The sequence below is a fragment of the Pleurodeles waltl genome, chromosome 11 (genome assembly GCF_031143425.1).
Source record: "Pleurodeles waltl isolate 20211129_DDA chromosome 11, aPleWal1.hap1.20221129, whole genome shotgun sequence".
In the NCBI taxonomy this organism is placed as follows: Eukaryota; Metazoa; Chordata; class Amphibia; order Caudata; family Salamandridae; genus Pleurodeles; species Pleurodeles waltl.
Genome location: NC_090450.1, coordinates 463090118 through 463162206, shown reverse-complemented (window position 1 = coordinate 463162206; position 72089 = coordinate 463090118).

The window sequence follows — 72089 nt, the reverse complement described above, 5'->3', positions numbered from 1 at the left end:
GTCATCGAGAAGACCGTCAACAGACAGCTAGCCGCCTTCCTCGAGACTAATGGATCCCTCGACCACTCGCAGTCCGGCTTCCGAGCCAACCACAGCACTGAGACCGCCCTCATCGCAGCCACTGACGACATCCGAGCCCTGCTCGACAACGGGGAAACAGCGGCCCTCATCCTCCTGGACCTCTCTGCAGCGTTCCACACTGTCTGCCACTGCACCCTAGTGCAGCGCCTCAGCAACATCGGAATCCAAGAGAAGGCACTAGAGTGGATCATCTCGTTCCTCGCCAGAAGAACCCAGAGAGTCCGCCTCCCCCCGTTCAGATCCGAGGCCACCGAAGTCATCTGCGGCGTACCACAAGGATCATCACTCAGCCCCACCCTCTTCAACGTCTACATGACCCCCCTCGCAGCCATCGCACGCCAACACAACCTCAACATCATCTCCTACGCCGACGACACCCAGCTGATCCTCTCCCTCACCAACGACCCAGCCACCGCCAGAACCAACCTGCACGAAGGGATGAAAGACGTAGCCGAGTGGATGATGAACAGCCGCCTGAAACTGAACTCAGACAAGACGGAAGTCCTCATCCTTGGATCATCACCCTCTGCCTGGGACGACTCCTGGTGGCCCCCTGCCCTGGGCAGCGCACCCAAACCAACGGACCACGCACGCAACCTGGGCTTCATCCTGGACTCCTCCCTCTCGATCACCAGACAAGTCAACGCCGTCTCATCATCATGCTTCAACATCCTACGCATGCTCTGAAAGAACTTCCGATGGATCCCCACCGAAACCAGGAAGACGGTCACCCAGGCACTCGTCACCAGCCAACTGGACTATGGTAACACCCTCTACACCGGAACCACGGCCAAACTACAGAAAAGACTCCAACGCATCCAGAACGCCTCCGCACGCCTCATCCTTGACATCCCCCGACACAGCCACATCTCCAGACACCTGAGAGACCTGCACTGGCTCCCCGTCAGCAAGAGAATCACGTTCCGTCTCCTCACCCACGCACACAAGGCCCTCCACGACCTGGGCCCCAGGTACCTCAACAACCGCCTGACCTTCTACACTCCCACCCGCCAGCTACGATCGACCAGCCACGCCCTTGCCGCCGTGCCACGCATTAGAAAAGCCACCATGGGAGGAAGATCCTTCTCCTACCTGGCAGCCAAGACTTGGAACTCCCTCCCCATCCACCTCCGTCTGACCCAAGACCACCTCTCCTTCAGGAAGCAACTCAAGACCTGGCTGTTTGAGCAGTAGCGATTCCCCCTCCCCCAGCGCCTTGAGACCCTCCGGGTGAGTAGCGCGCTTTACAAATTTCTTGATTGATTGATTGATTGAATTGCGATGCGAGTCGCAAATAGGAAGGGAACACCCCTTCCTATTTGCGAGTCGCATTCCCAAATTGCGAGTCTGTACCGACTCGCAATTTGGGAATGAGCATCGCGGGAGGCCGTTTGCTTGGCGCAAACTGCGTTTTTCGCAGTTTGCGACATGCAAACGGCTTGCTACATCTGGCCCTTAGTGAGCCCAAGTAGTGACAAATTCATTCTGTCCCAACAGACAACACTCATTAAATCCCAGTCCTGATAATCAAGAAACTCAAGCAATGCCTTATTCACTAAAACCTAGTCACACCTCTGTCACTAAATCATAGTCAGGTTTCAGTTACTGTATCCTAACTGTATGTTCGAAACTTACTCTCACCCGTACCCTACCAGCTGAGGGTCGATGCTTCACTGAGTGAATGTTGACCATGTCCCTTGACTGTATCCTAGCCACACCTTAGCCACTGAATTCCTCTTGATCCTCACTTGCTACACCCGAGCGTCTATGTCTTCTGTGTAAATGCCAGCCAGAGAAGTCACTGAATAAGCAATCCCATGCATTATGTCTCTCATTCAGTGACTAGAGCTGGTCTCTTCCCTGGAATATAACATATAGGCAGACACATAGATACATAATTACATGCATTAAAGAGTAGCTGTATACATATTTCATAAAACTCGGGCATATTCTTTAAGCAAGGTACGATTATGTATGAATTTACTATTCTTCAGATTAGGTAAAATATATGGTTGACATGGGAAAAGAGTAGAGTGATTTACTCGGTATTATGTAAAGCTACATGGTTTCCGTTTCTGTTTTTGCGCTTGGGATACAAATTCTAGAAAAGAGGAATATTATAGCCAAAGTATATGTGTTGTGCTCCATTGTGGGATTCAAACAGAGAAGAAAAAAAACCTCACTTGGCGAAACAAATATGCAGCGAGTTGCTTATCAGCATCACATTACTATGATAATGGGGTGCTATTTTTCTGTCCCTTGCTTTAGGTGTATGACTGTCAAAGCTGTTTTGAGCCGCAAAAACTGTTTGGCCCAGTTTACTAAGGGGCATTCAGGATTTCCGTTATTTTTTAAAGGACTGCGTGCAAAAAAATGCTGAAGAAATTCCAAGAATAAATGCCTTATACTTCATTTTTCAGAGTGAGGTGGGGTGGGATGGAGAACGAGAGAACGTCTTTAGCAAATATTTTAATCAGAAAAAAATCTAAACTTAATTAAAACACGTCTGTTTTCCTATCCATAAACTGGCATAATTTACACATGCAATAAAAAGAGAAATGCATGGCTGAGAAAACAGATTAATTTTGTAAATATTACATATTTACACCTATTACTTATGTCAGTCATAGGTTAAGACACTTTAGAGAAGAACGTGTAGCAATTACCCCACAATGGAATAACACCGAAACAGAAGTAAATTTAACGTTTGACAAACTTACACCGTCCTAAGCAAATTTGGCCATTCGATTTTTGCTGCTACATTGACTTGCAGTAAAAGTAAGAGAGCGAAATATCGCACAATTAAAATATGTGATGTGGTGCAAATGAGCACCGCCCGGAATGCTGATGTCTCCGCTGACACCAATAACTGTTTAATACATGATCTATACGAAAGTGCTCCAGAATATGAGTGCTACACTCACACTTTCATTACTGTGCAAAGGGAGATCAGCTAATGAAGAAACTGCTAACTGCTGTTAGAATATTTATTGGCCTTAATAAGTATGTAAATCACACATGTAATTGACGAGAAATGAAGCCGATTATACTAGGCTCCTAATAATGAATGTAAATTTGCCCAAGTGCTTTAATTACGCAATTATTTAAGGGAAGATTCCTTTTCTTCCCCGCTTGGCAGTAATACACAAATGCACAATGTTTTCCTTCACATTTCACACCCAGTGAGAAGTAAAACAAGACAAATGACGGTTCTTCGTACGTAGAAGGTGGCCCTTTCTGGCACTTTTAGGGGCAGACGGTACCATTATCAGTTTGGATTGAATTTACTTAATGGAAAACAGAAAAGATGGAATCAGCACAGCTAAGGCTCGAGCCTGTAACACACAGACTTCTACACATTTCTACACTGAATCATGAACAATATTCCTAAACTTAAACAATAGTTCAAGATAAAACAATGGTTTAACATAAGCAATGAAAGCAAATTAAACAAACAAATATTGTAATGGAAATTAAAATAATTTCTAAATATTTTCCAGAAAAATATAATTAATTTAATTAATTTAGAATTACTTTTCTTGATTTACTATTGAGTATGAATGTCGTTGCCTGATTGCTCTTTATTTTTAACAAGAGGAAGAATGCACCTATGCACATGTAGGTCAATCTACCCATCTGGCAGTAGCTGGCACAATTTCCACAGCACTTAGGTCCTCATTTATGAGGCATTAGTAGCACCCTGTGCCGCAGTGTGACAGCCCATATTTACAAGGCCATGCAAAGCCAGCTTGTGTGGCTTTGTATGGCCTTGTAAATATGGACCTCTATCAGGCAATAACACTGCATGAAAGGGGCGTTCCATGGATGTTGCTTAGGGTGTTGACACACAACACCCATGGAACACAAAGGTATCTGACTCATTCTCAGATTTACAAGTATGGAAATGTCTTAGAGTCCTACACTAACTCAGTGATGTGAGAGTGATGCAACAGGGAGAAATATATTGTTTTCCCCTGTTTTTTCCTCTTTCTTTCTGTACTGCATTCTGCAGCACACATAGAAATAGGAAACCACCTCTTGTGATTGTTTTTGAGCAGGAAGCGTCCCTTCCTGTACAAAATCAATCATCCCCACAATGCAGGCACCTTCGCACTGTGGTGTAAGGCTGTCTGCGTTGGCACCAGAGCAGGGGGAGAGGACAGAAATGCACCATATCTTGTAATACGGCGCAATTCTGCTCTTTACCGGGGGCACAGGGGGGCCCAGCAAGGCACTTGCTACGCCACCCTGTGCCACAGGCCTTGTAAATGGGGCCCTTAGTCTGCATCTTTTTGCTGAGAAATCCCATATCAACTACCAAAATTTCCCAATAACCTCTGTTGCCTCAATCATAGGAGCATGAAACGTCACCTGAAAGCAGAGGTCTTTTTTTGCTCTGAGCATCCCCGCCCCAGCAAAATATTTTAAAGGCAGGGCCCCCATCTAAAACGTTATGGCTAGGATTGGGGGAGTGGAAGGGGCAGAGTTGAGCACCAGGGTACATTTTGTGTGGCTCATAATTCACAGTAAATGTGAGGCATGTAGAAGAGCAAAAGCATTAGGCAAAAGCAGAAACTGACCAAAAAACTCTGTTCTCCACAACTGGGGTGCTGTGAGCCCCTTGCATTCCGGGGCCCTAATGTAAATGCACCTGCTGCCCTAATAGTGGCAAGGAAATGGCCTCATGCCCCTTTTTTAAAATAAGACATTCATAATTGTGAGCCTCAAATGTACCTTGGTCCCATGCTCCTGTTTTGCTTCCTTCTGCTAACTCAATACCTACTGCTGTTGTTCTATGACTCTGTGTATGTCTGACCTGATAGTGCATCTAAAGTCATTGTCCCACTGAGTTTTAGCCCTCAAGGTTAGCTTCAAATGCTACTCTTTAGCTGTGTAGGATGACAGATTTATTAGGATTTTTATTGGTTCCTTCCGTTTAATTCTGAAGGGGTCCCTGTGGATTCTTAGGATTTCTTTCTCCCGGTAAATGTATGATCTCCCCTTAAGAATACCACCCCTAAATAGATTAATCATGAACCACCTTAGGTCTGAGCCCTACACACCCTTGAGGAGATTCAAGATTATAAGATTGCTACATCAAGAATGATTGCCAACCTTTCAAGGCCCTCCTATTAGCTCACATTATACTATTGTAATGACTATCTCAGTGAAGTTATGTGTTTAATTCCTGCTGCAATTTAGCTAAGTTAGGCAATAGAGCCATAGTTCACTGAGTTACCTCACCAAATTTTATTTCAAGGGCCTGACATACATCTTGTATAGCCTTTTGATTGGAGTCAGATGTCTCAAACTTCTTTTAAATCTGGGAACGCAAATCTAAGAATACAGACTGCAGAGATATTATGTCCGAGACTCTGCCTGTAGACTGTTTTTCAGTTGCTCTGAGGCTGCTCCATCTTCCCCAGCACCTTTGACCAATGAGTTGAGCACCTCAAATCTATTCTTAGGTAACACTCATTGACGGAGTTCAAAATTGCTGCGCTCTGTTGTCGCATGATGAATTTTCTTTTGTTAATCCTCACTAACCCCTACCACCATCACACTACTCACAGGAGTCAGGTTTATTTATGTGTTTGTCTACACTATTCCCGAAATTACAGGGGTATCTCTCCGGTAAGTCTTTCCTTGTGTTTGAACCATTTCTATTCTGCTCCATTGTCAAATGAGCTGAGAGAATGTGTGACAATGCACTTGCAGTGGCACAACGTACAGTTTTGTTGCTACCTTTAGCCTTCTTTTTTGTGTCTGTCTTCTTGTATGGTGACCTTGAGCATTGTAGCTCAGAGCCCCTCCCCTGTGAGATACTATCTGATCCCCAAATGAAAGTACACGGCATGCGCTTCCCTCAGGGTGTCTCACCTCCCCCTCCTTAATCACAGGAGACCCTTGACCCACCAAACAGTAGTGCAATGAATATCTATTGTCCTCCCTCCCCCTCGTGGCCTCAACTCTGTCGAGAGCACTGGGGGATACCTGGTGGTTCCATGTGCAATGTGGAGATGGGGTTAAGCTTGACTTCTTCGCCTACCTGCCCTGAACAGCCTGTCCTCTCTCTTTGGACCAGAGTGGATCCAGAACTCCTACATACAGGAGGAGTCTCAGGAGCTGTTGCTGGTAGTTGGGAGAATCACCTGCTTTGCTGACTCTACCCACACTGCTCTTGAGTATGATCTACACAAGTGCCCTCCTACTTCAGTGTACCACAAAAGCTATTTTGCCCAAGCACATGGGGAATCACATTGCGTGGTAGGTGCCCGCCTACACCATTCCAGGAAGGATCCCTCAAAGCTAGAAGGAAAGAGGTGATAGCTATCAGCCTTTTAACATCGGTGAGGAAACACTACTATTGGGGGCTCAAACTACTGCTTACTTCCCCTTCTCAGGCATTGATCCACAACTGCACACTAGCCAGCCACCATGTTCCCCTACCATAGTAGTGTCCACTCCTCACCAAGGTAGGATAGGCAGTTGTATCTGGGCCTCTAAAAGAAGAAGAATTGCATTGAGAAAGCTGAGAAGGAGTAAAAGGATTTCGTGATGTACTGCTATGAATTTAATATAAAAAAAATGTAGGATGTTGTTAGCCCATTCTGATGACTCATGTAGGGGGGAAATGTTCTCCATTATGCTTGGTAGTGTAGGGATGGGTAATTTCCTTTATAAGTTTAGCTCCGGAAAATTCTTTAAAAAGGTAAAGTTAAAAGTACTGAGATCCTCCCTGGTGATGTGGTATAGTTTAAGAAAAAATGTGGGTATTGTTTATTATGCTCCAAATGCTCCAATATGGAACTTACACGGTACCCCAGAATTCCTGAACGATCAGATCTTAGTTTCCCATTAATAAAGACAGGCTTGAAATATCTGGAAGAGCAGTGACAGGGATCTGATTTCTTTCCTTGGACAGAGGTAATTGAGATCACTGAGGGTTCAATCTCAAAGTTCACCTATCTCCAATTACCATCATGATGGTTGGCACACAAATGGTCTATGGCGGAGAGGTCAAATCTGATCATCAAGTAGAAGATCTGTGACAGTTAAAAAAGAGGTATTGATCTGGTAGTGGGAGTTAATTGATGAAAACGACAAGAATTTGAAGCCTCGAGTTTGCAGATAGGTAGGCCATCTGCCTGTGCTGCACTAGCTGAATTTAATGCAAGTACCAATTACTCTTCTTTATACTTTGGTAAAATCTGCAGCCTTAAGAAAGAACCACTTGCACACTCACCACAGAATTTGTCTGATGCAAAGAAGCTCACAAAGTTTATCAAGCTGCAAAAGGTGTCAACTTGGATACGCCAATAATGAGAATTTCTTGCAACTTGTCCGACACTCAATAGTTTCTAGATGGACATAGATAATATTGTATCAGAACCTATGTCTATAAAATTTAAAGTAAGCCTCATTTTGATGTTCTTTGGGACCAACACAGTTTGAAGTAAGCAAGGCAGAACATCACAAGAGGCTTGTTTTCTAATTCATAATTCTTGCAACAAGGGAGCTATGTCCCTGTGCTGGGCTGGTTGAAGACAGTGGACAGATCCTGTATCTCTGACATGCAGTCTAATCAAAGCACCACAGCTTCTGCTACATTGTCCCATTATGTCGGGTGGAGCATGTCTGTCTACAACTGTGAAGGTCCAATCATTAAGCTGTTGATTGCTGATCTATTCTGAAGTACTTAGGGGCATATTTACAAGACCCTTTCACCTCCTTGCACCACATTAGTGTCATTCCTTTAGTTAATGTGGCGTTATTGAGGCAGTTTTCTTGTGCCATATTTACAAAGTGGTGCAATCCAGGCATTGTGCCACTTTGTAACCCCTGCATCTTTTTTAGCATCATTTTAACACCTACCTGAGGTAGGCAATATAGTGATGCTCCCATTGTAGTCAATGTGCCTCCTGTGACTTTGGTGGATTAGTGGCATAATTTTTGGCACTAATCCATCAAAGTGCCACAATAGCATCAACATTTTTTATGCCAATGACCTAACATACGCCATGGTGTGCCTTATTGTAAAAACCATGCACACCTGGTGTCGTTAGAGGGGTGCAAGAAAGGTGGCGCATCATTTATGATGCGCCACTTTCTTGTAAATATGCCCCTCTGTTTCCCTTAGGCTTCATTCAGCTGAATTAATGTTTAGTAATGGACAAGGTGGTATCCAATTGAAATAACCAATGAGGAATTAGTAAAAAATAAACTCATCAGTTGATCACAGAAGAAGAAAAAAGAGATAAGAAAAAATGAGATTTTTACCAACCTGGCCAGCAACGTCATTAATTCAAGTAGGATACAAATGATGAACTTTGGCTATTATAAAGAATTACTAGAACACTGGAATGTTGAGCACTCTATTAATGACAATGGAGCTGCTCAAGGCTTCTAATGACTTGTAAAAGTCAGGAGCATCAACATTCCAATGTTTTTCATTCACGGCAGCAGCTGTGAACAAAGACCTCATGGAGCCCAAGAAGATTTCAACCCCCTTAGGCTCTGTGAGGCTTTTATTTACTGATTAGACCATTCTGCCCCCTAGGAGCAGAATGTTCTAACAGTCTTATAGCTTGCCTTAGCTGGGCTATACCAGCCATTAACGGCCCGCTTCCTTGCTAAAGGCACTTGCCTTTGGCTCGGGCCTTTAATGGCCAGTATAGCTCGCTACAAAGGGCTATAAGACTATAATAATTGTGGCTCAGTAAAATAAATCATAAAAATATTAATGAAGGAATTTTTCAAAATAAGTTAAGCTCTAAAATGTATCAGTGAACTATATTTGAGAATGTTTTCCATAAAGAGCTGCGTGAGGAGATTTACATGGTCATTTAGATCGAGATAGTTTTACCACCATGAGATTCCAATTGGGAATGGGCACTTTAGAATTTGAGGCTGTGGTAATTGGATTAATTTTATTAATAAACTCACTCAGAAAGAAATACCTTGAAGAACATTACACAGTAATTAGCATTTATACAGCAGTGTGGGGCGCCAAAATATATTTTGGGACATATAGCACACTACACCTATGATGGCTAGCGAAATCCATGTTCCTATAAATAGTAGAATGAAATTGCAGTGATTGGTTTTACGCTATGGGTTATGTTTCAAATGTGAAAAAAAATACCAAGGAGAACAACTAATGGTTTAAAAAAAGGTCTAATATTCAAAACTTTATGAATTTGCCTGTGCTTGTAGGGAAGAATACATTAAGAGAAAAGTATCATTACGAATCTTAAATGAATTGAAAGTAGACCGAAAGATTTTCAACTACTTATTAATTACTTCATTCCTTGCAACCAGAAGAAACTTACTACTTATGGGAGTAAGGCTCCAGCTCAGGGTAAATAGGTAGTAGAGAAAGTGTACTTACTAAGTGCTCAGACAAATGTAATAGCTTATACAAAATAAGACATTTTATACTTATCTGTCCAGTTTAAAAAAAAAAAGAGAAAACCTTATCTGATATTTTCTTTGAAGAAGTAAGCATTAGAACTCTGCAGAATGCAAGCATTTTTTGCAGTGAACTCTGCTAAAGTGGCATGTACAGAGGTCTTGTTTTTAAAGCACCTTTTAAAGGGAAAACAGTTAAGAATTGTTTATGAGAAGAAACCCTTGTGTATTATAAAAAATGTGTTAAGACAGTGCTACTATTAGTTCACATGTTCTATAGTATACATTTTTAAAATGGACTGAGTAGTCTCAATAAACGTAATTTGAAATGTGAAAAAAATTATTGTTGCTATCACTATTTTTCGGCTTTTTTGCTATTGGCGACTATTTAAAAACCATCAAGATCCCAGGCAGCAAATAGGTTGATTCTTGAAGCATTCCCTTGATGCTGCGGTGCGGGTTTCACAGAAGCCGACAAGAACCAATAGATTTAATCAGAGGGTGTGAGCCTGATTAGTTAAAATGACTTGTGTGATAAGCAGCTGTGCATGTAACACTACCATTATGATTTAAAAAAAGAAATATGTGAGATTCTTTCAAAACTCAACCTTTAGCTGCTAAAAAGAGTTTTAGAAATAAATGTTTACAGACACCTTTCAGCATCTACTTTTAAGAGCACCTCTCGCATTTTACTTAGAATTGCTCACATTCCCAAACCACATTAATACCTCTACATGTGGTGCTGACAAATATAGATGTGCGAATACTGATCTCATATACACTACCCTCTTATATGTCATTCATATTTTCAGGCCATTCCGTATTTCCATTTGACTTACCATCACATGATCGTGTAAAGTGTAGAGAAACCTTTTATTTTTCTCCACACTGGTCAAAATAAAATTAGTGGCTTGATTACGAGTTTGGTGGTCGGACCACCAGACTACCATGTTGGCAGACCTAAAAAGACCACCGAACCAATGGCTCCTAGACTGCTCTATTATGAATTATACAGGCAGGACCACTGTCCGCCAAGCAAAGAAGGCAGACTGCCAGCAGTGTGGCGGCTTGGAATTAGGCAGTCCAACCTCCAGTGGCATCAGTGCCGTGGCCAACCACCAAGCCGATTACAAACACACAATCGCTCTAGCAGTCTCCGCATGGCAGTCAGCGCAAGTGCCGTTCAATCACTGCAACCCGCGTTCAGCCAAGTAACAGACAAGTGCACATTGAATGAATTAAAAAACAAACACAGATGACACACATTGACCAAGTTGATACATTTGCAAAGGAAACTATAGAACACACTACTTCACAGACCACAATATTTTGCATTTCCACTGCAGCATGGCAAGACAGACCACACATCATTTCATACATTTTTTTTCTGAAGGCAGCTCTTTTTCATCCACTCCCATTTTACACCTTTCACACAAATCATCTACTTTTTTCCCCCCATATTCACTCGTCTTGTTTAGTTGGTCACTGTCACCCCCTTTAATTTCCAGTCGTGTCACAGGACAAAACCCCACGATTTTCAGAGGATGAGTTGAGAGTCATGATGGATGAAATCATTAGAGTAGAGCCATAATTGATTGTAGCCCAGGTTCAGCACACGCCTCCTAGTAGGAAAATAGAAATGTGTGTCAGGCTAGTCAATAGATTGAGTGCTGTAGGCTCCAACCTGTGCATAAAGGAGGACATTGGGAAGAGGTGGCTTGACCTCAGGAGCAAGGTCTGTTCCATGGTCACCAGGCAACAGCTGGGGGCCAAAATGACTAGTGGTGGCCCTCCCAGTGCCCCATTAAAACTCTTTCCCTGGGAGGAGAAGGTCTTGGCCATCCTGCATCCTGAGGGCGTGGCAGGAATACTGGGGGAGTGGACTCTGGCAAGTTACGACACAAAAACTGTCACAAAATGCAATGTCATACATGCTCACAGCTCAGCTTTTGCCACTGTCTTGTTCATTTTTAGTAGAGTTAGTGCACTCAATTTCCTTGAAACTGAATCTATCAAAATTCAATATCCAAAGTTTTTTAGATTTAACACTGTCAATGTATATAATTGGATCCAGCACCACAGCTACCAAAGGCCCATCACATGCATATGTCCAAATGGTGCCTAGAAATCTCACAATACCAAAAACACATTCCAGGATTCTTGGTATGTCCCAAAATGTCAATGTACGTTCCAACCTTAATGCAGCCTGCATACAGATATGTAATATCAAAAAATTTTCAAGTGTTGGGGAGTAGAGAGAGTGACCTGACTGCAACTCCAAGGAGGCCCTGTTTCTCTAACTCCAAATACCAGCCCAGTGTTCACTTGTCCAAATTCCCCTGGCTGTGAACTCTCGATTGAAGTGTAGTCACCTGGGAGGATACCATTTGTATAGTGTGTGTAGTAGAGGGAAGAGAGAGTGATCTGACTGCAAAGTGCAATAGGCCCTGTTCCTCTTACCCCAAAGACATGCCCAGTGTTCACTTGTCCAAGTACCACTGTGTCTTAACTGTCAATTGAAGTGTACACACGTGGAAGGACACCATTTGTCAAGAGTGTGTAAAGTAGAGGGAGTGACTGGACTGCAACTCCCAGGAGGCCCTGTTTCTCTAACTCCAAACACTAGTCCAGTGGTTACTTGTCCAAATACCCCTGTCTGTGAACTCTCCATTGAAGTGCACTCACTTGGGAGGATACCATTTTGAAGTGTGTTTTGTAGAGAGAGTGATCTGACTGCAAAGCTCTAGCTCCAAGCACCAGCCCAGTGTTTACTTGTCCGAATACCCCTGTGTCTTAACTGTCAATTGAAGTGTACTCACCTGGGAGGATATTGTTTGTCAGGTGTATGTAGTAGAGGGAGTGACTGGAGTGCAACTCCCAAGGTGCACTGTTTCAGTAACTCCAAACATCAGCCCAGTGGTTTCTTGTCCAAATACCCTTGTTGGCTAACTCTCAACTGAATTTTACTCACCTGGAAGGATACCATTTATATAGTGTGTGTAGTAGAAGGAGTGATCCAACTGCAAAGCACAATAGGTCATATTCCTCTGGCTCCAAACACCTGCCCAGTGTTCACTTGTCCAAATACCCCGTGTCAATTGAAGTGTGCTCACCTGGGAGGATACCATTTGTGCAGAGTGTGTAGCAGAGACATTGACCAGACTGCAACTCTCAAGAGACACTGTTTCAGTAACTCCAAACACCAGCCCAGTGGTTACTTGTCCAAATACCTGTGTTTGCTAACTCTCAATTTAATTTTACTCACCTGGGAGGATACTATTTGTCAGGTGTGTGTAGCAGAGGGAGTGATCTGACTGCAAAGCACAATAAACACAGTTTGAGTAACTCCAAACATCAGATACAGATCATGCTCAACTCAGAGACATGCCTGTCTACCCAGCTCTATTCTGACTTGCTAACCCCAAGATGAAACTATTCAGGACAGGAATGACACCTTACCCAGTGTGTACTACAAGTATTCTAAGGCCTCAAGATGCATCACCAAATTGGTATTGGCAGCGGACACATTGACACAGCGCTGTGCACATGATGACTCCAGTCACATATACAACAAAGTCTTGGGTTTGCCTGCATCTCACTCATCTAGGCCTCCACATGGTCAAAGCTACTGTGTTGGCTGCACTGGTGGTAGGGTGTCATTTTAATGCCATCTTCCAAAGTGCAACTGAACTACACAACTTATCAGCTGCTTGAGTCAAATTGGTTTGGCATGCTTCACACATGTAATGTCAGATCACGGAAAACCATGGTTACTTTGCACAATTGGATTACCTAAAACTTTGTCCAAGGTCTCTGCTTACTGTAACACAAAATCTTTGGAGGTAGATGTCACAATTCAACCAGTAACAATGTATGTTTTTCATCAACAGGTGGATCTGCTGCTGGGCACATAGAGGCTATAGAACAGACTACTACTCCCCCCCAGGATGAAGCCCTCGGTGATGACAACACTCCTGGACTTATAGACATGGAGGACATTTTGGCCTATCTGGGCAGCCACTCAGATGGCAACAGTGAGTCTAACTGTGCCCATAATGTCACCTCCTAGCCATGTTGCATCAACATCACAGGAAACCATTCTCCCATCAACGTGTGTACCTAGCACAGATTCCACCATCCTGTGGCCCCCAGTCCTAGATCCTGAGTTTTAACCCAACACTTTGGACACTGGGGGGCCAGGACCAAGTTGTAGAGGGCACTGTCGAGAAGGGGCCATTCACCTGAAAAGCAGGATGTCTGCAGGGGTGATGGCATGCTCTCTGACCTCCTGGAACACCTTTTAGGGCTTCCTGGTGGACACAGAAACCCCAGCAGGTTTCCCAAAAGGAAAGGGGGAGTGGAAGAGAAAGAGACAAAACACTGCCACGTCTTTCCGGTTCAGCCAGGCACCCTGTACCTTCGGGGGGCAGGTCGTTGTTGACAGCGTGATAGTAGAGTTAGTGCGCTCAACTTCCTTGAAACTGAATCTCTCTTTTTGATATGGGCACGGGAGTGGTAGAAGAAAACCGGGATGCTCCAGCACTTTTCTTGGATATTAATAACTGTTGGCACAATTACTAACACTGCATTACCAAAAACCCAAACTGAGTACCATAACAATAAGCACTGCAACACTACGGCTGACTTCACAAAGATTCACTGTTGCACACTACAATTAGAACTGTGGGTGCACATATCATGCACAAGAAAGACAAACAAGAGCATTAATTATTTCCACATATAACTTTCCTGCACGCATAGGGTTAAACTAAAAGGAACAAAAACAATCCAAGAAATACAAATGTCCACTCTGGGTTTAAACAGTTAGGGTGGCACAGTTTGTTTGTTTTTAGTGTGTGTGGGAAAAACCCTTCAAAAGCAAATTCCTCAAACCTGAAACACAGGCATGAATTACACAATTTAAATCCAAGAGTTATGCTATTAGAGAAAGAAAAGTCACGTAAATGCTCTTTTAAAATTGCACTGTCACTTTTTGTAATACTTGAGCTCAAGCAGATTTCCTGAAGCACATTTAGGCAAGTAACTACAATAATAATGTAGAATGTTCAGAAATGCATTTGTCTCTTCAAGATAAGCACTCTGCCAAAATCTGAGGTCTGAAATACACCAGCTGTTCTAGGAAAGCTCGGCGCTCAAAGAACAAACTCCCTGGAGAATACTAGTAACTTAGCTGCAGTCTTTTCCAGAGTGCTGGAGGAATGCCTTGTGTCAGCTGGTACAGGAACGAAGAAAAGAATTGCCTCAAAAGTCCTGAATACGAGGATGACAGCAGGGGCTGGATTGCCAAATCAGATGCTGAGATCAGGAAGCAAAACAAAGCCAAGCAGGGAGGCATGCTTCACTCTGCTATTTATAGCCAATCAAGAAAGCAGTTGAGTTTCCACATGTGGGTGAGTCACCACACCCAATTAGAAGCACGTGTCTGCACCACACCCAATTAGAAGCACATGTCTACACCTGCTCACATTAGCAAACAAGCATTGGTAGAACAAGCATTGATAAAATCAATTGTGTAACACAGCACATTATGTTTACTTAGAAACATGAAGGTTTAACCAAGAACAGAGATATGGTTTAACCCTAATCCCTGAGGATGCTGACAGATAACACAGGAGGCACCTTGGGGATTCCTGACAGGCACCCTGTGCTAAGGGCACAGACTCAAGGGGGCAGGGTGCATGGGAGCGATGCTGTGGGCCAGCGGGGTTGGGACACTGGGGCTGCTCTCAGCCAGGACATCATCAGCCATGACTTAGGGGGTCTATCAGGACTCCCAAGGCGTGATGGGCCAGGTGTTGCACGAACTCCGGGAAATCAAGCAGCTACAGAGGGACATGCATGGGGACATGCGTGAACAGATGGAGGCCCACAATTTCAATATGGCCTCCCTAACAGGGGTGTTGAGGGGCATACAAAAACCCTGAGGAAGCCTTTTCAAAACCAATCTTCCCCTTCCTTTGGGTCATCAACAGCAGGCCTATCAACATCAGCACCAGCCACAAGAAGGGAGGCCCTGCCAGAGGAGCAACCAGCCACAGCTATCTGTCAGTGATCAGCTGTCTCTGCAGCAGCTGATCCCGACCTGCAAGGAGAATGTCCAGCAAAGAATCCAGGAGGTGCGGATGGCAAGACACCCACCACTGCCAGCAATAAACCTCTTCCTTAAGGTTCTCCTTTGTGTGTTGCACATTTACTCCATGGACTGATCCTCAACCAACTTCCATTTCCATTGGGAGAAGTACTCTGGAACAATGATTTCATTCGCCATGACTGACCCCTTCACATTTCTTTTTTAGGTTGATTTGTGTAGTGTATAGTTTCTGTTAGTCTTAGCTTCACAATAAAATCACCCATCACTGACTTATTGTCTGCTGAATTTGATTTCATATTTAGCCATGTAGATATGTCAGACCATGCAGACTTAATGATGATGATCCAAGGTACTTGTTCAAGATGGGATATATTGCATGTATACAGTTTCCAGCTCAGAATTATAACCATCACATACAAACGCATATATGCAAGTGTCTGGTCAATCTAAAAATGTTATTACAGTGTTGCTGTCAATATGTCTGAACTATTGGAAATCATAAATGATTGACTCTTACTGAGTGAACTACGATACTTACAGCCCTACAGACCACAGAAAGAAGTGATTTGCTTCACATTGTCCTGTAGCATAGACAAACATTTAAGTGGTTGATCTCATCAGCTTGAGCCTTATCACGTACCACACCAAAGTGATCCAACATCACATAATCCAAGATTCAAGCAGATGGCAGTACAGAAGCTCCTGATCACAGGGCTTTTATAATCCAATGTTCATGCATCTGGTGGTATGACACAAACATATGTCAGTCTTTTGACACAACCACTGTGACCTATAATGATGAAACACATCTACAGGTATATACAGGTCATACAAAACGAGTGTTTAGCCAATGTGAATGGAAACTGACTTGGTTGTGACCTAGGACTACATATGTTATGACCACATGATGACACACATGATGCCTGAGGCCCACAACAGGACACAAAACAAGTCAAATGGACATTTCTGAACTTCCACCCAAACGCTGTGCAAACTGTCTTGGCACAGTTCTCCTACACCCAAACTATGTGATCTACGTTACCTTTAAACAATCCATGTCCACTTTGTATGTCAGAACAGCATCACATACCAGCCAATGTCACAACTCTGAAATGCCCATATGAATATATCATAGTGAAGATACCTGTGCAAAGGACAAAACAAGAAGTATTGGCTTGAAACTAAAAATATCACACAAGTCACATAACAAGCATCTGGAAAACAAAGTACAAACAAAGTACATTGCAAAAAATCTGACACAAACAAAGCAACATCATCAAGGGGGGGGGGGATGTGTCAAAAGCTATCTTATCAATCAGCCGTTGGCTGTTTTTTGCAAAATATCAGCTCCCTAACTGTTTCCAAAACATTAAACTCCAAACATTCTCACAGCTACAGTTCATTGTCTGTCAAAATCATAACATCACATGACATACTTACACTCATTAGAAGTAGCTGTGGAGGATATCTGCTCGCAAGTCAGCTCCTTCATCTTCACAACTGTCATCTTCAGTTGGCATTTCAGGATCCTCACCCAGTGGCACTGAGGACTTCCCCTCCTCTGAGATGTGCAGGATATTCCTCCACAGGATGATGTTGTGGCACATGCAGCACGCTACAGTGATCTGACACTCTTTCCAGTATGAGCAAAGGAGGGCCCCACCAGTCCTGTCCAGACAGCTTAAATCTGGCCTTCAGGAGCCCAAAAGCCTGCTCCCCTGCCTGCCATGTTCTTCCTTTGGCCTCACTGAAGCAGACTTCTCCTAGAATAGTTGGATTCCTCAGCGACGTCAATAACCAAGGGCGGTTTTGATATGCTGAGTCTCCTGTTGAATCTCCTGTTAAGGAATGGGACCTAAGTGCAACAATGAGTCACTCACTTCATGATTGTGGCACCTAACTTTGCTCATACACAATCAGGACAGACGTGACTTACCAACCAGCCAGGGCCTCTCTGATTGCAGTTGTGTCATCAGCTGGGTATGGTGCTGTTCCACATTATAAAAGAATCAATGGCTGAGCTTGGGAAATGGGCACATACATTTGAGATGTAGAGATCCACCAAACAGACAAATTGCTCTGTGATGGAATGAATTTTTTTTCTGTTGGGATAGACTTGTTCAGTGGCCTGATGTGGCACCAAGCCAACATGTGTGCCATAACCCCCCCCACCACATGTGGGATGCAGATAAAACCATAGAAGTCAGCCTTTACATTGGCTAAATCCTCACGTCAGGGAACCTGATAGAGCTGTCAACATTGCTGAGAGGAAATCTCTCAACACTAGACTGAACATAGGTTGGGATGTACACCAGATAGGGCCACTGTATGTTGGAAAGACCCTGTGACCAGGAAGTGCATTACTGACTACAATGGGTAGTATGCAGTATGGATTACTATTAGCCGTCATCAGATCTGGCTCCAACTGATGGCAGAAATCCACTATTGTTTGCCTATTCAGATGGTATAGCTGGATGACGCAATGTTCCTCTATGGTCCGAAGGTCCGACAATGGACGATAGACAGGACGTTATGGCATCCTCCCAATCCCAAGGTACTTATGTGTGAAAATACATGATTTTGAACATTAGTCACTGTGTCTACAGCAACATACATGATGCATGCCAACAATATCATGTGACAAAGCATTTCCCACTAGAAATACATTACACTCAGTAAACATCACAGCTGGCACCTACACAAGGGTCAAATGTGACCCCATGGCTGTGAACACGTGTCCACAACAAGGAGTTGGGTGACACCCAACTATCTCCTACTCAATTGCCCATCGAAATGTGACAGTCTTTCCTGAACGCCAAAAACTATAGTCAGCGATGGTAAATTGTCCACCGCCATAATATGTCATCTGTGCCCTGCAACATAGTGCACTGTTGATTGTGTAGTCAAACCTACACAACAAGACAGATTGAGGATGTTTGTGATGCTGCTAAACTTATATTGTTGTTGTGACGCATGTAACAGGGCCACACACAGTATTTCAAACCTCCCAAATGTCGGATGCCAGACCTACTTAACTGGACATCACGAACCGCTCGTGTACACCAACGGAAGTCGTCCACATGGTAGGCAGTTCCAACTGTGGCAGACACAGCCATAGACTAACTTTGTTGCCTGTGGCAGTCACTGCCCAATGACTGTGTCTGTCAGTTGTGATGACCGCTTACGTGGTTTACATTTATGCCATGTTGTGCAAAATCAGTCACTTGACCCCAGACACTGTTACCAGCAACACCTCCAACAATTCAGGAGCTGTATGATACCTGTGGGAGCAATCATGCCACGTCCAGCAGGTAAAAGGGCTCCTGCCTTCTCTTCAGGGGAGCTAGAGAGGCTTGTAACTGTGGTTCTTCCCCTGTATGGTCAGCTCTGTGGCTCACAAGTGGAACAGGTAAGTACCTTATAGGCACAATTGACTCTGTTCAACACCATCCTTTCCCTCCTCACAGGCTACAGTGTGCCCCTGTGTGCCACTTAGACTTCTTGTATGCTTGTATGCACATCAGAACTTGACTAGCCCTAATGGGAGCATTCTGGTGATGGCGTACCCAGAGGTTGATGAGCATTTGAGGGAAGCACATCAGCCACAACGAGGTCAGTACAGGGCATAGTCTTGCCTGTCACATAGCCAAGTTTATGTGCAAGGTTCTGGCATCTCCCTTTGATGATTGGTGATGGGCCATATGTGACACACAAGATGAATACCTGTTTGTGTAGGAATGGAATTTGGTGCATACTGATGTGACATGAGAATTTCCATATCACCTTCTTCAGGCTAATGTACTGCTGTCAGCAACATGGCAAGATTTTGGAGCATCATTTCTTATTGTTGTGTTATTGTGTATGTGACATACAGATGCAAGCATGACCTTGTGTGGGATTTGTCAACTTGGCATTTGCATACTTTTGTATGACAACAGGTAACTGAGCTATGCTCCATGAGGCAAAGCATTGAAGGTGATGAGGTCTCCTACTTGTTCAATGGTTACTGTGTTGCACAACTTCACCCATGCAATTGTAGTTGTCTGAGATCCTGATTTTCCTGTGGGCAACTGTTGACACTTCAGGTGGCATGCCTGTATATGGTATGGTACATATAGGAGCCACTTTGGTGTAGTTCACTGCTAATGGCCTACTTAATGTCATGCTAATGTTTGCGAATCACAGCTGTTCAAATGTGATCAGGAACATGTGGTGCCCCTTTTTCTCTTTATATTTGCAGCATCATCCCAGGCAAGCAAAGGAGACAGGGCAGAACCAAGTGGGGCAGCATCAGGCCACGGTGCCTCCAGTCATGACGCCACACAGACAGAGGGACCCTGTGGCCCAGAGGATGAGAGGATGCCATGGAGCACACAGGATCAACCTCATCTTCAGATTCTACCAATTGCCATGCCCTAGTGGTGGCAGAGCCATAAGGACCTACTCCTGTACTATCCTTGTCCACCACCCCCAGTTCTATCACAACCCTCCCTGCTGCTCCCCACCCATATGGCCATAGCTCTCACCAACACGGTGGACGTCTCCTTTCCCCCAGCCCCTGTTTCACCTGCTGCCCTGAGTGAGGAGGCTATTGGCCTCCTGAGGAGTATCACTGTGGGGCAGACTGCCATTGTGAATGCCATCCAGGGGTTGACAAGCCAACTTCAGTAGAAATTTTTTTTCCTGGCATTCATAGTGACATGTCTGGATACGGAGGTCTTTTCAGGCTCCGGCCTCCTCATTGATGGCAGCCATCCACCCCCCACATTCTTCCCCCACCACCTTCCTCGTCCCAATCCATATTCCCTATTCTCCTACCTGTCTCAAGCACACAGACACGTCCATTTGCACCCACCTCAACATACACAAGCAGCACACATCGACACCGCAAGCATACCAGCATGCAGGCACTCAACATTCAACAACAGATACCACATCAGCCACCATATCAACAGACACCCTACCACCCCTACTGACCCACATGCCACAACCACCATACCCACAGATGTCACAACATTACCCAGGGACTAATCCACCACACCCACCATGCACCCAGACAACAGCTCACAACTCACAGACCCACACACCTCAGACACCATACCCCTAGACACCACAAAACCCACAGACACATTCACCACATTACCAATACCCTTAGACACTACCCCAACACACACAAACACATCTACAGCATCCACCATACCAACAAACACCACGTGAACACACACAGACACATCCGCCACTCCCATATCACCCAGCACCTCCATCTTCCTACCACTAAGACACGCAAATGCCCACACTCACACATGCAAAGCACACTACCCAAACACAAGCATACCTCACACAAGCATACAGCCAAGGCATCACCACCTACAGACAAGACCATCACTCCCTCAACCTCCAAGTCCCCAACCCCTTCTGACAACCCTACCTGTTTTCCCAAGGAGAGTTTCCTCTTTGACCATGCCATTTCCCCTATTCCCCCCACCTCCCTCCTAAACTCAAGAATTCCCCACCCGCATCCCAACCCATCCCTTCCACATCAATGTCCTCTCCTGTCACACCTAACCCTCTGCAAGCAGCCATACTCCTCCCCCCAAAAAAGAAGCCCTCCCTTTCTGAAGAAAAAGCCCCCTTCCTAAACCCAAACCCACCCATCTCAAATCTGGCCCTATTCCCCTAAGGATGATCCCTGAGGTGCCTGTCTGTCCACTTGATGTCCTTTCTTGTGGAGGTTCCCTGCCAGTGACTGGATTCAGGTTTGGGCACAGTACATATGACTCATATGGGCTGGCCAATGCCCTTTGCCATACATCATTTTGAATGAATATACCCAAATTGTTGTTTTGTTGGGTACAGATTTTTCCTGCCATTACTTTTCTACCTTTTTGTTGTTCCTGGGTAACTTGTTTTGAATGCCTACAGTGTGTGTTTCACCCAGATTGCTGACCCGCTTGCTGTTGTTTGCAATATCTGATCTTTGGGGGCAGTGCTGGTGTCACCCAAGACAAGGCTTGATACACAATGTATGGATATGGGTGCTTATCTAATTGGGGTGTCCTTGTACTGTGTTATGTTTGCTATGGTATGTATTTCATCTTGGGTTTGCCGCTATCAGCATGTATGGTTTTAGATTTATCCCATTATACGTATTGTACATTTGTTTCACGTGTGGAAGCCAGAGTTTTGTTTGTCCACACATGGAGGGGGTTCAACTGTGCTACCTTCCTTTGCATTTGACTGACCTTTTGTCCATTGCTATGTGTACCTTGCAGAAACTTCATCTAGATGTATGGCTCATGCTGTTACTGTTGTATTTGCTTTTTTGGCGTGCATGTACACATTATGCCAATTGGTATGCACTTGGCTCTACTATTGTTGGTCCCTTAGATACATGAAGCCCCAGATCCTGTGCAAATGGTGTTTTAGGGCATGTGCAAAGTGAAATGTGTCCCAGGGCAGCAGCCTTTCATGAGTGCTCCTGATGCTCCCATACCCATTGTGCTGGTATTGTTTGCATTGTGAGCTTTGGATATTTGTCTCTCAAAATATTGTGCATCCCATTGACCTTCCATTGTGTTGCAAAGTCTGTGATATGTGTGTCCATTACAGAGATATTTCATGGGAGGGGTATTTGTGTTCCAGGACACATCCACATATATATATATAATAATTGGCTTCAATCTGAGAACAGTCCATGGCATGTAAGTAATGTGTGGGTGTCAGTTGAATCGGTAGATGTGATGTTGCTGTGGTTTGCTGTTGTGTGACACAACGTTTTGTACACCTCACTGTCCCTATGCCAAAGATGAACAGACATGTGTTATTGTGGAGTGTGTTTTTTGCATAGTCAGTGACCTGTGCAAGGGGGCATTTAATAGCTGTGTATGTGACATTCTTTGTGAATGACTCTGACCCTGGACACAATGTCAAGTGTACTTGGTGCCCGTAGCTTAAGCCCCATATCAGGAGGTTGAACGTGCTACGATCTGCTGTTGTGCTGCGTGACACAGGTAGGTAGGTGTTCTTACCATCGGTTCCGTCCACGGCTGTGTGCATTTTGGCCTCCATCTATGAACCACAGCAGCGGCAGGACCTATGTGAGGGGCTCAATGGCAGCACAGGATGTGTAAACCTGCTTGCAGGTGAGTTGATTCCTTTATGCTCTATGTTTCCGCCTACTGGGATGTGATGGTTGGACTGCCGCTTCATGCTGGTAGTAAGGTACATCATAATTTGTCCACCTGAAACACTGGCTCTGTCAGGTTGTTTGGCCTGCTTCGCCACCTGTCAGTGTCTGCGGGACGGCGGCGGTCTTTCCTCTATGGGACCACATGCATTGTTATATGTGATGTGACTGCCAAGCCGATGGCCGTCAGACCACTGCCGCCACCATGACAGTCCACAAACCGTCAAACTCGTAACCAGGCACTAAAACTGAGATGAGTGTAAAACACAAGATCCCTCCAAGACAGAAGGATTGTCAAAACTGGTGTCTGTAAATTAAAAGGTACATCTGTGTCAGAACACTACATGAACATTAAGTGCCACTATTTAACAATGGGAAAGAAAAGTAAACATGCCCTTGAGGATAAAAGCATTATGTGGAACAACAATTTACAAGGAAATTATCAAGGTATTAGCAGTGATGCAGAGCTTAGTTTTTTCTTTCACGTAGCTAACCACGGTTAAGTTGGCCAGCAAGAGAAATTGCTATGTTGGCGAGCATGAGCAAGATTTCTGAACATTGGTGGTCGCGGCAGGTCACTATTGCTTGTGTTGAGAAAGCTGCTGCTCACATTGAAGAAGCTGCTGCCTGAGTAGGAAAATCGAGAAAGAAGTTAGCGCCCTCTGGCGTTCAGCGTGATGCTGTTTGGGCTAATTTTACAGTGTGTGAGAAACGTCTGGAATTAACAAAACAGTGCAAACAGCACGACTTACCCAAACTCTGCCGTTTGCAGAAGTCCATATAGCATGGCAGATATTTTAGGGTACTTCACGGAGTACAGCATAGCAGAACTCTGCAAACTCCGCCCAGGCGTACCCAAAGCTGAAAGCTGTATGATTATGGCCATGAAAAAGGACCAACCCTAGAGATGAGCATGTTGGATCTAAATTGCTGCAGTGTAATTATGTGAAATTACAGGAAAATGAGGTGAAGTCACATGGAGTTCTGTGAACAGCTTAACTCTGCATTTAGCTCTTTTTTCTTAGTGCAAAATCTCCCTCACATCCAAAACGACGAGAGGATTAATTTTACACTAAGAAAAAAACACTAAATTCAGCAGAACTGAAATATTATCAGCCAGCGGTCACTTGCATTCTCTTCTTGGCCCTTTGAATGGGCATTTTGCCCCAAATTACTCTAAATTACACAAACAAGTGTCATCACGCAGGCCCAGATTTATGAAAAGTGGTGCTGGCCTAGCGGCCCTTAGCACTCCCCTAACACCACCATATGTGCACCGTATTTGTAATACAGCGCACCGTGGCGGTAGTCAGGGAGACTAGCGTCAATATTTTTCATGCTAGTCCAGCGTTTTGCAGGGCTAGCATAAAAAAAATTGACGCTAATCCTGCAAAGCACTCAGAGGCCCATTGAACACAATGGGAGCCCCTTTTTAACGCCTGCATTTGTAGGAGTTAAAAATGCTGATAAAAATGGCAATTTTTATGGCACCCCTAGCACCGGAATGCCCCCGTTGCATATATTATGTCTGATGCAGGAATAATGTGGCGGAAGGGGTTACAAAGTGGTGCAATGAAAGCATTGTGCCACTTTGTAAATATGGTGCAGCGTTTTTGCCCTTCCAACGCAATATTAGCGAAAAACTGATGCTAATGTGGCTTTGGAATGGCGCTAGGCAACCATAAATCTGGGCCATCATTTTCTGTTATTTTTGTGCCTCATGAGTGATCCGAATTTACTCTGGTTTGTCGAGGCCTAGCCAACACAATGTTTATTTGTACACTTGTTTTATGGAGAAATAAGATCCTTGTACATCCAGAAGAAGGTTGGATTCATGAAAGAAGGGCAAAAACATGAAATCCACACCTGGGAGATCGGAATAACACAAGAATAAAGTGTTCAAACTAAAACGTACATATCCCATAAACATGCGGCGTGTATTTACTTAGTGTGGCTGGATTTGCTGTCTGTTACATAGGGATCCATGTCAGACTCTAAAAGTAATTTATCACGACCTAATAAAAATGGAAGCGGACTGATGATTTTTTGTTTTAAAATTGGTATGAATTAATAATTGCCACATTTCTTACTGGGGTGCACAAACCACTGATAGGTATGAAGTCTGTATACAACATATTCACAACTGTGAAATAAAAATGCATCAGCTTGTTTAGCTTTTGTCAAAAACGTTGGCATATGGGAATAGGTATTAATATAAAACGAAAGAGTGTGAATTACTATGTGTTGGGTTTAACACTGTTCAGATATTTATTCCTGCGGGAAATAATCCTTTTATATTTTTGATGTACTGTCCACGAGGTACTGCTGGGTGCTATGGCACCTAAAATCTGCACATAGAGAAAAATCCTACACGACGGAAGCATCCAAGAAATTCCATTCAAAATGGAGATTTAAGCTATTAGCATAGGCCACCAGCTGAACGTACTGTGGCTCTTTGAAAGGCTGTCGGTTCTGCCTTCTGGTTACAGACAAGCAGGGATCACAGAGTGTGGAAGCAGGGCCCTGGACATGTCCTGCCTCCTTCTCCAGACTCGTGTGTACTTATTGTAGCAAAGCGCTTCCCTACTGATCCGAATCATGAGACGAACACTGTGCGCTTGGCCGTGCGTTAATAAAATTCAACATAGGTATGTAAATGTTGTACTGTAAACAGTTTCTGTGCATGATCGTCTTCACAACATGCCTTGACCGAAAATGTGCACTTCACTAACCCTCTGTGTTAAAAAAATATTATTTGTTTCGGATTTGATTATTAAAGTAATACAAAATTTCACGGGGGATACAACTGTGCATCCAAACATTTTCACAGCTTACACATTTAAATTGAATCATATACTATTTAGAAATGAAGATCCTTTGCAGCGTAAGTGAATTGAGGGCCTAATATACAAGTCCGTGGCGGCACACTGCACCACCCGAGCCTCATTTAACTGACGCAGCTTGGCCGACTGTGGAACAGATTTAATAGATTAATGATTGTGCGCAGTGCCACACAAAATTTGGCAACGTCGCGCACCATTATTTTCAAAACGCAGGGGTGCGGCTAATTTACTAAAATATGGTGCACCCCTGTTTCCCCCTGTGCTAGCACTAAATTTGCACCATGGTGTAAGAATGAAACGTTGGGGGGAGATTGTTTTTGGGCAGGAAGGAACACCTTCCTGCACAAAAACAAACAATGGCAATTTGCTCTTTCTATGTGTGCTGCAGAATGCAGCACATATAAAAGGAGCAAAAAACGAGCAGAAATGAAAGCATTTATTCTCATTGAGTGATGTTAATGCCACTCCTGCCTGGGGAGGCATTAGATTTTGTCACTGCCTCATATTTACGAAAATGTGTAAATCTGAGGCAGCGCCAAAATGCAATAGAAGTTTCTGGGTGGCATGCCCACACCACCCCTTCCATGCAAAGTGCTGCATGTGCAAGGGCCGTACTTACAAGGTAGCATTCAGACACAAAAAGTAGATTAATTCCACCATGTAAATTTGGCACAGGGCATTTTGTCACCAAAGTGTCACAAAAAGTGACATTCCGTTGGCACTAGGAGGCTCTTAAATATTCCCCTATATTTAGAAGGCCAGACCAAAGCCACCTTGCGTGGTTTTTCATGGCCTTGTAAATATGGACCCCTTTCACGCATAACACTGAGTGAAAAGGGCATTCCATAGGTGTTGCTTGGGGTATTCCTACACAACACCCATGAAACACGAAGGAATCTCATGTAGTCCCATATTTTACATGTCTGGTATTGTTTCAGATTCCTGCGCCACCTCAGGGATGGTGTAAAAATGATGCAACAGGGAGAAATATTTTTATTTCTACATGTTTTTTCATCTTTATTTGTGTGCTGCATTCTGCAGAGCACATAGAAAGAGGAAACCACGTCTTGTGATTGTTTTTGTGCAGTGAGGTGTCCCTTGTACATGAGGCCCTGAATATTCTAGAAGAAGGATGCGCTGATACTTTTCAAGGCTACTGCTAAACCTGGTTATTCCAGGTTTTTGGGCCAAATGTACAAGCAATGCTGTGGAATTAGCCCCTGCTGTTCACAAAACCACAGGTTTTGCAACTGTTAAATGTCTCTTTCTTATGTCAAAACCCATTTTATATTTTAGAAAACTTTTTTGGACTGGTACAACGGGATTTGCAATTTGGAAGGGGCTTAGAAATGCAAACATAGCGATAATAGTCTGCTGTCAATTGCTATCCACCATCCCTGTGATGGTAACGAATCATAGAAGGTCACAAATTGTGATTAGCCTAATTATTATTATTAATAATAAGGTGGAACGTTTTGCCACCTCCTGTGATTGATGATTTTGCATATCGACCTAATAGTGTGTAGATAGTGTGGCAAAATCAAATGCTGGTCACAAAAACAAAGTCTGCACAATTTACAACCACTTTCTACAGTCAGCATGACAGTACATCAGCCATAAGGGCCTCTTTTAGAGTATGTCAGACAGAATGCTCTGTCAAACTGTGGTATTACAAGTGCCTTAGGTAAAAAGCAACTGTAATACGGCAGACAATATTTTTGCCACATTTGTCACAGGGTAGCCCATCTGCCAAACTGTGTATAAGTACTGTAATAAACACGAGCAGCCCTTATGCTGTGGGAGTCTGAGCACATACTATACCTAAAAAACAGTGGTTCACCTGGAACGTATTACCTAAGCAATTTTTATTTGGCATAAGGACATTTACTGCATATATTCACTGAGAAATTGGGTAGATGTTTGAGGGGGATGTGAGCCCTTTTTAAGCAACAGCCACAATCTCTGTTAGGGTGAGCCAGAGAAGTCACTAAATTAACCTATGCTTGCCACTCTTGGCTTGGCACAAAATTACTCAGGCTGAACGTAAAGATAATGTGTAAATTATGTATGCAGCACTCAAACAGTGAAAAACAAAACACAAGAAGAATTTGAAGCCAATTTAGAAAATTAGAGTAAATTGTAAGAAATAATATTACAGAACAGGGGCCGTTGTGAGAAAGTGGGTTGCTGGTCTGACCCCTTCTCAAGCCATAGTCACAACCCTGGTCAGGGTGAATCACAATAAGTCACTAAATTAACCAATGCTTAAACCTCGGGTAGCTTGGCACAAAAGCAGTCAGGCTTAATTTAGAAGCAATGTGTAAAGTATTTGTGCTGCATACAAACAGAAATAAAGTGAAAACAAAACAAAAAAAATCCCACACCAATTTTTTTTAAAACAGTAAAATATGATAAATGATTTAATACCAAAATGACAAAAATCTCATCAGTAGCACCAGAAATACGCAGTTTTAACGTTTTAAGGTAATTTGAGAGCCTAAAAGCAGAAAGCACCACTCACGGTCGTGTGACACTGGGTGAAAGTGAGAAGTTCAAGCTGACCACCATGAAGCATGGGCCAGATACAGAGACCAGCATAGTCCAGTTCAAACATTTACCTTCTAAACTCTAGCGCAAAGAGTTCTGTTCCCGATGGAGGAAGCCACACGAAGCAGGGTGAGTGTTGCGGTTGGTTGATGCTGTATCAAGATGAGCAGGCTGGGCATTGTGGAAAGATGTTGATATTGTGAAAAGATTCTATAATATGTTGTAGATAGTCAATGCTGGAGCTTTGGTGGGCACCACAGGCTGTTGAAGCTGTAGCGCAAAGTGTAAATATCAGAATGCTGGTCATCGTTCGCAGTCACTCTAGTGCGAAGCATCAGGTTCACCAGAGTCTTGCATTACCGGTCAGCATGGGGAGCAAGATCTTAATATGAAGGTGTCCTTTGCAGTCAGGATTTCTCCTTGTACAAGGAGGAGCTTACCTGATGCCACACCAAGGATCCAGGACCTGAGAGCCACCTCTTGGGAATCAGAAATTCACTCCAGCAGAGTCCAGCAGGACTCATTTAGGTCCAGTTGCAGGTACAGTCAGGTCCAGTGCAGTAGGCCAGCTGGGCAGTTGAAGGGAGACTGCTGGAGCTTGTTGTGTTCTTGTAGCTTAGAACAGAAGGCCAGATAACTAGCTCTTGGAGTCACTCAGGTAGCCTGGAATGAAGACTGCAGGTCCAGTTTTTCTTCTCAGACAGCAGGGCAGGCATCAGGAAGCAGGACAGTCTCTTGGCAGCAGGGTAAGCCTTCTTCTGAAGTATCAATAGGTCCAGGAGTTTACTGAAGAGTTGGTCTGAGAGTCATACTTTTATCCCTTGTGCTCCCTTTGAAAAGGAAGAGACTTCTGGGGTTTTTCCCCTACAGAGGTGTCTGGAATTCCCTGCACCTATGCCCTGTTCCCAGGCTATCTGCAGGCATAATAGGGTAGTGTAAAGTCCTTTATGTGTGATTTCAGGCTCCCTGCATGCAGTGATTTAAAATCGCAATCCTTTACTTTTTAAATACTTTTACTGTGGGACTGAGTTAGATGGGAGAGGAATTATTTACTTTTGTGTTGCTACTACATTAGATTGCCCTCCGGTCTGCTGTAGTGTAGGCTGTTTGAATGGAGAGGGCAATCATCACACACTAGGGCATAAGCTGACTCACAGGATATTGTGCTGCCCCCTCCCTGACTGTTTCTTTACAGCACTGCCATTTTGTAGGTGGCTGTCTAGTGCTCCAGTTTAGTCCAGTGACGAGGGGGGGTTGTTGTGTGTGTGTGTCTGAGTGTGTGCATGAATGTGTGAGTGAGTGTGTGAATGCATCTGTGTGTGTTGTGTTGTTTGCTTGGGTGTATGCGTGTGAGTGAATGCGTGTAAGAATGGTGAAGTGGGGGCATGTCTGCATGTCTGCATGATTGTTGTAAGAATGTATGTGAGCATGTCTGGATGAAAGCTTGTATGAATGCGTGTATGCCCGTGTGTGTATGAATACGTGTATGCCAGTGTGAGTGATTGGGTGTATGTGTGGTGCGTGTCTGCGGGTGTGTGCATGTATGGGGGTGGGGTGGTGTTTGAGGATCGGCGGGGCGGGGGTCTATCTGAGGATTGGAGGGGTTGGATGTGGGTGTCTGAGGATCTGAGGGGTTAGGGGTGTGTGTTTGAGGCTCGCAGGGAGTGGTGTGTGTGTGTGAGGATCAGAGGTGGTGGGGTGCGTGTGTGTCTGAGGATCGGAGAGAGTGGTGGGGTGTTTGGAGGGAGGGGGGTGTGGGGCATCAGGTGAGTGTTGGGGAGGGGTGGGAGAGCCACCTACCGGTGGCAGGGAAGGAATTCCATGGTGGTAGACAGGCTCATAATGCTGCTGGCAGTACTGTGCCAGCCACCGGGCTGAAGATACACATCTCTGGCCCGGCGGGTCATACCGCCATGGCAGAATGAGTGGAGAAGTGGCGGGTTGGCCGTAGTCAACCCGCCAATCTCATAATGTGGAGATATGTACCGCCAGCCTATTGGCTGTCATACCGCCACATTAACACTCACCGTTGGGGTCATAATGACCCCCTATATGTCTGGGGCAACATTTTTATATTTACTCAGATTTCAGTTTACATAGAGAAAGTGAGTCCCTCCCTGAAAACACCACCTTGTACCCTCGGCCTAATCAGTTCACCGAATTTCTCCTTATCTCCATGCAGCAAACCATTGTTGAGTGCTAAATCTGGATTTACATCTGATCCTTGTTTACCTAAAACTCTTCATCTGGCCCTGGATCCAATCACTGACTTTCTGCAAAATGTGTTTACCCTTACTCTGCAGTGAGGGACCTTTCCCAGCCCCGGGAGCGGTTGTTACTCTACTACTCAAAAAACCCAATGCAGATCCCGAAGATCTGAAACATGTCTGCCCCATTTCCCAGCTACCATCGCCGGTCAAGATATTTGAAAAATATGTTAACCACTAATTGGTTACATTTATTGAGACTCAAGATATTCTTGACCCCTCCCAAAACAGTTACAGGAGTGGCCACAGTACAGAGTCTGCTCTTATTGAGGCTGAAAATAGCATGTGCCACCAGCTTGACCATGGTGGAGCGGCCATTATAGCGATGCCCGATCTAGATTCAACACCATCTCACTGGCACAGGTGATCCAACATCTACAGCAAGTCAGTTTCAGTAGGTCCACAGCAAAGCTCCTCTGCTATTTCCTTACCAACAGAGTACAAAGTCTCAGCTGCAGGGAATTCAAGGAGTAAGCCTTTAGCCTTCTATGTGGGGCTCCCTAAGGTTTGTCTTTGAGTCTGCCTTTTTCCATTTGTCAGAAATATTGCCTAACTGGCTGAATTGGCGTGGTCTTTTTAATTCCAGGTGCCATCGTAGACAGCTGACACCAAGATGATCATGACTATCTCTAACAAACTGATATTTGTAGCTAAGAAGTCCAGTCATTGTTTGCCCAGTATTAGTAGGTGCATGAAAGACAATGCCCTAAAACCAAATGTTGACAAAATGGAGATATTGATGTTTGGCACTCAGGAGATCATTTGGTCCAATGTCTGGTGGTTAGGGATTGTGGACCTCTTCCCACTCCGGTCAAGTCAGCTAAAAACCTAGGTGTCTTATTTTACAATACCTTGAGCATTGATACTCAGGTTAGCCACTCTATCAGTACTTGTTTTCTCATCATTAGGACCCTGAGAAAGATCTTCCCCTACATTCCTGGGGAATTGCGCCAATCAGTCGTCAGCACGCTTGTCAACTCGCAATTGGACTAGTGCAATTCACTGTACTTCAACATCAATACTTCCTGTCTTGATATACTTCAAGTTGCTCAGAACGCGGCTGCCTGACTTATCCTTACATCCCTAAGGGCCTCTATGTCAGAGATGGGTTTCATTCCCATCACTGACTTACAGTTAGAAAGAGGATTACCTCTAAGGTTCTATGTATGGTTTGTCTAGCCCTGCATCAGAAATGTTTCAGCCAACTTAATTCTCTCTTCCATTGTTTACCCCTAGTAGGTTTCTCCTTCTGTAAGAAAGTGTTGGCTTCCAGATTCCAGAAGGCCAGATGGGAAGGCCGCTCCATCTTGGTGGCTGCAGCCAAACTACAGAATACTCTGCCTGCCCATATCTCGGAAGATGGCTTGTTTGCCATAATCAAAAAACTTCTGAAAACATGCCTTTTCTCCTTCCATACCCCTTAGCCATCTTAGACTGCTTCATGGTGCCTTCCTACAGCACTTTGACATCTTTGGGTATAGTGTGTTCTATAATTCTTTTCATTTCATTTCAGGTGAAGCAGTGTCTCTGAAGTGCAAATGTGACAGGTGATAGCTCCGTCCCTCTCATCAAGTCAATATCCAGACCCTCTTTTGTGTGCTTGTCTGGGAGGCATACCTAAAGACCAACTGCCAACCTCACTTAGGGCGTGATTCAGATCCTAGCAGATGAGTTACTCAGTCACAGTGATGATGGATATCGGATCTGCTGAAATATAAATCCCATTATATCCTATGGGATTGATATTTTGGCAAATAGTATAACTTGTCCGCCAAGATCTAAGTCAGGCCCCTAGTCACATGATCCAGGTACAGGTTACAGGCACCAAATGGTTAGGACAAGAAAATGCCAACTTTCTAAAAGGGTTGTGTCTTAAAATTCTAAATTACCATTAAATAACATTTTAAGGTACAATTCCACACACACCTAATATAAAATCCCTACCCGCTGCCAAACAAAAGTTATTACTTATTAAATGTAATAAGATAACCCAAAGTTAGGAAAGGCTTACGCCTTGCCGTATCTTAGCCTTGCAATATTGAAAACCAAATTTGAGAGTTTTTTAGTACCATGGCATGTAAAATGTAAAAGTACATGACCAGCTTTTCAGTAACAATGCACCATGCCTTATGGAATATTTAGGGCCTACCCTAGGGGTATTTATATGAATTAAAAAGGAAGGTTTAATCCTCACAAAAGGTTTATTTTGCCAGCTCAAAATCACAGTTTAAAACTGCACATAGAGGCTGCATTGACAGGTCTAGGACATGTTTTACAGGGATAATTGAGTGGGTGGCACCAAAAGTGCTGTGGACATCCAGTAGCACTTAATTCACAGGCCCTGGATACATAGAACCACATTAATAGGGACATACAAGTAAATTAAATATGCTGATTTGGTGTAAGTCACTTTTACCATGTTTATAGGAGAAAGCACAAAACTTAAGAGATGATTAGCAGTGATAAAGTTCACAGAGTCCTAAAAGTCAACAAAAACAGGTTCAGAAAGCAGGGGGATGAAGGCAAAAGGTCTGGGGGACTACCACCCAACAGTGTCAAGTGAAAAACAAACCATGTCAAAAACCATGCTTTGAGTCTAGCTTCGTAAGTGGCTTTAATTTGTAAAGGGTTAATTATGGAACAAATAGAAGTTATTCAAATGACATAGAGATTCTGCACAGTTGCAAAGAATAACAAAATTCAAGTGTGGTGTGTCCTGGGGAGGAAACACAAAATGGTAAAAAAGTAATACTTATGTACATGAAGCAAAACATATTTTTGTATGTTTTTAAATATATCATGAATACTATATATATAGGGGGTTATTCTAACTTTGGAGGAGTGTTAATCCGTCCCAAAAGTGACGGTAAAGTGACGGATATACCACCAGCCGTATTACGAGTTCCATAGGATATAATGGACTCGTAATACGGCTGGTGGTAAATCCGTCACTTTTCCATCACTTTTGGGACGGATTAACACCTCCTCCAAAGTTAGAATAACCCCCATAGTCTCTAATAATGGATTTTCACTTTAGCTAATCAATACTTTTATGTGAAGCAATGTTGACTGCATTTCAACCCTGTTTATATCCTTGGAGTCTCACCAGGACTTGTAATAACAGGGACACCAAAGTGGCTAGAGTGGCCTGAATCTATGATCCAGTTTGTACCTAAGTAGAATGAGGAATGTGACTCCTAGGGTCAATGTAATAAAAAGATACTTGATTAGTAAAGCTAGACACTGCAAGTAGTGCCGTACCTTAAATCTGGGTCATGATAGTGCTGCAGCAGGCAATGCAATGCCCATAGATAAAAAAAGCACTTTAAAAATAAATTATATATAGCTGTGGACCAGCTGTGAGAGACAGCCAATGGAGTCCTTGGTAATGTATACAGCTGGTTCATTTAACACAGCTTGTTGTCAGAAGAGAGTCTTTCTGAAATATCCCAGAGGCCAATGAGAACAACGCAATCATCACTGTCTTGATTTGTGGAATGAGAATCAAGACAATGACATGAGAAACCACTGAAATTCACTAGTTATGATTAATACAATACAACATAAGTTATGGTGTACCGCCATTAATAAAAGAGCTAACTGGAGATCATTCCTTGCATGGTTTGTGTTTGTCCAGTGTTAGTAAAAAATTTAGATATTGGTTAAAACAAAGGTTTACCGCTATGGAAATGTACTTGTGCAGGCATGCCATAATAGATACTATTTAAGTAATGCACATCTGCCTGAGTCCACTCTTTTCTAAGTTTTTGAGAATTGTGGAGAAAACTTTGATCACACTTTGGCCTCCCTGGCACCCGAACCCACGCTGGTGGAGGAAATCATCTGGGTAGAGCCACAGCTATTTGGATCACAGGTGCACCAGACATCCATTGCAAGGGAGATGGAGCTATGGTGGAGGATCGTGGCCAGGGTCAACACCATGGGACAGCACCCAAGAACAAGGGATGACATCAGGAAGAGTTGGAACGACCTACGGGGGAAGATGCATTCTGTGGCAGCAAGACACCAGATAGCAGTACACAGGAGTGGCGGGGGACCCCCACCGCCTCCCCCACAACTAACAATATGGGAGGAGCATGTCTTGGCAATCATGCATCCTGAGGGCCTGGCAGGAGTAGCAGGAGGACTGGACTCTGGTAAGTCAACTCTCTATAACTATCACCCCCCTCTCTGCATACTATCACATACCCCCACCTGCGCCCTCACCCCATCATCCCACCACCTCACATACAACCCACCATCACAACCCACTCATCCCAATGCCAAGCCCTGCACGTATCACCTAGCCCACCAAATCACTACTCATACAAGGCTAAGCTGCCAGGGCAATAACAACCATAGAGGGCAACACACCCATGCACAAGATAGCACACACAGAAACAATAACACTGAATTTACATCCCTACAGGTCTCCCATCCAACGTCATTGGAGAGGAGGTGCCAGCAACATCCAGTCCTCCCCCAGAAGAGGACCACAGTGAGGACAGCAGCTCTGAACGCCTGGATCTAGATGATCAACCTGGCCCATCAGGGACCTCCGGACAGTCGGTAACCAGGCACAGTCCCATACCACCACAGAGCCTCCCCCTCAGGAAACATCACCACAGCACCCACCTAGCGGGCCCACACCACTGTCCCCAGGACATGTCAATCAGCAGTGTGTCCTCCACTACAGGGACCTAAGGCCCCCCCACCAATACAGGATGATCAGGGACCTAGGGTCAGTTGCAGTGGGCACACAGTTCAGGGGACAGAGGCACAGGACAACAGGGAAGCTGGGAGGACTGCTTGTGACAGGGGGAGGACAGGCCCAGGGAACTGACTCTCCAGGAGGAACTCACCAAGATCCTGTGAGCATACCACCATTCCCAGGAGAAGATGGGCCAGATACTGGACAAGTTGCAGGAGACCCAGCGGCTGCAGGAGGGACAGTACCTGGGGATCAGGGAGGACTCGAAGGACATCCACACCACACTGGTCACCATTGCAGGGGTGCTGGCAGACATGGCCAACACCATGAGGGAAGCAGTGGCACACCAACGGGCCCCTGACACTAGCCAAAATGATGAACAGCCTTCCACCTCTGCTGCAGCTAGTGGACAGGAGGCCCCGCCACAGGAACAAGAGGCCACCATCACCCCTCCCCCTGCAGAAGCAGAACCACCCCGCAAACGGGCCCTGCAATCCAGGCAGAAGACAGAGAACATTGCCAAGACCCCGCCAGGAAATAAGACTCTCCTGAATGTCACCCTTGTGTCCCACTCAGTCACCCTGTCCACCTTGAACTGCCATTGCTCCACTTCCTATGCTCCCTTGGACAATGCACCTGTGATACCAATAGACTGGACTCTACCCTCGACTTTCCTCCATCAGCAACCCAGCCCATTGCAATACCCCCTCCACTTATTAGCACCTAAATAAACACCCTTGGAATAAATACAAGTATGGAGTCTGTCAATTGATTGAAATATGTATTCTTTTAACAAGCTGTAAACATTGCAATTCAACTGTACAGTAATATATACATAGGTATGATGTGTAGTTGGCAGCAGTCACCACAACAGGAGCCAGAGTGGTGCACAGATATCTGAAAATAGAGATGCCAAAGGTTACAGTAAGTGGCCATAGTAGTGGGAAAATCAGCCTGCCATGTACAATGTCCAACACAAAACTGTCAATGGAAGGTGAAGTTACAGTGTCTTACCTGTGTGTCTCTGGAAGTACTGTCGTATGATTGATGTTCTGTTTTCCTCATCCTCTGCCTCCTCTTCATCACTGTCCACATGGTCCACTGCTGCCACATGCCCATCTCGAGCCTCTTCCTCCTGCAGAAAAGGCACCTGGCGTCTCAAGGCAAGGCTATGCAACATACAGCATGCCACGATGATCTGGGACACCTTCTTGAGTGAGTAGCACAGGGAACCACCTGTTAGATGGAAGCAACAAAACCTGGCCTTCAGGAGGCCAAATGTCCTCTCGATTATTCTTCTTGTTCCCCCATGTGCCTCATTGTAACATTCCTTTTCCCTTGTCCTGGGATTCCTCACTGGGGTCAGTAGCCACAAGAGGTTGGGGTAACCAGAGTCACCTACAAATATCGATGGATACCTGTTAGCCAAACACTAACCCTTAGGGCCAACACCATACCCATGCACCAACATATACTGGGTTGGAACCATAGGCTCACCTATTAGCCACACCCGGTGCCTCTGGAGTTGAGCCATCCCATATGGGATGCTGCTATTTCTGAGGATAAAGGCATCATGCACAGACCCAGGATACTTAGCATTGACATGGGAGATGTACTGTTCCTCCAGGCACATTATCTGCACATTCTGGAGTGAAAGCTCTTTCGATTTCGGAACACCTGTTCATTTCTCCGGGATAGGGGGGACAAATGCAATATGTGTATCATCAATAGCCCCAGTAATGTTGGCGATATGTCCCATTGCATAGAAATCAGCTTTCCCTGTGGCCAAATCCTCCTCCTTGGGGAAAACCATGTAGCTGTGCATGTGTTTAATCAGGGCAGACAACACTCTGGTCAGCACTATTGAGAACATTGGCTGAGACATTCCTGCTGCCAAGCCCACTGTCACTTGGAAAGAACCAGTTGTGAAGAAACGGAGCACTGATAGGACTCACACAAGAGGGTGGATCCCAGTGGGGTGATGGATAGCAAATATCAGGTCTGGCTCCAATTGGGTACACAGCTCTGTGATTGTGGCCCTGTCCTCCAATGTTACCACATCCACCAGGGGTCTGTACACGGGGGATGTCTCCATCTCCTATTCAACTGCAGCGGTTGTACTCAAGGGGGCAAAAGAGTGAGCACATTTCCAAACAGTAGACATTATTGCATATTGTGACAGTAACAGTATGTTTTTGGATAGGCCCAATTGGTGCCCATGTGTACTGTGATGCAGTTAGGTACCATGGCCTGCCCCCCCCTAAAATGGCGCCCACCTGTCCTGTGTGGATGGACATGTTGAAATGAGGTAATGCCGCTGACGTTGTGCGCCATTGTGGGAAGCAGTCGGTTACCGCCGTGCAACTCCTCATTGGTTGTCATTGGGCCCTATGGGTTACAGTGGCCAATGGTGAAGTACGTCAGGGGTGACGATACGCACTGCCACGGACGTGACTGCCATTTTCTATCTGTTATTTAGTCAACAGGAGAGGACCTACACTGCTAGTGCTGCTGTGACCTGTGTCTGGAACCGACCACGGCTCGAGTCACTGGGAAAAGGGCCCCTGCAGGCGGAGCACCCACTGTCGCAAACAGTGGGAGGACCTAAGACGCAGGGCATGGAAAATGGCAGAGGTCCAGCTGGGGATGGTCTCCCAATGAGGAAGAGGTGCCCGTTGAACCCTGACCCCCTTAGTGTTCCGCATACTGCATACTGGCGGTGGCCTATCTGGAGCTGGATGGGTGCTTGAGAGCATCACAGCAGCCACAAGGGGGTGAGTACAGTTTCCAAATCTACTACTTGCGCATGGTGGGGTGGTCTACGGGTGGGGGATGTTGGCCTGTGGGTGCCCCTAGGCCAGGCCGGAAATTGCAGGGTAGGTCCATTGTTGGGCAGGGGTTGATGAACACCACATCCTACAAAGCTAGTAGGCATCCACAACTGGGCAGGGGTTTGTGGGTGTCAGGTATGCTGCTATTGGTGTAAGGTATTCCTGTCCTTGGACTGGTGACTAGCATTGTGACTGGTAGTGCATTGCATAGTGCGTTGGCCTGTTCCCTGTGTGAGGGTGCTGTGTACGCCAACGGTGTTGTTGGGGAAGCCATTGACCAAGTGTATCTTTTGTCTCTCCCCCCTTTTGTTTTGTCACCCTGCCCTTATGTGCATTAGCATCATCTGGCGGAGGAGCAGTGGCACAGGCGACACAGGGAGCTGCATCCCACATGGCCCATGAGGGTGAATCCACCGACGATGAGGGCACCAATGGGAAGGAGGGCGAGGGGAGCACAACAGCGGAGACAGGAGGGGACAGTTCTGACAGTGACACCTCCTCCGATGGAAGGTCCCTGCTGGTGGCGGGCACCTCTGTGCCTACCCCAACTACAGGTACAGCTGCCACCCCCATACCAGCACTGCCCTCCCAGCAGCTCCTCAGCGAGTTTCCCGTACCTGCTCACCCAGGAGGGTGGGCATCTCCTTCGCCCCAGGCACCTCAGGCCATGCCCCAGTCAGCCCTGCTGCCCTGCTTGAGGAGGCTATTGACCTCCTGCGATCCATCTCTGTTGGGCAGTAAACCATAGTGAATGCCATCCAGGGGCTGGCAGGCCATTTGCAACAAACAAATACATTCCTGAAGGCCATTCACTCTGGCATGGCGGCCCAACAGAGATCAATCCAGGGTCTGGCCTCTTCCCTGATGGCAGCCATTGTCCCTGTCACTATCCACCCCCCTCCAACTTCCTCTACCCAGTCCCATTCCCCTGAACCCCAACCTTTTTTACAAGCACACATTCAGACCAGCATGCACCCAGAGTGGCTCAGGCAAACACAAGCACCACACATCATCCCACAGGCACTCACACAAACACCATCCACATGCAGACACACAAACATCCACGTCCTCCACTGTGTTCCCCTCCTCGTCATCTACCACCCTCCCCGTAGTTTCTCCACTCACACCTGCATGCACTACATCCTCATCCACTAACCGTATCACCATCATGCCTATCACTACAAACCCCTCAATGGCAGTCACCACCCCCACATCCATGCACACATCCCCTGTGTCCTTTCCCACTGTGTCTTTGCCCCCTCATCCCAAAGTACACAAACGCAAGCACTCAGACACCCAACAGCCATCCACCTCACAACAACATTCAGCCGATGCACCTGCACCCACACGCAGCAGACAGACACCTCCTACAACCAGTCCCTCTTCCTCCAATCCCGCCCCAGTGTTTCTAAGAAACTTTTCCTCTCTGCCGTTGACCTCTTCCTTACTCCTCCCCTCCATCCTTCACGTCGGGCCAGGGGGGTCAGATCCCAGCCGAGCACCTCAGCCCCCCAATCAACGGCCTCAGTAGTGTCGGCAGCTACTGCAGGTGTGGAGGCTCCAGGGAACCAGCCATCAGCACTGACTGTGTGCCTGCACCAGTTGCCAAGGGGAAAGGCAAGGAGGCACCACCAGCTGCCAAGGGGAAAGGCAAGGAGGCACCACCAGCTGCCAAGGGCAAGGGCAAGGAGGCAACACCAGCTGTCAGGGACAAGGAGGCACCACCAGCTGGCAAGGGCAAGGAGGCACCACCAGCTGCCAAGGGGAAAGGCAAGGAGGCACCACCAGCTGCCAAGGGCAAGAGCCCTGCCCCTGCAGGCAGGAAGGACAGGAGGACTGGTGCTGGGACTGATTCTGAGCCCCCAGCACCAACCATGGTGGTTCAGCCATCCAAGGCTGCAGGGGAAGGGCTGGATCCTTCCCCCACCACTGGCATTCCTGACACCAGCACTGCCACCAGCATCACCACCAGCACCGCCACCAGCACCTCTGCCAGCACCACTGCCAGCAGCAGCAGCCTGAGTTGTCAGCCATCCAAGGCTGCAGGGGATGGGCTGGAGCCTCCCCCCACCACTGGCATTTGGGACACCAGCACCGCCACCAGCACCACTGCCAGCAACACTGCCAGCAGCAGCAGCCCGAGTGGGCAGCCATCCGAGGCTGCAGGGAATGGTCTGGAGCCTCTCCCCACCACTGGCATTCCCGCCACCAGCACCGCCACCAGCACAGCCACCAGCACAGTCACTGGCACCACCACCAGCACTGCTGCCAGCAGCAGCAGCCCCAGTGGGCAGCCGTCCGAGGCTGCAGGGGATGGGCTGGAGCCTCCCCCCACCACTTGCATCCCTATCACCAGCACAGCCACCAGCACCACTGCCAGCAGCAGCAGCCCCAGTGGGCAGCCATCTGAGGCTGCAGGGGATGGGCTGGAGCCTCCCATCACCACTGCCAGCACTGCCACCAGCACAACTGCCAGCAGCCGTCTGAGGTTGCAGGGGATGGGCTGGAGCCTCACACCACCACTGCCAGCCCGACACCGGCACCGCCACTGCCACCACTAAGCAGCTGTCACCGCTGGCAGGCAGTGTGTGGTCCTGCCTCCATGGAATGTAGTGCATCCTGGACCCTGCAAATCCGGTAGGTGTGACACCCAGGTGAGAGACTGTGACCTTGCACTCCCCAAGTGCTGCATCACAGGGCACCAGGCCCCCTCCAGAACCAGTGGAAGAAGCCATCCACTCACCCCATCCTTGCCAGGATGAAGCATAGTGGGCACAAGGCCCCCTCCAGAACCAGTAGAGAAGCCATCCACTTGAGAGACTGTGGCCTTCCACTCCCCAGGACCAAGCAGTGGGCAAACCACCCACTTGAGAGACTGTGGCTTTGCACTCCCCAGGACCAAGCAGTGGGCAAACCACCCACTTGAGAGACTGTGGTCTTGCACTCTCCAGGACATCACACAAGGCATGTAGCCCCCTCCAGGACCAGTGGTGTTGTACCATCTTCCGGCTGAGGTGCCCCCCCCCCATTCCCCGTCCCCCTGAGGTGCCTGTGTATTTTTGACCTGATGCCCCTGCGGTGTTCTCTCCATGTTGTTGCAGGGGTCAAGTGGGGCCTTGGCCTATGTGATGTGGCCCTGTGGCCCACGGACATTGTGGACTGGGCAGTGTCCCTCCATTTGTATATATGTATATACTGTTTTGATTTTGAAGCACGAATTTCTACACTTTTATCTTATTACACTCACTTTAATCGATACCTTTTGTCCTTGCATTATTCCTGACGGGTATGGGGTGAATATGTAATGTTACTGCATCTGGTTATGTGTGTGGTGTTGGGGGTGTTGTGTGTGTTTGTTTTTCACTCTCTTTTCCTCCCCCTCCCCTGTGTGCTAGGCAGCAGTACTCACTGTGGTTGACTGTGGTCGTGTGGAACCTACAATTCGGGCTCCGTGGTGGCATGGTTCTTCCTTGTGTCTCCAGGGGTGAGTCCTTTGCCTTCTGTGTACTGTTTCTGTGATGCTTTTGATGTTGTTGGTACCACCCCGGAAAAGGTGGTGGATAGGCCTGTTGTAATACAGTGGGCGGTACAATGTCTTCCGCCTGGCTGTTGGCAGTTACCGCCATGGTGCTTGTTGCTACCGCCGTGGCGGTCGGTGTGTTAAAGTGTCTGTCTGTCTGAGCGGTTTCTGCCGTGTTCATAATTCCATTTTTGTTACCTCCGGCCTATTGGCGGTATTACAGCCGCTTTATCACTGACTGCCAGGGTTGTAATGAGGGCCTATATATTAATCCTAACACTGTTGCTCACAGCGGGGGTTGGCTACAGAGTCTAGTCAGTGGCCAGGCACCATCCTCTGATAACCACTAAACCCCGCACCGGACATGGCCCTCACCCATGCACAGTGGGAATTGGCTGCAGGGCCTGGTCTGCAGCCAGGCCCTACAGCCAACTCCCATAACCACCCAACCCATGTGCACAGCTGAATGGTCTGTCTCTGTGGGTGTCAGAATAGGCATAAGAGGCTGCCTCGGGTGTGAGAGTGTCAGTCTGGATGGGAGAGTGGCTGCATGAGAGTCTGGGTGGTTCGGTGATTGAATGTGTGACATCTGAGTGGGTCTGTAAGCGGGTGCATCAGCATCTGAGTGGGCCTCTGAGTGGGTGTGTGAGGGTCTGAGTGGGTCTGTGAGTTGATGCATGATTGTCTGAGTGGGTCTGTGAGTAGATGCTTGAGGGTCTGAGTGGGTCTGTGAGTGGGGGCATGAGGGTCTGACTGGGTCTGTGAGTGGGTGCATCAGTGTCTGAGTGGGTCTGTGAGTGTGTGTGTTAGTGTCTCATTGAGTCTTGGAGTGGATGCATTAGGGTCTGAGTGGGTCTGTGAATATTTGCATGATTGTGTGAGTGGGTCCGTTTGTGGTCTCCAGTAGGTAGTTATAGTTAGGAGCATGTTTCCCTAGAAAAAGCATTTAACGACTTGCCTATACCTTTGGCACCGTTTGACAAATCTTCATTACATTTTCCAAAATAGTGTCCCCTAGGGTCTTGTTGTGCATGGAATGTTTTGGGGTGATCTGTCGAGCGGGGCCATGAAAAAAGGGGGGTCAACAAAGTGAATTTGCCATGTTAATTCCCATAGAGATTTTAGACACAACTGCAGTTTGAACTGCTGGTTGCTATACCAAATTTGGCTGGAAAGAAGCTGTTGGTCTAGTAAGCACGCTTTTTGTTTTTGGTGTAAATCTGTTGAGTAGGTTTTGAGATATTAAAACAAAAATAAATTAGTATGTCTGGGCAAAGCCTAAGCACAGATCTCATAGTGAGATCTGATTGGCTGTCGGCACTTCAACCAAAAAGTGCTGGAAGCCATCTTGGGACCAATATACATGATAGCACCCCATTGAAATGCATTAGGGTGAAAAAGGGGGTTTTAGGGTCTCAAAAATAAGAACATATAGAGGGTGATAACAGATTTGTGTTACAATATAAATTGCTAAGGTGATTTTACCCTGTGAAAAAGTGTTCTACTGGGATTGCATGAATCATGTTTGAGAGAAGACTGTTTTCTCGAGACTTTCCCATTAGAGGTTATGGAAGGTGCTCCAGAAGCTAAAATGAGGGCATATTTTCTGTAAATTCTTTTTTTTTTAAATGTTTTATGCATTTATTAGTAAATACAACCAAATAGAGTATAGCCCATGAAGGCAGCATACAATACAATGGATTTAATATGTTTACAAGCCCCATAATAATACCATACAAGCAATCATATCAACAGTTCAAACAGTAGGAGGAATTCGCTCAATTGTGTGCTGTACCCTCAAGGCAGTTAACATTTAAACATTAGGAACAAAAGAAAAGGAGTAGGAAAGGAGAAAGGAGGGGGGGGGGAGGGGAGAGGGGGGTTCAGCCCAGCCACCATTTCTCCCATTTGGGGGAGCAATAACTTGATATCACAGAAGGGGGCATCTACTGCTTCATAGCCAATGGGATGTGTGAAAACGCTATTTACCACCTCGCGTTCAGGACTCAAGAAAGGATCGCAGGGGGGCCATACGTCCTGTGGTCGGGAATTCTTAGGCATCAGCCCCCAATATATCATTAATTGTTCCTGGCAGTATGCAGTATCCTTCAGCCATTCATTGCAACGGGGAGTCCGTTTTCTCCCCCAGCACAGCGCTACCCTTCACCTAGCCAGCAGCAGTCCCACTAATTTCCTATAACCTGAGGTGATCTCCTCAACATATCCCAGGTGGGCAATCCTCGGGGTGTGAGGCAACGCAAGCCCAATTATCTCTTCAATCGCCCGCATCACCTCTGTCCAGTAGTCCTGCAGTGCCCCACAGTCCTACGCTAGGTGCAGGAAGTCAGCCTCAGGGGCAAGACACTGCTTGCAACTAGCGTCTGCTCTAACGCCAATTCTCCTTGGTCTGCTCGGCAGATAATACAAGTGGTGTAAAAAGTTAAAGTGAATAAGGCGCAATCTATAGTTGGGGGAGAGCTCCCGAATGTTTGCACAGCAATACTGCCAAACCTCATCCGAAATGGTCTCGCCTATATCCACCTCCCAATGAGTCTGAGCTTTAGACCTGGCAGAAGCCTCTATATTTTGCATACAAGCATATAAAATTTGTGATGAGTCTGCGCGCATTTTATATATGAGTTCCAACACTCGACACACCGGAGGCATCGCAGGAAAGCAGGGATACCGCACCGCAGCATAGCCCTGTTTCTAAGGGAGAACAATTGGTACAGCGCAGTGTCATGTGTGGCACCATGTGCGGTCTCTAAGGAGACGAACGCCCCCTACGGAAACAAAGACCCCAGAGTAGTCATGTTCAACTCGCGAAGGCACCCGCAAAGCCGACCATCCTCCGACATCGACAGGCCCGCGACATCTCGCACCAGCATCAAAGGCGCAAAGGGCTTGTGCACTAGCAGTGCCGTCCAAGTCCGCGCCGTGCACAACACAGTATCCACTCCTCACGGACTAGGTTTGGGCAGTCCACCAATCACCCTAGACAACCTATTTGGCCAGACTGAATCATGTTCAGGAGCAAGGTGTGGTAAACATCGTATGGGGTGTAGCCAGAAATGTGCAAAATGGGCCTGCGCGCAATTATAATAAAGTTCCAGATCCGGGGCCGCCAGGCCACTTTGTTCAAAAGGAAGAGTCAGTGTTTCCCATGAAATTCTGGGCTGCCCACCCACCCATGGAAGAGCCACAAGTGAGGATTTGAGTCTTTTCAAGAAGCTAGTTGTGAGGACAAGAGGTATATTAACAAATAGATATAAGAATTTGGGCAGAATCACCATCTTCGCTATCACTATGCGTCCAGTTAGCGAGAGCGGCAGCGAGTGCCAAACCACCACCTTGTCTTCCAGGCATGTAATGGCCTTGCCATAATTGACCGACCACAGCTCGTCTGCCTCCCTGCTCAGCAAAATTCCCAAATACCGCACCGGCCCTACCGCCCAACTGAGGTGATATGTAGAGTGGCACTGCGTCGTAGCGTCCGACAAGGGTTGCACCATTGACTTTGACTAATTCATTGTAATCCAGGAGATCGGCCGAAGTGAACTATCTAATCCATCAGTGTGTCGTGGTGTAGCTGCAAGTTGCGAACATACAGTGCAACATCATCTGCATACATAGAAACCAGTATTGAACGTTGTCTGAACGCCAGTCCCCTATGATTATGGTGTTGTCTCAAGCGTGCTGCAAGCGGCTCCATCACCACCGTAAATAGCAGCGGCGAGAGAGGGCACCTCTGACGAGTAACCCTTGCCATCAGAAAGGGATCCAACATCATTCCGTTAATTCTCAATCTGGCAGTTGGCTTTGAGTACAATAGGCTGATTAATTGGATGAACCTAGGACTCATCCCCACCCTAGGCAGTAAACCAAACTTGTACAGCCACGTGAGGGAATCAAATGCCTTAGAGGCATCCAGGAACACCGCCGCCGAGCGTTCCTCAGGTCCGATCATAAGAGATACCGCAAAGAAGGTGCTGAGATATACAAGGTTGAGCATCCGGGCACAAAGACAGACTGGTCCGGCAGCACCAAGGACAGGAGTAGGGGTTGCAGTCAGGAGGCAATGAGTTTCGTCAGGATCTTATTGTCTTTGTTTATTAACAAAACTGGCCGATATGAATTGCAGCTACACAGGTCCTTCTCTGGCTTTAAAGTTTTCACGATGAGAGCCTCCCGCAAGAGGCCGGGAGCGTACCGCTCTCGAGCACCTCTGCATATACCTCAAGGAGGTGCAGCGCTAATATATCTGCATGTTCCTTATAGAAAGCAGGTGTCAGACCATCCTGTCCCGGGGCTCTGTCTCCCAGTAAGCTTCGTATAGCCTGAACCACATTGTCTACCGAGAAAGGAGCATCTAGATATTGCCTATGCGAGTTCTCAAGCCAGAGCAGGCTAATATCCTCAAAGTAATCTGTATTTGCTTCAGAGCTCGACCTCGATTCCTCAGTGTACAAATCAGAGTAAAAGTCAGTCAAGACATGCTTGACCCCCTCAGTACCGGTGTAGTGTACTCCTGCAGAGGCGATCAACTCTACAATATAATTCCCAGCCCACGGCCTGTGGAGCATTGCAGCCAGCATTCTACCAGCCCTCTCGCCATCTCCATATCTCCTCGCCTTAGCTTCCATACCCAGAAAGTATGTGCCACCTCCTCATATTGTGTCAGCTTTCCTCTTAGTTCGGCCAGGAGGCCTCTGGACCCTTTGGAAGCCAATCGTTTCTCCAGGCCAGCAAGCTGTACCTCTAGGCTTGCTAATTCCCATCTTAGCACCGTCAGCACACTGTGTTGTTTAGCAAGGCAAACCCCACGAATTACAACCTTGAAAGCCTCCCACAAAGTGCCCGCCGAGGATACAGTTCCTTGGTTGTCAGCAAAGTATTACACTATAGCGACACATATCTCCTCCCTGAAGGCCTGATCCCTCAACGCTCCATAGGGCAACCTACACGAAAATTAGTGGCAGGGGCTCCCAGATGATCCGACAGAGTACAGGGCTTATGTTCAATTGACTTCGTCCAGAGCTCCACATCTCTGGTACTGAGCGATCTGTTTATTCTGGACCAGCTGCCATGCACACAGTTGACACATATGCCCTCCCCATCCGCTCCATGTTTCGCCCTCCATAGTTCTACCAGAGCCCCCTCAGCCATAATAAGGGACAAGGCCTTCACAGTCCCTGCACACTGCAGCCTGTCCCGGCTCTCAAGGTCTGCCTCAAAGTCTAAATACCCCAGTGAAGTCTCCTTCCCATTGCAAAGACCCGGAGCCCAGGGAGCCAATCAGTTGCCATAATTCCCCAAAGAATTTGTGGTCATCGACATTGGGGCCATAAACCGACACTAGACTGAATGGCATAACCTGTAATGTTCCCTGCATTATGACATAATGACCATGCAGGTCCGTGAGCACTATTTCAGTGTGCCATTGCTGTCCTTTCCTAATCAGAATAGCCACTCCCCGAGCGTAGCTCGAATACACCACTACGTGACACTCACCAACCCAGCCAGCCCTCACCCTAGATCAGGTGGCCTTGTTCAGGTGAGTCTCCTGCAACATACTGCCATTAAACACATGGCGCTGCATATCGGCTGACAACATTCTCATCTTGCGCCCATCATTCAGCCACCGAACATTCCAAGTGAAGCATCGTTCAGGAGTCACATGTTTATGCTCCATCACAGTAATCTACCAAATTGCACTGCACCCCCCCCCAAGACACTTAAATGCATCAGCTACGGGAAAGGAATGATATAGGGGAGGAAGAACCGGGACAAAAACATCAAGCCAAATGAGTAACATTACATGTACCACCTCCACCCACTCAGACCCCCCAATTGGGCCCAGGCACCCCACCCTCCCCATCCATAAACGGATCCCAGCTCAAAACTACAGGAAAATGATTAGGACTCATCCAACGGGGCGCAGTGTTGGCCAACAGTTCCCCACCCAATGTGGGCAGGAGTCGCCAAGTAGTCCAAAACACAGCCGGTCAGACATCTCGAGGGCATCCAACACTTACAGGGCCATAGGTCTCGGGGCACCCTCATATAGGACTAATTTCAGTCATTGCCACGTAAGTGATTCCCTTCCTCCTCCTGTGCCAGCATAGACGCAGGGGCTGACGTTTTATCGATGCTTTTGGGGAATTTTACAGCAAGTTTCTGATTTGAGAAAAAATGTAATTTGCCTTTGTGCTGTACACACAGCTTCGCCGGATAGGTGAGGGAAAATTTAGCCTCCGTGTGGCTCAGGGTGCACTTGATCGGGAGGAATGCCTGGTGAGCTGCCTGCACCCCAGGGGTGTAGTCGGGGAAAAGGCTGAGTTTGTTGTTGTTGTACATGAGGGGGTGGTGATCACGAGCCAGAAGCAGGACCATGTGTCTGTCTCTATAGTTGAGCAGGCAAGCAACAATAGGCCTCTACAGGGCCCCAGGTGGCGGCCTCAGGCCCAATGACCTATGCGCCCGCTCCACCACCATCACCGGGGAGAGTTTGCCAGGGAAGAGTGACACAAGCATTGTCTCTGTGAAGACCTCCACACGCCCCATGGCTGTCGACTCTGGAAGGCTTGAGATGCGGATGTTATTCCATCTGGATCTGGCTTCAAGGTCCTCATTTTTGTTCTGAATGACATCCAGCACCCTTTCCATTTGAAGTAGTCGCTCGCTCTATTGGCTGCATCCATCCTTCAGATTCAAAACTCTAGCCTCCGCCTGTTCCAGGCGAGTGTCATGGTCATCCGCCCTATCTTTTATGTGGTACATATGGTCAGTTAAATGGTCCAGTTTAGTGTCAATTGCCACCAGGCTGTTTTTTAAGTCCATGAACATGGCCCTGACAGAGGGCAACTCCGGATTATCTTCTTGAGGCGGCTCCTCTGTCACCCGCCACACCCGAATGCCCCTTTTTTGCCTTCGAAGGCCAATTTCGCCTGTTTGGGGTCCGACTTCCCCATTTTTACCAGATGTGGCCGGTGGAGGAGGCCTCCTGCCGGAAAGGCGAGGGGCACCAAAATACAATTCAGCCACCAGCCCTCTCAGCCTCCCTGCCAGTCCACGCCTGTCCAGAGGGCCACCAGCAGCGAGCCAGGACAATCATGCGACCAGGGGCCCTTCCACCACCAAGGTCGCCAAGTCACTCACCAGGGCGCCAGATCATCAGCACTGCGCTCGCCTGCCCTCGCCCCACTCAGTAGCCAGCTGCAGCCTCTCTTCTGCAGAGCCTTCTCTGCTCCTCCATCCAGGGCAAAAACAACAAGGGCCTGCACCTCCAGGGAAGCCCAGCAGGCCGGCGTTCAGCTAACCAGTGCCCTTGGCCAGCGGGCCCCGCCACAGCAACCGGGCAGCAAGGCCAAGCCCCAAGTATGACCGGTCCGCTCACCGACCGCTGCCGGTCCCCTCAGCCACCACACCGTGACCAGCCAGGGCCCCCAGTGCAAACCGCCGTCTCTGCTGTGGCCGCAAGCATTCCCCATGAAGCCGTCTCTGGGGGCCCGATGTTCGCACAAGCGGTACCCTTTGATCTCCGGCAACATCCAATGGGTGGAAGGGACAGGCCACAACTCCGGCACTACTCCGTGCCTCCACCAGACCATGCTGGGTCCCTCTCAACCTCCCAAGGTCTCCACAGGCCGCAAAGCCTTGCCAGTAGCCGCGCAATCTGTTTCACACCCGTCTCCTACCTGCGCTCCGGCTCGCCTCATCAATCTGCTCCACAGCAAGCAACCGACCTGTACTCGTCGGCAGACGAGGAACCCCAACAGTCCGACCCGTGCGGGTTTATATCGGATTAAAACTCCCGCCCTGCAGAGCCTCACTAGGTGGTGGCCATTTTGCAGAATAGCCAAGCCACGCCTCCAAATTCACAGTATCTTTCTCAGCCATATAAAAATAAAGTCTGACATTCTTAATAAAACATGTACTCCCAACAGGAGCACCCTGTCATTTGATTCCCTTGGGTTCTAATGCAGACTCCTAGAGTGTTGTTAAGGACAACTAAAGCATGAACAGTCTTACGTATGACAAACGTGTGGCACACCTGAAGCCACCTTGGTTGATTCAAACTTGTAAAACCCACCACTTTCAATTTAGAAAGGAACAAAATGTGGGGGTTCAATTCATCATAGAAATTATGGATAGTGTTGTGGAAAGAAAACTTAGGACATACTTTAAGTGAATTCTAAAATATCTCCTTGTTGTATTTCCAACAGGTGCAGCCAGTCAGTTGGTTGCCTTGTGTTCTACTGCAGCCTCCCAATAATCTAAAGAACAACCAGAGTGCTAACAGTCTTACTCATGACAAAAGTGTGACACAACAGAAGCCATCTTTATTGAATCAAACTGGTAAAACTTAATACATTAAATTTAGAAAGGAACACAATGAGGGGGTTCATGTTGTCATAAAGATTATTGTTAGTGCTGTAGAACGAAAAATGAAGACATGGTTTAGGTGAGTTCTCAAATATTTTCATCTTCTATTTTATTAAAACATTCTGATATATAGACTGAAACATATAATTTCAGCACCAGCAGCAGACTGCCATGCCAGTTAACTTCCTTGTGATCAGCAGTTTACTACAGTGCTCTAATGAGCAATTAGAGTGATAACATTCTGAATTTATGCCAAAAATGTGGCACGCATGACCGCCATCTTGTTTGTGACGTGCCTGAAATTTTAGTGTTGCCCCTCTTTTCACAGAAGTCATCCATACGTGATAGTTTATGCATTACGTTAACCAAAGTACTGATAGTTTGACTGTAGAAAGAGGCAATAAGAAAGTAATTTTCGATGTGCATTAGTTTATATTAATGTTAGAAACCCTGGTAGTATTGAATGCAAACTAAGGGCTTCATTATGATCATAGCAGATGAAATACTCCGTCACAAACTTGACGGATATCCTTCCTGCCGTATTACAAGTTCCATAGGATATATTGGAACTTGTAATTTGGCGGACTGGATATCCGTCATGTTTGTGATGGAGTATCCCACCGCCAAGATCATAATCAGGCCCTGAATGTTTGAAAGATTTAGTTGATATTGTGTTATAATTTAGACACTAGACTAATAGTGTGCATTGAAATAATGATATAAATACATGTACAAAAATAGAAAAATGCAGTTCTGCATGAGACTGACTGAAATATATTGAGACTTGAGTAATTTAAAGTGATTGTAACATGAATATTAACTATGGAATTATTAATGTTGAATATGTTTGCATATTAACATTTGTTTATTAAAATATGCAAATTATATGTATTGTTTTAACTCATTTGCATAATCCTAAGTAAGGCCTGCTAGGCCTGTATTTCGTGACTGTGCAGAGAATGCTGATTCATTTTAATAACGTGAACTTGCTTTCAGACTTCGTTCCCATGAGAAGACTAGCTTTGGTACTAGACGCCCTACTGTTTTAGACATAAAGAGAAGTGAAACAATGTCCTTGAATGTAGAACATCCTGCATTGTGGACTGGCATTACATGCAATTGTTTTGATTTTGTGTGGAGCTACAGTGATGGATGATGTTGCCATTGCAGATCTAGAAAGATGTGCAAATGTTTCAACTTGGAGTTGTGTGATCGATTGCCATTGGATGATGCCTCTCTAACTTCAAATGGATTGTCGCTCAGAGCCAATCAGACTGCCATACAAACTTTGATATGTTATTGACCAGTTGGACTTTGGTCAGATTCCCAATCAGAATCCAGACAGATGCCTAACTAATGAAGAGCCCTGCATGCTGAGCCCCTTGGAGAGGGATCTTCCTCTCTGCCTTTTGCTCCCTGAAATGCCTTTTTAAGACTGAGAGATTTTTCCTAAGTCTTTGCAGAAGACCCTTGACTGAGCTCCTGACATTCTGACGCTTTTACTTATTACCTATCTCTTGCCCACCTTAGTTAGTACCTTTTTTGCCCAAGATTACCTTTTTCCAAATTCTTTTTGCCATTTTTGTCCTTTTTGTCTTTTGCCCACATGTGTTCTGTCCTGCATGTTACCCCTTCATTTGGCAAATAGTAAAATTTTCCCTGTGGTCAGATAAATTATAACTCTGCTGATCTGAAATTGACTGATGCTTGTCAAACCTGAGAAAAATTGGATTTCTGTATATCAGATAATCTCGTTGATGCTTTGTACTCTTCTTATTGAAAGCTTAGTTTTAATACTGTCGGTTCAGCTGAACTTATTTTGCCGTCTTGGGCAACCCTTGGTGATCCTGCACATTTATAATTTTGTCTTGAGAGTTGTGTACATAATTTTGAGCTTAAGTTTGTAATAAATCCCTGAATTTTATTCCTGGTTGGAATTTTCCTTGTATTGGCAATTTGGTCATGCTGTTTAACTTAATTGGTTTGCATTGAAATTTTGTTGTATGGTTCTACCACCTCCTGTTGCAGGGCCCAAAGATCCATGGACCTGAAGTTAAGCATTTATTCCTGGGAAGGATGAAAATGCTCCAGCAATGAAATGGCAGTGGAAAACTGAACGCATTTTACTAAGTATACTGCAGTAAATGAGGAGAGAAGGGAGCTTCCTTGCAAGTATCCCACGATGGCCACCAGAGAAGAAAGAGCCTAAAGGTAGACCAAATATCATTCAAATGTAGCCCAAGTGTATCCCAAATGACAGAAGAGTGCAAAACACATTTTATTTGTTTTGTTTTATGCAGTTTGGTACAGCACAGACTTGACCCAAAAGTACTGGATCGCTTTACATAAGCATCAGTTACATTACACAAGGACACATTGCTTTTGGGATTTAGGTATGGGGAGACTAAGGGGATCATTACAACCCTGGCGGATGGTGTTAAAGGTGCGGTAATACCGCATACAGGCCGGCGGACAAAAAAAGGGAATTATGACCGTGGCGGAAACTGCGAACATAGACAGCCACTTTAACACACCGCCCGCCACGGGTCACCACCAACAGACAGGCGGGAGACAATGCACCGCCCACAGTATCACAACCCGCCAATCTGCCACCTTTTCCGGGGCGGATTCACCGTGGATAAAAACACAGCGGAAACAGCTTTTGCAATGGGAAAACGCTCACCTCAACATACTCCACGAGGAAGGAGGACACCATGGAGCCGGAATTACAAATACTCCCTGCCCTTGTCTTCCTGCTCATCTACGAACACCAGCACCGGCGGCGCCGAAGACAATGGTGAATACTGCACCTACGACATAGGGGAGGGGGGAGGCAAAAGTCAGGGGGACACACACGCACACCGCTACCCCCACCCTTGCACATTACAACACACACACCAATGCATTTCCAAACATCACAGTAACAACCCACAACCCCCCCGGAACAATGCAAAGACAAAAGGAAATCAGTTCAAATATTGTAATGTATCAAAATACAGTTACCAAATATATACAGATTTATATACACATTCAATATTATATACACATTATGAGAAGTAGTGCAGGTATGCACATATCAATGTCCGTGCACCACTGGTCCAAAAAAGCATGGGCGAGGCCCACACTAGATACCTGTCCACAAACGGAGAGAACAGTGCAGGGGCATCAGATAGAAATACAATAGGCACCTCAGGGGGAAGGGAAGGCGGGGCACCTCAGCCGGATTACAGCACCACACCAGATCCACGACGGGGCTCCATGCCCATTGATGTATCCTGGGGAGTGCAAAGCCACAGTCTCTCAAGTCTCTACAGTGGGTGGGTTGCCCACTGGACCATCCTGGGGAGTGCAAAGCCACAGTCTCTCAAGTCTTTTCAGTGGGTGGTTTGCCCACCGCTGCATCCTGGGGAGTGCAAACCCACAGTCTCTCAAGTCTCTACAGTGGGTGGGTTGCCCACTGGACCATCCTGGGGAGTGCAAAGCCACAGTCTCTCAAGTCTCTACAGTGGGTGGGTTGCCCACTGTACCATCCTGGGGAGTGCAAAGCCACAGTCTCTCAAGTGTCTCAAGTGGGTGGTTTGCCCACTGCTTTATCCTGGGGAGTGCAAAGCCACAGTCTCTCAAGTCTCTACAGTGGGTGGGTTGCCCATTGTACCATCCTGGGGAGTGCAAAGCCACAGTCTCTTAAGTCTCTACAGTGGGTGGGTTGCCCACTGTACCATGCTGGGGAGTGCAAAGCCACAGTCTCTCAAGTGGATAACAGTCTCCACTGGTTCTGGAGGGGGACTGGTTCCCAGACTGCATCAGGCTTCCCGTGACAGTTCCTGTTCCGTCACTGTCCCAGCTGCACATGGGCTAACGATGCTTGATTTGGCGGTCTTTTCCCTGTTCAGCGGTGCTTTGCCATGGCGGTCTGTGCCCTGTTCAGCAGTGCTTGACTTTGCAGTTTCTGACCTGTTCAGCAGTGCTTTGCCCTGTTCAGCGGTCTTCACCATGGCAGTCTTTTCCCTGTTCAGCGGTGCTTTGCCATGGCGGTCTGTGCCCTGTTCAGCGGTGCTTGACTTTGCAGTTTCTGACCTGTTCAGCGGTGCTTTGCCCTGTTCAGCGGTCTTCACCATGGCGGTCTTTTCCCTGTTTAGCGGTGCTTTGCCATGGTGGTGTTTTCCTTGTGCAGCGGTGCTTTGCCATGGCGGGCTCTGACCTGTGCATTGGTGTGTGGCATGACGGTCCGTCATTGCCCAGCGGGGCTGTGGCTGCCGGGGCCCTCCTGGGCACTGACTCCGGCGGTGGTCTCCTGACCTGTGACGATACTGCTGCCCTCCTGGCCACTGACTCCGGCGGTGGTCTCCTGACCAGTGACGATACTGCTGCCCTCCTGGGCACTGACTCCGGCGGTGGTCTTCTGACCTGTGAAGATACTCCTGCCCTCCTGGGCACTGGGCACTGACTCCGGCGGTGGTCTCCTGACCTGTGACGATACTGCTGCCCTCCCGGGCACTGACTCCGGCGGTGGTATCCTGACCTGTGACGATACTGCTGCCCTCCTGGGCACTGACTCCGGCGGTGATCTCCTGACCTGTGACGATACTCCTGCCCTCCTGGGCACTGGGCACTGACTACGGCGGTGGTCTCCTGACCTGTGACGATACTGCTGCCCTCCCGGGCACTGACTCCGGCGGTGGTCTCCTGACCTGTGACGATACTGCTGCGCTCCCGGGCACTGACTCCGGCGGTGGTCTCCTGACCTGTGACGATACTGCTGCCCTCCTGGGCACTGACTCCGGCGGTGGCCTCCTGACCTGTGACGATACTCCTGCCCTCCTGGGCACTGGGCACTGACTCCGGCGGTGGTCTCCTGACCTGTGACGATACTGCTGCACTCCCGGGCACTGACTCCGGCGGTGGTCTCCTGACCTGTGACGATACTGCTGCCTTCCCGGGCACTGACTCCGGCGGTGGTCTCCTGACCTGTGGCGATACTGCTGCCCTCCTCGGCACTAACTCCGGCGGTGGTCTCCTGACCTGTGACGACAGTGCTGGTGGTGGCGTCCCGGCCGCCAGAGAGGATGGCGCCCTTGTCCGCCGTGCTGCTCTTCCCGGACTGTGTAGACTTCTTCTGGCCCCTCACCACCTTTGGAGGAGTCACAGCTGACTCTGCAATCCCCCTGGGACCCTTGTGAGCAGTTTTTCCACCAGGAGTCTTCACCCTGTCCCGTCGGCCACTTTCCAACTTTAGGTGCTTTACAGGGGGTGGACTGGCAGTGCTTTGGCTCTGTGTCACACTGGCTGCCCTGGTGGCCGGTGCACTCCACACACCTTGAACACGCACCACAGGGTCTGGAGTTTTTTTGGCTGAGGTGCTACTATGGGACCTATGAATTGGAGGGGTGGGGGTGGGGGCAAAGAGGTCAACGTTGCTGAGGAAAAGTTGCTGACGAAGACTGGGATGGGTAGCTGGAGGGGGTCTGGGAGTGGAGGAAGAGGAGGTGGTTGTAGGAGGTGTAACTTTAGGTGATTTGGGTGCAGGTGCAGGTACTGGAGGCTGTCGTGAGGTGGATGGATGTTGGGTGTGTGGGTGCCCGCGTTTTTGTACTTTGGGACGGGGCGTCACAGACACACTGGGAGTGGACACAGGGGATGTGTAAATGGTAGTGGGGGTGGTGAGTGCAGGTGAGCGGGGTGTGGTGCTGGGTGTTCTGGTGCAAGTCCTAGTGCCTGTAGATGTAGTGCATGCAGGTGAGAGTGTAGACGACACTGGGAGGGAGGAGGGAGACGACGAGGAGGGGGACACAGTGGAGGCAGTGGATGTTGCTGTGTCTGTATGTGGGTGATGCTTGCGTGAGTGCCTGTGGGTTGTGTGGTGCCTATGTTTGCCTGAGCTACTTGTGTGTGTTGAAGTGTGTGCATGCTTGTTTGATGGTGTGCTTGGGATAGGCTGAGGTACAGGGGATTGGGTCTGGGTGGAGGAAGTTGGAGGGGGAGGCTAGACACAAGGACAATCGCTGCCATCAGTGCTGAGGCCAGAGATTGCAGGGTTCGATGATGGGCAGCCTGACCAGAATGAATGCCCTCCAGGAATGCATTAGTGTGTTGCAACTGCCTTTCTACACCCTGGATGGCATTCACAATGGTAGACTGCCCAACAGTGAGTGACCTGAGGAGGTCAATGGCCTCCTCACTGAGGGCAGCATGGGTGACAGAGGAAGGGGCTGAGGTGCCTGGGGCGAAGGTGATGCCCACCCTCCTGGGTGAGCGGGCACGGGGCGAACGCTGAGGGGCTGCTGGGAGGGCGGTGCTGGTAGGGGAGGTGGTGGCTGTACCTGTAGAAGTGGGGGGCACAGATGGTGCCGCCACCAAAAGGGAGATCTCATCGGCGGACGAGTCCGTGTCGCTGGTTGGTGATCCGGTGACCGACGTGAAGCTCCCCTCGCCCTCCGTCCCACTGGTGTATTCGGAGTCTGTGGTGTGGCCCTCCATGGCCATGTGGGATGCAGCTCCCTCGTGCTCCGGTGCCACTGTACCTCCGCCTGATGATGATGATGCACAAAAGAACAGGGAGAGCACAAAAAGGGGGGGGAATGACAGAAGAAAGACAGGTTGAGTGCATGGCTTACCGCTACCGTTGGCGGACAATACAGACACAGCAGCCCCCTGCACTACGCTGTGCTCTTGGCCTCTACAGATGCAATTCCTGGGATCTGGCCTACATGGCTATGGTGGACATCTGCACACATGGATGCCACAGGGGCATGTATACCTGTACTTGGCCCTCTACTGAGGTGGGGTGGAGTGCCACATGGCCTGCATTACGGAGGGGCCTAGCCTACGTAAGTCGCCCTGGCCTAGGGAACCCACATCCCTCCTCCCTCACCCAGACACCTTCACTGCTCGCAAAGTCCCCAGAATGAGAGTGTACTCACCCACTTGTGTCTGCTGTGATGCCCTCAAGCGCCCATCCAACTCCAGGTAGGCCACCACCAGGATCCTGAACATCAGGGGGGTCATGGTGCGACGGGCACCCCTCCCACGTTGGGAGGCCATCCCCAGCTGAGCCTCCGCCGTCTTCTTGCTCCAGCGGCGAATGTCCTCCCAACTTTTACGGCAGTGGGTGCCCCGTCTCTGGTGGACCCCCAGGGTCCGGACATCCTTGGCGATGGAATGCCAAATGTCCTTCTTCTGGTGGGCGCTGACCTACATGAAATGCACAGGGGAAGAAGAAAAGTCATTACCAACTGCACCGTCGATGTGAGTAGCCCCCATCCCTACCCTTGCCATGTGGCACATGCATTCACAGTCCTTCATGTTCCCTGAACTTTGCCCCCTTCCTTCTTACAACCAGCCCTCTCAACCCAGGCATAGCCCATACAACGTGCTCCCTGTGTACTTACCTGTTGGTCTGGAGGACCGTAGAGTAGCGTGTACTGGGGGAGGACCCCGTCCACGAGCTTCTCCAACTCCTGAGCAGTGAAGGCAGGGGCCCTTTCCCCAGACGCACGAGCCATTGTATCTTCCAGACTGAAGTCACAGCAGCACTTGCAGTGTAGGTCCTCTCCTGTCGAAGATCAGGTATCGAGTGATTGAACAGCTAGAAAATGGCGGTCACGTCCGTGGCGGTGACGTCCGCGGCGGTGCGTATCATCACCACCGGCGCACTTCATCATTGGCTCCTGGGACCCATAGGGTCCAATGTTAACCAATGCAGCATTGCGCCGCGGTCTACGACCGCCTACCGCGACGGTGTACAACGCCAGCCCAGATGCCTCACATCCCATTGTCCCACTTTACAGGTCAGGCAGCCGCCATTTCAGGGGCCCACATGGCTTCATTTACTACTGCGTCACACATACCTAGGCCTACACTCAACACACATACAGGAAGAGTTTTGTGTTTGGTGGCGTGTTCTGTGTATCTGTGGGTACATACCTGGAAATTTGTTGACTCTGTGGTCGCTGTTGTCCATCCTAGGCACCGTCAGCTTGGACATTTGAGAAGATGGCGGAATCCTCCGGTGTACCGACCGCTGGTGGACCTGTTGACAATGGAGGAGCGACATTTAATCATCACCTACAGGTTTGAACGTGCCACTATCCAGGAACTATGTACCCAGTTGGAGCCAGACCTGATGTTACCAATCCGCCATCCCACAGAAATCCCCCCTGACGTGCAGGTGCTGTCAGTGCTCCATTTCCTTGCAAGTGGCTCTTTTCAGACAACAGTGGCCATGGCATCAGGGATGTCCCAGCCTATGTTTTCCAACGTGTTCTCCAGAGTGTTGTCTGCCCTGCTGAAACACATAAGGAGCTACATCATTTTCCCTCAAGTGGATGATTTGGCTACAGTTAAAGGTGACTTCTATGCCCTTGCACATATCCCCAACATCATAGGTGCTATTGATGGGACCCATGTAGCTCTGGTCCCCCCCACAGGAGTGAACAGGTGTACAGGAACCGGAAGAGTTATCATTTCATGAATGTACAGATGGCATGTTTGGCAGACCAGTACATCTCCCAGGTAAATGCTATGTTCCCTGGCTCTGTGCATGACGCCTACATCCTGCGGAATAGCAGCATCCCGTATGTGATGGGTCAACTCCAGAGGCACCGTGTGTGGCTACTAGGGGACTCTGGTTACCCCAACCAGTCCTGGCTATTGACCCCAGTGAGGAATCCCAGGACCAGGGCAGAGGAACGCTACAATGAGGCCCATGGGCAGACTAGGAGGGTGATCGAACGCACCTTCGGCCTCCTGAAGGCCAGGTTCAGGTGCCTCCATATGATAGGTGGATCCCTATTCTACTCACCGAAGAAGGTGTGCCAGATCATCATCGCCTGCTCGATGCTTCACAATCTTGCTTTGCGACTCCAGGTGCCTTTTCTGCAGGAGGATGGTCCAGATGGTGGTGTTGTGGCAGCTGTGGAGCCTGTGGAGCCTGTGGATAGTGATGAGGAGGAAGCTGAGGAAGAAGACAAAGACAACAGGGAGTCAGTCCTACAACAATATTTCCAGTGACAGACAGGTGAGAACATTTCTTTTTTACCATTACATTCACTTTCACACTTCTACCTCTATCATGTCTGTCATTCCATAGCACTATTTGGTCACTGAGTTGTACCTTTCCATTACGGTTTCACAGGTGTGGTTACCAATGTGTGTCATCTGCTTGCATCCTTCATGGACTAGTGATGTGTGACATAGGTATGTTGGCTTTACAATTGAAAACACATTTTGACACTGTAATTGATAATACAAATTTACCAAATCCCAACTGACTCAAGATTGTTTTGTGGTTCAAGGGTGTTTATTTAAGTGCTCAAAAATGGAGGAGGGTTGAAAAATTGTGATGGGGGACGGTGGAGGAATCTCCATGGCAGAGTCTAGTCTATTAGTCTCACAGGTGCACTGCCCATCTGGGCATAGGAAGTGGAGCTGGGGCAGTTAAAGTATGGACAGGGTAACAAAGTGGGACAGTGGGAGGACAATCAGGGTGGTCTCATTTCCTGGCGGGGTCTTGCCATCTTGCTCTGTCCTGTTCCTGGATCTCAGGACCCCTTGCAGGGTGGTTGTCCGTCTGCAGGGGGTGGGGTGCTGGTATGGTGGTCCTGTGGCGGTGCCTCTTGTCCACTTGTGCCGGCGGAGGTGGTGGGCAGTTCATCGTCCATGCTAGTGTCAGGGGCCCCTTGGAGTGCCACGGTGTTCCTCATGGTCTTTTGTATGTCCTTCAGCACCCCTACGATGGTGCCTAGGGCGGAGCTGATGGTTCTGAGCTCCTCCCTGAACCCCAAATACAGCTCCTCCTGCATGCGCTGGGTCTCCTGAAACTTGGCCAGGACCGTCGCCATCGTCTCCTGGGAGTGGTGGTATGCTCCCATGATGGAGGAGAGGGCCTCGTGGAGAGTGGGTTCCCTTGGCCTGTCCGCCCCCTGTCGCACAGCAGCCCTCCCAGTTCCCCTGTGTTCCTGTGCCTCCATCCCCTGGACCGTGTGCCCACTACCACTGCCCCCAGGTCCCTGCTGTTCTTGGAGTGGTGGGTTATCCTGGGTTCCCTGTAGTGGTGGACACACCGGTGATTGACGTGTCCTGGGTACAGAGGTATGGGCCCGCTGGGTGGGTGGTGTGCTGGTGTTACCAGAGGGTGGAAGGTCAGTGTTGGGCTCTGCCTGTGCAAGGGGAACCGACTGTCCCGAGGCCCACGATGGTCCGGGCTGGTCATCAGGATCCAGTAGGGCAGAGCTGCTGTTGTCACTGTGGGCCTCTTCTGTGGGTGGAGTGGAGATGTCTGGACCCTGCGGTGTGATGACGTTCCTTAGTGGTCCTGCAGGGATATAAGAGCATGATTATTGCATGTGTGTGTGTAATGGTGTGCAATGGGTGGGTGTGCGTGTACCCCAGTGCAAGCATTCCTGTGTGTGGGTTTGTGTGATGATGGTTATGGGGTTGTTCTGGGTATGTGCAGTGAGCATGCTTTGGTGAGGGGTGACCATGCTTAGTTGTGTCATGCAGGGCTTGGTGTTGGGATGAGTGGTTTGTGTTATTAGTACATTAGTGAGGAGTTGGAGTAATAGAGGAGGGGGTGAGGGTGGGGGTGTGTGATAGCATGCAGGTAGGGTGGGGGATATGATAGTTAAGATTTGACTTACCAGTGTCCATTCCTCCTCCGACTCCTCCGAGGCCCTCTGGATGCATGATGGTCAAGACCTGCTCCTCCCATGTTGTTAGTTGTGGGGGAGGAGGTGGGGGTCCGCCGCCAGTCCGCTGTACCGCAATGTTTTGCCTGGAGACCACAGAACGCACCTTCCCCCGTAGATCGTTCCACCTCTTCCTGATGTCCTCCCGATTTCTTGGATGCTGTCCCACAGCGTTGACCCTGTCCACGATTCTGCGCCATAGCTCCATCTTCCTGGCTATGGAGGTGTGCTGCACCTGTGATCCAAATAGCTGTGGCTCTACCCGTAGGATTTCCTCCACCATGACCCTGAGCTCCTCCTCGGAAAACTGGGGGTGTCTTTGGCGTGACATGGGGTGATGTGGGTGATGTGTGGGGTGGTGTAAGTGTTGATGTGTGTGGTGATGTGTAGTGGTGTGTGGCATTTTGTTCGTGGATGTTGTATGGGTGATGGTGTTGTGTGCCTCTGTGTGGTGGGGTTCTCAATTGCTGTGCTCTCTGTCTCTCTGGCCTTCGTTCGTGAATTATGGTTGTAGGGGTTTGTGGGTGATGTGGGTGTGTGTTTTATATTGTGTTGGGTGTGTGGGAGTGGTGTTTGTATGTGTATCAGGTGTGTGTATTTTGAATTGTCCAATGTGGCGGTGTTTTGGAGATGTGTGTGTATTTTGAGTGCGGCGGTGTGTACCGCCAATGGAATACCGCGGTTGAAAGACCGCTGTGTGGATTCGTGGGTCGTGATAGCATGGGCTTGTTTCTGTTGGCGTGACGGTGGAGGAATTGTTTTCGCCAGTTTAACACTGACCTTTGGTGTGGCGGAGTTGTGTGGGTGTCTGAATTTCGGCGGTTTCCGAGATGTGGGTCATAATAGCTGTGGCGGAATTCCGCGGCCGCGCCGGGATGTTGGCAGCCTTCTGCACGGCGGTAAGCGCCTTTTACCGCCAATGTTGTAATGACCCCCAAAGTGATTTTCCCAGAAATTAGTATGTCGAGCTGACACCAAAAGTTGAGCCTGGTTCCCCGGTTGCAAAGTCTGTAGCTCTGGCCATAACACCATATTTTCTTCCCGAATATAACATATAAACAAGTGATCAACTGAATAAAAAAAATCAATATAGCAAATAATTTAAAAGTCCTTTTAGCTATTTCAGAACTAAGAAAATGCATCCTCATTTTAGTTTTTTAGACCACTAACCATAATTTCTGTTGGAGAAAGACCCTCTCATTTTTATAATTTCTAGAGGAAATGTTTTAATGCTTTAGATATTACAGTTTTTATGACATCAAGATGACATCAAGTTTACCACACTTTAGTAATAAATACAGAGTTTCAGCAATCTAGTTGTTCATTAGAATACTGTGGGGAGTCAGATGTCAGGGGCATCCGCTCAGATAATTGAGGGCAGGGAGGAGGGTGCAGAGGCAACAAGTTGACCATGTTGGGCAGGCAGGAGGGGCAGTGGCAGCAAAATGGACCATGGAGGGCAGGGGAAAGGGGGCAGGGGCAGCAAACCAACCATGCAGGACAGGCAAGAGAAGCTGTGGCACTATAACTTACCACTGAAGTCAGAGGCAGAGGCAGTACATTCATACATGCCAAAAGACCCAATTTAGGCAGGAGACCAGTGATGTTTTTAGGCCCAAAATAACTTTATTTTACTGTGCATTTATTATTTATTGTGCATGGGAAGTTTTTGGGCGATCCACCAAGCGGAGGACAAAAAAAGGGGGGTGTCAAAAAAAGTGCATTTCCCATGTTAATTCCCATAGGAGCTTTGAACGTGACTACAGCCTGAACCGCTAGACAGAATTATGCCAAATTTGGTATAAAAGTAGTTTTCGGTACACAGATTATGCTTTTGTTATTTGGTGTAATCTGTTAAACAGTTTAAGAGAAATTAAGGAAAACTAAATTTGCATATGTAGAGGCGCAAAAGCTTCACCAATCCTCCCGGTTTCATGCAGATATCGGATTAGCTGCCAACACTTCAACCAGGAAGTGAAGGCAACTATTTTAAGACTCACTTCGGTTGAGTCCCAAGCAAAAGAAGGGGTCAGGGTACTGTTACCCTACCCCTCTAGCCATGGTTCATCATAGTTACTTGAGATACCTTAACTATAACTGCTGAACTTCTATGGTTTTGTGTGAGTAAAATGTGAACCTAACTATAATGTCCTTGTAACCTTTGTTTTTTTAAACTTGAATTTCTATGTTTTTTTAATTTCTATTTCCTAACTATAACGTCCCTGTAACATTTGTTTTTGTCAATGAATATATATATAAGGCCAAAACGCGTCTGTGAAAAAAACTTCTGCAAATACAAGTAAACATGGACTGTTGTTAACGATAATCTGGAGTGGCTCGTTTCTCTTCTGGAAAGGTGAAAGAGTAGAAATACTTTGGAATATATATAAAAGTGGCCCAATGATTCCTGCTGCACACAAGAAATTTTGAGGTGTTCCATCAGGTGGGGGCCGAGAAAAAGGGGGCTCAAAAACGTTGCATTTCCCACGTTCCCATGTTAATTCCCATAGGACCTGTCAACACTTTAACAGTCTGAACCATTCTATTACACCAAAAATTAGCTGCCAATAAGCAGACTGTGCTTTCTGTTATTTGGTGGAAATACGTTCAGAAGTTTAGTAGATATTTAAGGGCAAATAGATTTGTATATCTTTGGCCACTAATAAAGAAAAAAATTGAAAGAAAAACCACAGACTCATTTATACTCTAATTCATTAACTCACATGTGACCTCAGAGGGTCAGGCACCCACTCACACACCCATTCAGACACTCATGCATCCACACAGACCCACTCATAGACTCACACACCCAGTTTCAGACACACTCAGGCACCCACTGACACATCCACTGACAGAGACAGGCCCTGTGGCCAACCTGCGTTGCGCATGACCAAAGGCCATCATGGAGCAGGGTTGGCTAGTTATAAGGTCTTGGCTGCATGGCCTGGCTGCATGGGCAGGCCGTGCAACCAAGCCACAATGTGCACAAATGAAGGGGTTGGAATAACCTATAATAATTCAAATTTACTTATACAAAACCATAGAAATTAAACAGTTAGAGTTAGAGTTCTTTCAAGTAACTATAACTCACGCCCTAAGGTAACTATAACCTGTGCCTTCACCATGCATAGCTAATTACTCCACTTTTTATGTCATTGATGAGATCTTGTATGGCATATTTGATATCACTGCAACATTTGCAGTAACATTATTGATAAGAAAACTGTGCATGGCAAGGGTGCAAGTTTTAGTTACCTTAGGGCAAAAATTATAGTTGTTTGAAAGAACTCTAACTATTACTGCTGAATTTCTGTGGTTTTCTGCAAGTTAATTCAGAACCTAACAATAAAGTCCCTGTAAACTTTGTTTTTTCATTGAATATATACACATACACACATCTATATATATGTATACATATATATATATATATATATATATATATATATTTGAGTCTATGAGTGTTTTACAAGTTGTAAAGGAACAGAAAAGATTACTATGATGGGGAAACAGATAACTGAAGAGAAGAACAGAAAGAGGGAGGACACACGGGGCAACTTGGGCAACATGGACAGCTCTGGCAGATAAATGGGCATCATGGGCAACACAGACAGGTAAAGAGGCATCATGGGCATGGGACAGACAAAGGGGCATCATAAGCAACACTGACCACTCTGACAGACAAATGATGTGACACCAAAAGTCAGTGAGTGAAAGAAATAGAGAGAATGGTGTCTTCATGCTTCACATAAAGAAAAGAAAAATTAAAGAGCACATAAGAATGGCTTAGCAATGTGAACGCTGTCTCTGAATAGATTGTGTCAAAAAGATCCAGCACTGAAAAGCAGCAAAGAAAAGGCAATAACTTTAGTACTGATTGTACTCTGAAGCAGCTGTGCGTGTACTCAACCCAGGAGCTACACAATGAAGAACACAAACCTGCTCTTATTTGCTGAGGCATTTGCAAAAGATGGATTGTACCAACCACTGTGTCTTTCTGTAAATAAGCTGCTGCATTCTTTACGATTTTGTGAAGGGTCAGGAGAATGGATATGTGACCTAGTGGCTACAGCTGCCGACTTTCCAACGGGGGAAGCGGATTAGAATACCAGCCTCGGTTCATCATCTGCTTCTGGGCAAATCACCTAGGGGCCAGATGTACCAAAGGGTTTTACCCATTCTGTGTCTATGGGAAAATGTGTTTGTACATATGGCCCTTAATTCATCTGTGCCTTAAAAGATTATGGAAAATGTGTAACTTTTGCTGCTAAGAATTGTGGTGCCCTTGGGCTAGGTTCGCGCTATAACAAAACTGCAAAAGATAGGTGTCAAGTTTCTTGGATGGTAAAATTGGTGTAAAAACTCTCATTCGAAGCGCTGAGCTGTCCAGTACTGAACAGATTTTCTCAGTGAGATTTCTGGTGTTGAACAGATTGTCTTAGAGAGCTGTCTAGCAATACATTGACCCTCGCAGAGAGCTGTCCAGTGCTGAACAGATCCCGCTACAGGTTCTCTCTCTAGCTGTCAAGTGCTGAAGTGTTTTAACGCTCTAGTGAGTGCTGCATATGTGTTTGTGTCTCTCAGTGTGCTTTTAAAACGTGCCTTTGCTTTATTCTGGGTGCGAGGATGCATCTAGACAAAAGCACCGCGAACAACAGCCTCTCGTATTCTGCTGTTCCTGTGCATTCGCGATGACACCATTGGCAGTATATTGTTATCGCAAATGTGAAATTCACGTAATTATGCAAATTACCCTGACGTAATTTAAATTTCACCAAGGCCTATCTTTGTTCAATATTGTAAAAGACATTCAGATCTAGTAATGTGTAACAAGAAACGAAGCAAAAGAACATCAGATTGATGTTGTCAAACTGTCCAAGAAGACAATGTTTGAGACAATAAAAATCAAAGCACAGCAAAAAAATGTCCTGCTGATCTAATTTCAGGGAAACCAAAATAACTCTTCCTTTGCTTGCTTCATTGTTACCACTACTAGATGTATCTGGCACCTAAATGATAAAAACATTAAGTTAAAATACCTGCGGTCAGTAAGGGACTCCTCTTATTTTGTGAGTGTATGAATATGATCTTACATAGCCAGAAATGACAAAAAGTCCGATTGCAGACTTGCCTTGCCAAACATAGTCGTAAATCCACAGTAATCAGCAAGAAGCAGAACATCACATCAATCAAATCACACATCACATCAATCAAATGCTGTTGATCACCAAGGACCAGTTGTGTAACGCTAAAAGATGCCCCTCTCCCCTGCAGAATGTGATGGGGATCCCGATGTCTCCTAGATTGCACAGATATACATTGGTATTGGGCCTAATGGGGGGCCCCTGAAGGGTACTCCCCATGCCAACGCTGCAGGGGCCTAATCGGAAACGCGGAGTGGCTTTCCTTAGTGTTGAACTATATTTTATTCCATTGGCTTAGAGAGTGAGAGCTCCAGCTCAAAACATGGAAGCCTGGGGGCCCCCTGCACAGCAAGGTTTGCAGGGGCCTGCGTTACACCTATGCCAAGGACATGAAAATGGATATCAAGAAACCATTTAAAAAAATCACAAACAGGCTTCTTGATAATCACACGTTGATCCTTAACAAGCAGATCCCTGCATTGCTTGAAAATCATTTGTAACAAACCCAAGACTGCAAAAAAAGTACCACCCATAAAAATATTTGAAAATAAAAAGATAGACCCAGCAAATATATATGTGCATAGAAATGTGCTTGTTATAAATAGAGTCAAAAATTAAATGATTAAAAAGCATAAATGAACGAGGTAAACATAGATGTATACAAATTAAGGGAACGATATGCCTTTAAAAGCATACACCTCCAGTATGGCATCCTAAGCAAATAAAACGTATGCCCACGCACACCTATGTGAGCGTTATAAAAAAATTCCAATTACTTACAAACGTGTGAAGGGTTCTACCTCCTCCGCGTTTTGATGTGTAAAACACCCGCAAATGAAGCATGAAATATGTGAACGGTTTCAAGAAAGAAGGTTCCTTTCAATGACTAAATTACCTTGAATGTATATTACACATCATGCCCTAGAAAAAATATCTGTGCACTATATCAACAAAAATTATGCAACTAGGACGCCACACTTTTTGTCTCACTAAAAGGTAGCTATCAAATTATTGCTTTTTCATGCTATGTAAATATGTGGTATGTATGAATGGGATCATAGGTGCATCGAAGGAGAAGACATGTTGCCTTGTTTTTTTTCTTTTTGATTCGTTTTCATTTCCGGTCTCGTAGTGCCTTACCTCTGGGTGGGCAGAGGATGTGTGTCCTGTGATTGCTGTGCCACAGGAATAATACTGCACCCAACTGACAAGGTCCAAAAAGGCGTGGATTAATGTTTCTCCTTGTGTAATTATTTTTTCTTTCTAAGTCCTCATAGCACCTCCGCTAGTGAGATACCAAATTACGTGTAATTATGTGCAATATTCTACAGCATCCCGTCATACGCACACAAGTTGCACATACTAGTCTGGAGGTAAGCCTCTTCAGAATTTCCAATTTGAAGCATAGTGTCCCAGTACCTCAGCTTAAAGGTCTAATCATCGGAATAGAAATGGTGCCTCAACCTTGGGATTAAACTGCCTAACAACCCCCTGGATTCACCACAAGAGGGGAGCACCTAAATAGTTTATTCTTATCTATATTAACAACAATTAAGAGTGCATTCAAGCATTACCAAAAGTCACAAAGTTCATGTTCTTCAGGAAATATCCATGTAGAAGTGTCAATCATAAAGAAGACTCACGTGCCATTGATAAAAAAAAAAAAGGTTTCAATCTTTATTCTTCATCTTTATTAAAAACAGACAATAACAGCCCAGCCAACCCACTTCATCCCCACATGTGACTCATCAGGGCCTTCACTTGACCAGAGAAGCTACAGCAGCGCAAACTGCTGCTGAGGGGTGTAGCTGGGGTTGCCATGGCTGTCCCCTGAGTGGAGAGAACCATAAACTCAGGAGCTGCCAGTGACTTATAGGCCTGCAGCTGAAATGCCACCCAGCAAAGCAAGCCCTGATTCATTTACACTACAACAGGATAAACTGAGCCCTGTGGAACGGCATGGGGCCGGGCTGTTGATGTCTGTATTTGATGAAGATGAAAAATATGTATCTATTATCTGCACCCCCAAATATCTAATCTAGCTATTTAACAAGGGATTATTTTAGGGAGTATTCCAAGCCATGACCTCGATCTAAAAACCTTTCACACTGTACCCTGAGACCTCTAGAATTTTTTACATGGTGTATTTTGGATAAAGAAGTTGCAAAATCTTAGGCGCATATCATCCAATCATCTTCATATATTGCAACCTTAATTTCCTAACGTTTCCTGGAGAAAGTTAAGATATCGGGATTCTCCCACAACTTCCTGCCCAATGGCTCAACATCTTAATTGAATAGCAGAGGAGAGAGCGGGCATCCCGGTCTCGTGGCACTTCTTATTTTGATTGGAGTTGTGAGACTGCCTTTAATAGTTTTACTTGCCTCTGGCTTCCGATTTATCAACTTTACTGCCCCACAAATCATCTCCCTCAGATCATTATGCTTCAGAGCAAAATTTTGGATCTGCCAGCTCACTTGATCCTTGCACAATATCAAAAGTTAATGCTGCCAATGGGAGCCCCTCTGCTTTTGCCTTGTCTATTGCCCCAACAAGCCCTTGTGTCAACTTATGTAATTAAAGTGCACCTATAAAACTTTGTGGCTCTCATGAACCAAAGCACCTACCACTTTATTAAGCCTTTTCAGCAATAAACATGTAAAGAGCTGTTAGAAATGGTGTCTCTAGTTGGAAGTCGGTTTGCACCCCAGCCAAGTAGGGACCCTCACTCTACTCAGGACAAGGGAGATATCCAGTTCAGATTACCCTTGCTCACCCGCTTGGTAGCTTGAGCAGTGAGGCTTATCTCAGAAACAATGTGTAACGCATTTCCACATTACACACAGTAATATAGTGAAAACAGTACAAGAGGACACCACACCAGTTTTAGAAAAGTAGCCAATATTTATTTGAGTAAAACAATACCAAAACAAGAAAAATCCAACAGACAGTAATAAAGATATGAATTTTGCAAGAATTAACTTAAAAATACAGTTTCTTGAAGTCGATAGCTTCGTCGGTGGCTATCATGGCATCGTGAACAACAAATCCAAAAGTTCAGGCCGACTACGGCGTCGTGGGCCATCTACGGTTTCAGGAAGATCCACAAACAGTACTTTGGAAATGTCGTTGTGATCCTCATGATGAGATCTGGAGAGCAGCATTGTATACCTCACGAGCAGTGTCCTCAGGTCACCGTGCAAGCAGCAGCATTGGTGTCAGCGTGGAGTGGCGGCGTTGGAAATGCCAAGGCTGCGGTGCGAGCAAGGCGATGCAGAATGCGAGGCCCACAGGTCACGGTGCAAGCAGAGGCTCAGTGATGGCGTTAGGTGCCAGCATCGCTGAGACAAGGGTTGTGGTGCAACATGGGGCACAGCTCCGTGTGGCGTCAACAGGTCACGGCGCAGTCATCAGCTTCGTTTTCAGTGTTGCAGTGGTTGTTCTTCTGTTGCAGCACAAAACACACAGTCCCCAGTACTGCAGAGAGATGAATCTGAAGTCTTTGATATCCCTGAGACTTCCAGCAGGAGGCAAGCTATACTCCATGACCTTGGAGAAACTTCACAAGCAGGATACACAGCAAAGTCCAGCATTTGCCAGCTTTAAGGCAGAATCAGCAAATGCATGCCAACCTAGCAAAGCACACACAACAAAGAGGCAGTACTCCTCCTCCAGCTCTTAGGCTCTTGTCCTTGGCAGAGGTTTCTCTTGATCCAGAAGTATTCTAAAAGTCTGGGATTTTAGGTCCACTACTTATACCCCTTTCTGCCTTTGAAGTAGGCAAACCTCAAAGGAAAGTCTCTGTTGTTCACAAGATCGTGCCTTGCCAAGGCCTGGCAAGAGACACACTCCAAGGGGTAAGAGACTGCATTGTGTGAGGAGACTCACAGCCCTTTCAGGTGTAAGTGTCAGCTCCTTCCTCCCCACTCTAGCCAAGGAGACTCATCTGGATGTGCAGGTTACATCCCAGCTCCCATTGTGTCACTGTCTAGAGGGAATTCACAACAACCCAACTGTCAGTCTGACCCAGACATGGAATACACATTCAGGTAGAGGCACAGAATAGATAAGCAAGAAAATGCCCACTTTCAAAAAGTGGCATTTCCAAACTGACAGTCTAAAAAACAACTTTACCAAAATATTTAATTTGTAAATTGCGAGTTCAGAGACCCCCTATGCCACATCTCTATCTGCACCCAATGGGAAATGGCACTTAAAATATATTGAAAGACAATCCCCATGTTAACCTATGAGAGAGATAGGTCTTGCAACAGTGAAACCCAAATTTGGCAGTATTTCACTATTAGGGCATGTAAAACACATCAGTACACGTCCCACCTTTAACATACACTGCACCCTGCCCATGGGGCTACCTTGGGCCTACATTAGGGGTGCCTTACATGTTTAAAAGTTGAATTGGCAGTTCATGAACTGCACACACAGACACTGCAGTGGCAGGTCCTGAGCCATTTTTACAGGGCTACTCATGTGGGTGGCACAATCAGTGCTGCAGGATCACTAGTAGCATTTGATTTACAGGCCCTAGGCATCTCTAGTGCACTTTAGTGGGGACTTACTAGCCAATCACTTATGCCAGTCATAGATAAACCAATCGCCAGTACAGTTTACATGGAGAGCATATGCACTTTAGCACTGGATAGCAATAGTTAAGTGCCCAGAGTCCTAAAGCCAACAAAAATACGTGAGAAAAAATAGGAGGAAGGAGGCAAAACGTTTGGAGATGACACTAGAAAAAGCCAGGTCCAACAAAAGCTTATAATTACAATTTCAAAGCTAAATTAGTCTGTATGATTCACTTAGCTTAGGGTCCTTATTCAGATTTAAAAGTATATAATTACCCCTCACTTCCATGTGTGCAGCAGAGGATTGCCCCCAACGTAGATTTCAACCTGGTAAAAACCAGCACAATCGCCTCCAAAGCATATATGGCCTGCTAGGCAGTCCATTTGGGCCAGCTGCTTTACCCCTCCTGCTCTCTGTCAACACCTCATTCACCCCCCAAACTGAATCTCTTGGTTCAAAAAACTCTTTTGATCCAGCTGGAGCTGCAGGTGTGGGGACACTCTTAACCATCTCTCTATGATCCCACCAAACACCTTCATATCATCCACATACAAATCTTGTAAGGTGGCAAAAAATATATATATCCTTACCCTCAGTCGATACCCTCCCCTAGGTCTTGTCTTTAATCCCTCTAATCATATTCCTCCACTGACTAACTTTTGTTTTCCAGCCCAGGAACTTACAACATCTCTAACCATACTCAAAATGCTCTGGCTTACCCATCTCCCACCTTTCATGTAGGTTCTCTTCGATGGAGATAATTCATTCTCTGTCTCCTGCAGTTTATTCATTTGTTGAGACCAGTCTTCATCCCACTTCGTGGAATGACAAACTGTCTCTTGAAAATATAGCATGTACTCTTCCAGATCTTAAGTTTTGTTTTTGTCTCTTTTTTCTTAAAAGCCGCTATACTCATAATCTTTCCCCACATGAATGCCTTTAAGGGGTCCTGTACAATATGAAGAGGTGCAGGCCCCTGGTTTAATCAAAGAGTCATTCTGCTACTGATCTTAAATGCTCTACCACCAGCTAGTCTAATAACAGCTTTTAACTCAACGTCCACCTTAGGAGGGGTGCAGATTTCTGAATAAAAATAATTCTCCAGCACGAAACATGAATGGTCTGACATGTGCTCTGGAAGATGAGTCACCTTCTTCATCTGACTTGCAACTCTGAAATCTGACAAAAAGAAGTCAATTCTGGAAAGATGATCATACCTCTTATTATGGTGAGTATACTCCCTGGCTCTACCTGCCCTCTATCTCTGCGCATCACATAAAGCCAGATTTTTTATTATCTGCCTCAACTGTGCCTGCACCTTGGTCGAGCTCACTATCTTCCTCACCATTGTTTAGCTAGAAAAGTATCTAGTAAAATATTAAAATCACACCACAAAATTACAGTGTCTTGAGCTCCAACAGCTGGTGATTTAGCTCCTGTAAGGGGCCTGGATCATTCACATTGTGGTCATAAAAACCTGCCAGAGCACCCCATGAACTGCTACCCAGAGCCTAGCAACAATCCATCTACCCCCTCTATCCACCCTCAATTGTATGAGTGTAGAGACTCTGCACTCATGGTGACAACTCTGCATATAAAAAAATAGTGCTGTCCTATATTTTTATGTGTGGCTTTATCCTGACTGTGAAATTTCCAGGGTCATAAAATTATTACTGGTAAAATTAAACTCATAGTTTGTGAATACCAAAAAAAGTAAACTTAGACAAAAGTGTAAGTTCACGTTTGTTAATCATGGAGGTTGCCATTTTTTGTGTGTGGGAGGGT